This window comes from Humulus lupulus, chromosome 3 (assembly GCF_963169125.1).
Source record: "Humulus lupulus chromosome 3, drHumLupu1.1, whole genome shotgun sequence".
NCBI lineage: Eukaryota > Viridiplantae > Streptophyta > Magnoliopsida > Rosales > Cannabaceae > Humulus > Humulus lupulus.
In genome coordinates, this window is record NC_084795.1 from 231,346,298 (window position 1) to 231,418,386 (window position 72,089).

Genomic DNA, 72,089 nt, shown 5'->3' on the forward strand with positions numbered 1-72,089 from the left:
TCATTGAACCTATAGTGGGAGGTATGGCATGGTTTCATATATCTCATGCCCAAACACATCTTCTCTAATGTCGGACGATATAAGATATCTACCGAATTACCTTTGTCCACTAGAACCCGATGTATTCTCATATTGGCTAGCTTGACAGTTAACACTAGGGGATCGTTGTGGGGGAAATGAACGCCCTAGAAGTGTTCCTTTCTGAAAGTTATCGAATCGTTTTCCCTTTTGAGGTTCTTTGGGAGATGTTGTTCTAAGCTCATTGTGCAAGAGGGTGGGCATTGCCTGGCCTCTGGGCATATCCGTCTCTTCCTTTTCTCGAATCTCCTTCGAACGCAGGGCCTCTTAATACTGTTCTGACTTCCCGTAACACCTTCGGGGCTCCTTCTTGAGTTCGTGGCGAGGCTGTTCTCTCCTCATGTCTTGGGTTCTCCCTTCTCACATACATGCCCAGGCGCCCCCTACGTATGAGCTTCTCAATTTCTACTTTGAAATGGGTACACTTTTCTGTGGTGTGGCCTATATCCTTGTGGTACTGACAATATTTTCTAAGGTCCCTTTGGGATTGGTCCTTCTTCACTGGTGAAGGTCTCTTGAATGGACTCGATTTTCTTTTGTGAGGAAAATGTGTTCCTTTGTATCCGTCAGGTGCATATAGAAATTATATGGCACATACTTGGGTTCACCTTCGCGTTTATGCTTCCTCTGATGGTCATTTTTTAGCCTTTGTAGGATCTTTTCCTTTTGGCATCGTTTGGGTTGTCGCGAGCAAAGGACGCTAGTAGAGGCTCACTTCCTCCTACCCTTAAATTCTCATGCCCTTCTTCAACTCAGATATACTTCTGCGCTCTTTCAAAGAAGTCATCTAAGTTTGTGACCTCCCTTTTGAGCATGTTATCCCATAATTTTATTTCTGGGTGTACCTTGACCGTGATTTCCATCTTCAGTTCCCCTTGAGTCTTGCTTCCTACCTTGGATGCTTCCATGTTGAACCTATGGATATAGCTTTTTAGGCTTTCACCTCTGCCTTGTTTTATGTTAGCGAGGCTGTTACCCAGCATGGCATAATCACACACGGCATGGTGTTGCTGGAGAAATTCGCAAGAAAATTTTGGCCCCGATCAGATTGCTCCCGGCCTTAGCCTCTTGAACCATTTGTATGTAGCTCATTTTCATGTTACAACGAAACAGTGACATCTTGCTCTACTAATGTCCCCCCTTTACTTCATCAGGTCGTTGAAGGCATCTATGTGATACTTAGGGTCCATAGTACTCTCGTGTGGGGTGATGTGAGGTTCCTTGAAGTTGGATGGGAGTTGCTCCACTTGGATTTTCCTTGTGATGGGAGGAGCCATAGGGGGTATCATCCTTACGTCTAACCTTCTCCTATTGATCTTTTCCATAAGGTCAGTGGGTACCTCCTTAGATGTGACCTCGACCTCGTTCTTCTGATTTGCATTGCCCCTTTGACTTTGCTCTTGAGGTTGCCTCGTTGGTGTGAATTTTTTGAGACGCCTTGATGGAGAGGTGTTGCTAGTGGAATGTTGGGTCCTTCCATCATCGACAGGTGCAATGGTCTCTCCTCTCCTCTTCTCCTTGTCCTTGAGAGAAGGCATGTCTGACTTCCCTTGTAATAGGTCGTTCATTACTTCTTGCATGTTCTCTAAATTGGTCTCTAGTCTTTGATTTTTTTGTGCAACTCACGTATCTTGTCCTCGTAGAAATGGGTTAGGGAGCTTGAGCTCAGAGATTATACCCGAGGAATTTTTCCAGTACTACGAGTAGAAGGACTGGGGACCTAGTGGCAGGGACGCGGTACCATTGATGGTTGAGGAGAAGGATGTGTACCTAAGCCACCACAGGGGACGACTGACGATGCCAAAGGATTCTTGCCGGGTCAGACGACCGGGGATGAAGCCTCTCTTTCCTCACCGGGGGCTGGGTGCACCTCAAGCACGCCCTTGTTTTGAGGCGGTGGAGGGCCTCTAAGGGAGGCTCTCTACTAGTTTCCATCTATGTGAACCTCCACATCTTGTGACTCTCATAGGCATTTTGATCGCGTAGTCATCTTTTCTTAGTGAAAAATATGGAAGAACAGTAGTTTTATACTTGTTCTTCCAACAGACGGTGCCAAATTATTTACGGTGAGAACTCATCAACAAACTCAGATAAAAAAACCCACAGCTTAGTAAATAATCAATGAAATTTCATAAACTAATAAGAATGCTAAAAAAACATGGAACATAAAATGAAGTTGCAGAGAAATAGTGTTTGTATTTCTCAATTGCCTTTGGCTACAATGAGGCTTTTTAACCTCCCCTCAATGATCAGGGAAGGCCCTATTTATAGCGGAGCTCTAATGGTTCTTAGTACTAAAATAGTCCCAAGGGGTGGTAGTACTAGGTGGCATTCAGAGGATCATGAAGCAGGCATTAGTGGTGTTGAGCTTCAGGCTTGTTAGACGTGACATTTGTCGAAGGCATGTACGACCCCTATATGTATGAACATGTACGACCACTACTATTATGACTTAGTACAACCACTCCTCTTCTGATGGTTGTGTCTAGTTCGCACTCCATACTACTAACGCATTTTTCGTACCTCCTCTTTGCTCGTATCTTGATAAGCCCTTGAGAGCTTGAGTGTAAGGCATTTATATCTCGAGGTTGAGGAGGTACTTTGCCTCCAGGCTGTAGCGATTCTTTAAGGTTGTTTCCTTTCAAGCTTAGAGATGGTGTTAAGTTGGTATTCCATGCTTTATGAGGCCCTCTGAACCATATCCTTAGCTTCTAGGGAGTTTTGGGGATTGTCAAACCAATATCTGGGATTCAAGGGGCCTTGAGCTCGCCCCGCCCCCTAAGTCGCCCCCCTGTGTGAGATTGTCCCTTGAGCTCGCTGGGGTCCGAGGGGGCATGAGCTTAGTCATATGGTATTATTCTTCTTTCCAAAGCACTTCTTCGGTGCATCTTCTTAGTTTGCTTCTCTTGTCATTTTTCCATGCTCATAGGAAAGTTTATAGAATTCCAAGCAGAAGTTTAAAAATAATTAGGCAAATCACATAAAGTTCTTTAATCTGATCGAGGAGGAGAGTACTTGGATTATGAATTCAATGACCACTTGCGTGAGCATGGAATTCAATCCCAACTCACTACACCTAGAACACCACATCAAAATGGTGTTTCATAAAGAAGGAACTGAATGTTATTAGACATGGTTAGATCAAAGATGTGTTATTCGTCATTGCCACTATTGTTCTGGGGCTATGCAATTCAATGTGCTATGTACATATTGAATGTTCTTCCATCCAAGTCTATATAGATGACATAGTTAGAACTATGGAATTGTATTAAACATAGTTTACACCATTTTTCGTATTTGGGGGTGTCCAGCACACATGCTGAAAGGAAAGACAAAAAAGCTAGAATCTCGCACTGAACTATGCATGTTTGTACGATATTCCAAAGAGACAAGAGGTGGAATATTCTATAGTCCTATAGAATACAAAAAACTTGTATCGAGAAATGCTACTTTTCTAGAATATCACTACATTAACAACCACAAGCCTCGAAGCAAGGTTGTACTGGAGGATATAGTCTCAGATAAAGTAAATAGATCACCAATTGTTCGCAATGAACAACGATAAGAAGAAGACACAAGTTCTAGTTAGAATAATAGAGAGCTTCGTCATAGTGGGAGGGCTGTCAGACAACCAATTCGTTATGAACATGAAGTTCAAATGCTTGTATTATACACAAATAAAGATGATCCATTGACATATAGCGATGCAATGATAGATTCCGACAAAGAAAAATGGCAAGATGCCATGAATCTAGAAAAGGAATTAATGTATTTCAATTCGGTATGGATTCTTGAAGATCGTCCAGAAAAGTTAAATATATCAGTTGCAAATGGATATTAAAGAAGAAAAGAAGAGCGGATGGGAAAGTGGAATCTTTCAAAGCTAGGCTTGTAGCCAAGGCCTATAGTCAGAGAGAAGAGGTTGATTATGAAGAAACCTTTTCTCCTATGGTGATGCTGAAATCTATTCACATACTCTTGTCCATAGTTGAGATATGAGAAATGTACATTAAGACAACATTTATGACTATCTATCTTGATGAGACTGTTTATATGTCTCAACCAGAAGGGTTCGGAATAAAAAGTCAAGAGCAAAGGGTTTGTAATCCTTTTAGGTCCATTTATGGACTCAAACAAACTTCAAGATCTTAGAATCTAAGATTTGAAGACACAATTAAAGCGTATGGTTTTGAACAAAACGTTGATGAACCTTGTGTCTATAAACAAATCAAAGAGGGTATTGTGGTCTTCTTAGTTATTTACGTTGATGATATTCTTCTGATTGGAAATGACGTAGAAACATTAACAAAAGTAAAGAAATGTCTAGTCGAGCAATTCTAAATAAAAGATTTGGGAGATGCAAACTATGTTCTGGGCATTCAGATCCTTCGGGATCGACAAAACAAAGTTTTGGCTCTGTCTCGAGTGACTTATATTGATAAGGTATTGGAACGTTTTAGTATGCAAAATTCTAAGAAGGGTGATATGCCAACCCGTCATGGAATTATCTTATCTAAAGAACAGTGTCCTAAGACACCTTAAGAAGAAGAGGATATGAGATAGTATCCATATGCCTATGCAGTAGGCAGTCTAATTTACGCCATGTTGTGTACAAAACTTGACATTTTTTATGCAATAGGTACATTTTATCTATCCAATCTTGATTTGAGTCATTGGGTTGTAGTGAAGAATATCCTCAAGTATCTTAGGAAAACTAGAGAATATATGCTTCTATATTCAGGTGGTGACCTGAACCCCACTAGTTACACTGATTATGATTTTCAATCAAACAGAGATAGTCAGAAATCAACTTATGGATCAGTGTTCACACTTGGTGGAGGAGATGTAGTCTGGCAACGTATCAAACAAACCAGTAATACAGATTCTATCATGGAAGCTGAAAACACAACAGCTTGTGAAGCAGCTAAAGAGGTTTTGTGGCTCAAAAAGTTCTATTATGGTCTGGATGTTGTTCAAGACATGAATAAGCAACTGATCTTGTACTGTGACAACAGTGGGGCGGTAGCTAACTCAAAGGAACCGAGGAGTCATAAGAGAGGAAAGCATATTGAGAGGAAGTATCACTTGATCAAGGTTATTGTTCACAGAGGAGATGTAGCAGTTAGGAAGATAGCTTCACAACATAACCTTGCAGATCCTTTTACCAAGACTTTGGCTACCAAGTCTTTTAAGGATCATGTTAGAAATATTGGTTTGAGAGAGATGCTCATTTTCTTTAGAGCAAGTAAGACATTGTTGGGAATTGTGCCCTTTAAAGCATATATATTGAACAATGTTTTATGAAATAAATAATGAAAATGAACTTTTGCTTATATTGATTGTTTATTATTATTATTATAATAATATTATATGAATATGAGAAAATTTTCTAAATTCGTTATTGTGACGACAATCTTGTATTGGTACGAGAGGATTACGATTGTAGGGAAAAAATTTAAATAGTTCGTAGTAAAACAAAGTTATATGGAATCTTTGGATTAAATATTGTAAGTACGGTTCACCAATATTATGAATACATGCAATCTAGATACATATTACTGATGTAGTAGGACATCTTAGTGGATGTACTTTTTGTAAAATGGTTATGCATGAATGGGACCTGATATATTATTAATACTTAACTAAATACCATTTTTTATAAGTATTAATTAAACATATAAATTAGATGATCATACAAAAATTGATCTTAATCCCGAAGTTATTATGAACTCATGTTTATGTCATTTGGGTTATTTGATTCACTCGTTATCGTTTGTCAAAATGATCAAGCTGAAGATTTTGATTTGAGAACTCATTGGTGTAAATGGCTGGAGACATAATATATAGATATGGAATCTATACATTTCCAAGATGAATTGAATAATGGTTCTCTTAAGGGTTAGCTTTTGGAACTGAAAGGTTATTGCGCTCAAATTCATATATCAGTTTATGAATTAACCTGCACTAGGAAAGTTAATGGTACTTACGGAAACAAGATATAATTAAAGAGGTAAAATGGTATCTTATCCCTACTTTAATTATGAACCATTCATAGGGGATTGAATTGTATGTAATGATTAAGTCGATGAACATTTTTTTATATTTAAAAAGTACTCAATAAATAAATGTCTATAATTACAAGAGTGCAGTCTTATATTTTTAGTGGAATAATATTGAGATTAATAAATTAAGGTTATTATATTAAAGACTTTTAATTAATAAACTACATTTATTTGAGCTTGAAATTATAGGTTCATAGGTCCGTGAGATGGCTCTATCAACATTATTCAAGGCAAGAGTTGAAAGCAGGAAAAATCAAGGAAATGACATATTTGGAAGAAATTTATTTTTCACGGTCAAATATGTAATTGAGATAAATAAATAAATTAATTAATTAAATTTTCAAAAATAAATTTTTAATTGAAAATGGTATTTTTGAAAATGTCATTTAAATGTTTAAAATATTTAATTTTTAATTAATTAGTTTTATTTATTTAAATAATGTTAAAAGATAATCCACATGATTCAAAATTGGTTTGAATTAATTTGAAATTTATTCTTTAATTAATGTGAGAAGATTAATTATCAGGTTTAGATATTTTTCAATGAATGGTTATTAAATAATAATTAAATAAAAATTATATCCTTGAAATAGGGATATGTTACATGCTAATCACAGTCACTGTGATTGGCGCGTGACTAGGTCCAAGATTGGAACTTTGATATTTCTTTTATTTATTTAATTATTTAATAATTCATTTATAATTTTAATTTATTAATTCTTTTATAAATCTATATGATAGATTATTGTTTTCAAGAAAATGCTTACCAGAGAGAAAATTCTAAGCTTTTCAAAAAGAGAAAAATATATCGTAATATTTTTTCTATCCCTAAAAATTGTCTTAGGCCTGAATATTTCAAGATCTTATGTGTTGAGAATATCTTGTGAATCTAAAAATTCCCACCGTAACTCTATATACCCCCACACGTCTTCAGGTGTAGAGATCCATCTTGAAAGATCTTGATCTGAGTATTTTGGAGGTTGCTTTGGATTGGATGTTCGCAGGAGATACAAAAATATAGTGAGGAATCTCGATAGTTCTACAAGTGGTAAATTTATTATCTTTTTCTATGTCATTGTTTAATTTACACATATTAATGGATCTAGTTATTTTAGCTATGTCTAAATTTTTTTTCAAATCCTTGGGCCCACCATCCTGTGCATTCCGCTGCGCACATGGTAAATTGTTTACCTACATTTACATGTATCGCTTTTCTCTTGTTTTTACAAGCATTGAGACTGGTTTTTTCTTCTTGCAGATCAGATGAGGTTAGGCAATCTAGCTCGCTCTTCCAACGAGTTGGTCATGGGAGCAAGCAGATCCGCAACTGGGGGATCGCACAGGTCCCACGAAGGGGTGGAACCTTCTCCAACCTCTAAGATGAAATAAGTTTTTTCGGCTCCAGGTGAGGAGCCTTGGGAGGTGGTGGATACACCCGTTTTTGAGGTGTATTCAGACGAGTCACTCCCTGAAGATGAATCAGAAGTCTTCGGGGTTGCTAAAGTCCTCGGGATCGCGAAGGTCCTAGTCATTGAGGGCGTCCCAGAGCAGGGTGTTCCTTAAACTTTGAAGTTGGTGACTCTTCCCTGCCTGCTAGTATATCTAGTGCTCTATGAGGGAGTGCTTCTCGAAAGGTATAAGGTGATGGTGGAGCATTTCGATGCTCGCATGGTGGAGGGAAACTGCACTCTCCAAGCCACAGCTGACTAGCTCTATCAACTTAAGCTACCAAGGGAGAGGCCTTTTGAGGCACCAATATGTCGGCCTCAGCTGAAGAGCCTCTTTCGCTGAGAAGCTCGACGAAGTTGTTGCTCCAATGTCCGCGGAGCTTCTCCAAGGGGTTAGCTCCACGGTGTGTGAGATGACCACCCGCAACTTCGCCCAGCTGGGTGATGACAATGACGCCTCCCTCATTTCTTCACGCCGCTATGCCACAGTTAAGGTGATTTCTCTCTCCATAACCCAAGAATTTTTCCTTTTTTGTAAATTTTACACTTGCTGACTTTTGATTCTATTCCTTTTCAATCAGCTCTAATGATCCAAAGGCTTGGAGATATCATGATGGAGAATTCCTTTGAGCTCCAGCAAGCTAAGAACAAGCTAGCCATTTTGAAGGCAACGACTAATGCGCTGGCAGAAGAAATGACCCAACTGTGGGCAACCTTGGAGGATGAGAGGGCCCGTTCTTGGGCACTTGGGGAGGCGTCGACTAAGGATGTCGAGGAGGCTAAAGAAGCTGTGGATGAGGCCAATGTGGCCAAGTTGGAGGCCGAGAAGGGTCAGAAAGTAGCTGTCGAGGCTCAAGAATCAGTTGTCAAGGCTCGCAAGGAGGCAACACGGGCAGAGGAGCGGGCCCAATAAGTTGAGCAAAGGGCCAAGAAATATAGGGAGGAGGCCATCAATTCTCGGGAAGAATCCCAATCTCCCAGTGAGGAGGCTTCTCAGGTAGCGCGGTAAACTGACACTCTACAAAAGGCGCGTCAGCCTGTAAAGGATTGCAACAGGGTAGTATACACTGAAGTCGAATCCCTCAAGAAAGAGTTGGTAGTATTGCTGAGAATGCTTTCTATTTGACCTGGTTTGACAACCAGTACATTGACCTCAGCTTCACTGGAGATGTCGATGCTACTCTGGTTCTTTTCAAGGAGCGCCTCCGGGTAGCGACTACTATTGTCGATTATGCTGTTGCTACCAAGACTGCTGGCCAGGTGCCTGAGGTAGACCCCAGTATTGACCTCCTCGATGAGGTTCCTCCAGGGCAGAGCTAGGCCTTCTTCCCCCTTTGTATTATTATTTTTTTTTTTAACAGGCATATGAGCCACTTTTTGAGGGGTATAAACAAATTAACTGCTCGAGCCCCCGAGCAACATTGTAAATGCTCCCTTATATTAATGGCTTTTATGATTTACATATCATTTCTATTTCTTTCTTTACATGGTGTCTAGTAATAATTCAATTTAGACTTACAAGGTCTTATCAACTCATGTAACTAGTTATTACAAAAAGTCAACTTAATTTAACCTTTATTTATCCACTATATTTGTGGGCCCAAGTTTTAGATAACTTGGGACTTGTATGCCCATGTTTTAGACAACTTGGGAATTATATGCCTAAGTTTAGACAACTCGAGACTTGTATGCTCAAGTTTAGGAAACTCAAGACTTATATTCCCTTTTCTCAGTCCTCAGAAACTTAGCTTTAATCCTCAAGCGCTAAGTTGAGTTCTCAGACTTTAGGCTTTTTGGCGCTAGATTTACTTGAAGGTACCCCATATAGGTCCCATTTTGATGAGTTCTTTAGGCTTGTTGCTTCTCGTAAAGCTGTAACACTAGGTTTACTTTAAGGTACTCCATATAGATTCCTCTTGTTAACTTCCTTAGGTTTTACTTCTCGTGGGAACTCTTGCAAGCTTTATGTCACTAGGTTTACTCTAAGGTACCCCATATAGGCCCCTCTTGTTGAGTTCACTAGTTCTTACTCCCCGAGCAGCTATTCTCGTAAGATGACTTCACTCCTTGCTTATGCCCCTAAGTGATCAGAGACTGAGGTCTGCATTCACTTGTCCCGGTCTGCGAGTGAATACGTCCTCAAGTAGTAAAATTTAATTAAAATAAACAAAAATTAAAGTAAAAGCATATTTTCTGAATTTCATCTATCCTGTTTTGTAAACATGATTTTCATTAGTTTCCCTTAGGCTACATGACTAATAAAATGCAAGAATACATAGAACTTCTCGCATTACTAGTAATACCGAAGAAGGTGCTCATCATTCCAGTCGTGAGGGATCAACTCCCCATTCAGTTGAGTCAATTTGTATGTCTTGAGACATATGGTGCTCTCGACATGGTAAGGGCCTTCCCTGTTTGGGCCCAACACTCTAGCACTTGGATCTTGGGTTTCCAGGAGACTTCGTCACAACACCAAGTCTTGGACCTCGAAATTTTTATCCTTCACTTTAGAATTGAAGTACTTGGCAACCTTTTGTTGGTAAGAAGTTACTCCAAGTTGGGCAGCTTTTCGGACCTCTTCAACCAGGTCCAATGATTCTTGAAGTAAAGTAAAAAATTATAAAAGAACTTAAGTATTGACACAACATGTTAGTAACAAGTCAACAAGAGTTATCAAAATTATCTAGAGTTGTGAGTGTGTGCACCAAACTTGTACCTTCTTACTGCAAACCATAACACATAAAGACTCTGAATTTATGCCAAGTAAAAGTCTCAACTCCATTAATCTATCATGTAATTGAAAATATTTAAAGTTAAGGGTTTCGCTCATGGAGTTGGAAATAAAGAATTAAGCACTCACCAAATGGATATAAATTTAGGACAAACTTTTAAATAATCATTGAAACGAAGATAAGAAATAAACTATTTGGACAACCACCATAAGGAGTACCACAAAACCAATTTTTCGGGAATTCTAAGTTAAATAGACAATCTTTACATTTATTCTTAGAGCCATTAAATAAAACATGAAATTAATAAACACACATTTTTTTCTTGGACACAAGAGACAACATAATTTAAAATGATAGAACTATTGCTCTTGTGTCTTTCTTTTTTTTCTTCTTTTTTCATCTTTTTTTTTCATGAAGAACATAAATAAAAAGACTCTCTAATAAGATTTGTCTATAGGTTATATCATCCTTGAAACATTATCCATTCATACCACAATACCTTGTCCAAATAATTATAACCATTTCTAAGAATCAATAAAAATTCAAAAGTTGTTTTCTCAAGTCTCAACTCTCACATAAAGAATGAATTTTTGAACATGGAAAATTTCTAAGTAAATATGTGCTAACAACCATCTTACCACAATGTTTGGCATGTGCATTGTATAACTCTGAGAAACTCTTAGTAATAAAGATAACAAAAATTGACTCTAAAGTAACATTTTGCTAGAATAAATAAATAATTTTTTTTTAAAAAAAAATTGACCATGAAAATATTAATATAACAAAATTCAACAGGAACATGCATAAATATGCTCACCACCCCAAACCAAAATCAAACAGTGTCCTCAATGTCTAAATATAACAAATGTAAAAGAGCATGGAAAAAAAACATCTGGATAGCGAGCGTCAAGTGATAGAGCGAATATTGATTCTCTGAAACTTGAAAAACTGAAAACACAAAATGATAAAAAATAAAATGAAATGACCAAAGAGAAATAAATAGAAAAAAAAACCTATGTACAAAGACTTTGGAACATTACTCAGACTTGGTAAACCAATTCGACGAGAGTGACTTCTTCAGGCTGGGTCACCCTCTCTATGTAGTGTTTCAATCTCTAGCCATTTACTTTGAATACTCTCCCATCGGTTGGGCCTGTGACCTCAACAGCATCATTGGGAAAGATAGTTTTCACAACATATGGGCTAGTCCACCTCGATCTCAACTTTCCAGGGTGGAGATGCAAACGAAAGTCATTAAGATGTACTCATTGGTTTGGCTCAAATTATTTTCTTAGGATATGCTTGTCATGGGTTGCTTTCATTTTAGCCTTGTAGGTACTAGAGTTGTCATAAGCATCATTCCTTAACTCCTCAATTTCTGACAACAGAAGCTTACAATTGAGTCCTGCCGCCTTGAGATCAAAATTCAGGCTTTTAACTGACCAGTAAGCTTTGTGTTCCAACTCAACAGGAAGGTAGCAGGATTTTCCATAGACTAGCATGTAAGGAAACATACCAATTTGAGTTTTGAATCAGTGCGGTATGCTCAAGAGCATCGAGAAGTCATGAGGACCAATCTTTGCGGTCACATTTAACCGTCTTTTCTAAGATTTGCTTAACTTTTTGGTTGGCTAACTCAACTTCGCCATTTTTTGGTGGGTGATAAGGCAATGCAACCTTATGAATTACACCATACTTTTGCATTAAGGTCTCGAAAGAATAGTTGCAAAAATGGGTGCCTTGATCACTTATGATAGCTCGTGGTGTGCTAAACCTAGATAACACATTTTCCTTTAAGAATTTCACAACAGTCGTGTTAGTATTATTTCGACAAGGCACAACTTCCACCCATTTTGAGACATAGTCTGTAGCGAGGATAATGTAAAGTTAGCCAAAAGAAGGTGGAAATGGTCCGATAAAGTCTATCCCACAACAATTGAATATTTATATTACAAGAATTGGGTTTAATGGCATCATGTGTCACCGAGACAGAGCACCTAAATTATGACACATTTCACATGATCAGCAGAAATTGTTAGTTTCTTTGAACAAAGTGGGCCAATAAAGACCACAATGTAAGATTTTTGCAGTAGTATTTTTCATAGAAAAAAGACCACCACGAGCTTCATTATGGAAAAAGTTCAGGACACTAAAAATTTCATCATCTGGAATACAAATCCTCATAATTTGGTCAGTGCAATAATTAAAAAGATATGCATCATCCCAATATAAGGTACGAACCTCGACCAAAAATTTATGTTTATCTTGTGCACTCCATGTAGTTGGAAGTTCGCCAGTCACTAAGTAATTAAGCGTACCATAGCAACTTTGTGACTGCGAAGATATGTTCATCAGAGATGTCATCTCAAATGGTTGGGCAATCAACGAAATCAGAAAAATAAAGACGAGATAAGTGGTCAGCTACCACGTTTTCAACTCATTTCTTGTCCTTTATGGTCATATCAAATTCTTGTAATAGAAGGATCCACCTAATTAAACGAGCATTAGCATCCTTTTTGGAAAGGAGGTATTTTAAGGCGGAATGGTCGGTAAAGACTGTGATAGGTGAACCAATCAGGTAGGAATGAAACTTGTTGAGTGTGATTACTACAGCAAGTAACTCTTCTTCATTAGCATAATAGTTCATATGAGCACTGTTAAGAGTTATACTTCCATAATAGACAACGAAGGGCTTCCCTTCCCTTCTTTGACATAAGATGGCCCCTATAGGATAATTGTTAGCATCATACATGACTTTGAACGGTAAGTTCCAATCTGGTGGCTGAATGATAGGGGCAGAAGCATTCAAAAAGATTCCTCACACTCAGGTGTCCAATTGAACACAACATATTTAGCTAGGAGATTTGAAAAACGGCGAGCAATTGTCGAGAAATTTTGAATGAACCTCCTATAGAATCCTGCATGCCCAAGAAAAGATTGAATGTCTTTAACAGACTTGGGGGTGGCCAGCTTTGATATGAGTTCAATCTTTGATTGATCAACCTTAATTCCTCATTCCGACACGACATGACCCAAGACTATGCCAGATAGCACCATGAAATGACACTTTTCCCAGTTGAGTACCAAACCTTTCTCTTTGCATCGTTTTAGCATAGACTCTAAATTGAGAAGCCTTGGTTCAAGGGAATCTCCAAAGACTGTCAAATCATCCATGAATACTTCCATACATTTATCGATCATATCACTAAATATGTTCATCATGTAGCGCTGGAAAGTGGTTGGAGCATTGCACAGGCCAAATGGCATACACCGGAAGGAAAAAGTGCCAAAAGGACAAATGAATGTGGTCTTATCCTGATCATCTAAGGAAATCTCGATTTGGTAATATTAGGAAAAATTGTTTTGCCTCAATGGAAATTGATAATAATATTACAACTCTATGCAATATATTACAAATAAATAATGATTGATTAAATAAGGTTACAACTCTATAACTTAAAGTTACAAATAAACAAAGAAAATGAAGAAGATGATGAAGAAGAAGAGAATAGTAAAATACAACTCTAAGAAAAAAGGTTACAAGTAAACTAGAAGTGTTTGAAACAAAAGAAAAGAAAAGATTACAACTCTTGAACAAGAAATACAAGTAAAAAGAATAAGAGAATAAGAAGAAAACAATATAATAGAAAGAAGAACAGAAAAACAAGAAGCTCTCACTTACACAACCTAAGTGAAGAGGGTTGGGGATCACCAACTTGAACAAGGTTTAAAACCTTTGTCCAAAAGCTTATGTCCCTCTAACTCAAGCACTAAGGGATCTCTCTCAGATATTGGAAAAGCTTTCTAGAATTATCAAGCCTCAAGGTGTTTCTAGCCAAGTGCTCTAATGGATAGAAAATGTTGTGTCTTTCAAGTGAGCTATAGGCTCCTATTTATAGAGTTTAGAGACACCCTTTGAATTTCAAATTCCACCAACCCCCATGGCTGTTACCAATGTTTAATTGGATTAATATGGAATTAAAAATGAGATTTGGGAGTTATTTTGGTTTTTTGAGCCGTTCAACAAAGATTGAAAAAACTTAAAAATTGGTCAGTTTTGGCCTGTGGCCGCGGCCAAAGACCTTAGTGGTTGCGGCCACTGGTCTCTGACCCACAGGCCGCGGCCACTGAATGTTGGTGGCCATGACCACCAACCAATTTCAGCACAAAAATTGTGCTGTTTTTCCAAACGGTTCCAAACCCTCCCAAATGATTTTGTAACTCCCAAAACACATTATTCGAGTTAAAATCATATCTCTAACAGCCATATCACATATGACTTTATGAAATTCATCTCAATATTGTGTAACAAAAAATTTACACAATAAAGTGTAATATTTGGAAGTTACAAATTTGTAACACCAAATATGTTACATTATTTGGATATTTCTTATATATCTAAATATTGTAACTCTCTATTATATGTTACAATATGTGACACACTTTGTCACATTTATTTAATCTAAAACATTATATTATAATATAATATAACATTCCCCCACTAGATTAAATAGTTATCTATTGTAACACTTACTTAATCAATCATTATATTTTGAAATATAACATATCCCCCACTTGATTAAATAAGAACTCTCTCTTATAGGAGTCATTGCATTAGGATAAAGCAAAGTGTTTTTCAACTTGAACTTTACTATAGTGTAATTATCACAAAATTTGTCGAAAATTAGGTTGCACTAGGCATTGAACCATCTTTTCATGATGACAAATCGGTGATAACACACACACCTTTGCGATGTTCACTTGAGACCACTATGTCTCACTTTGCACCGTTAATGGCCATGTGCACTTTCCATTCATGGACGTTCTTGAGAATACTCCCAATTCTCATGAGAGGCGGCACCACCCCTAGGTCCATATAGGTAGAATTCTTATAGTATTTCGTTACCAAAAATACTTGTCTTTACAAGACTGAATTCTATTAAAAAATCTTTCGGTTTTAACCCTCCACTTGGTAACACACAAGTACTCAATATCTTAGATGGGACTTGTTTTGAGTACAACTAATATTCAGTTGATTGACTTGTTGTTACCTATTGAACCTAACACTAGTTGAATAACTAGTGTTAAGATAGGTTACCATCAATCGTGAATCTCTATAGGGAGTTTAAGTCCCATCCCTCGAGATGATGCAGCCACGAAATCCCTCGTTAGTGGCTCAGTGAAAGGATCCGCCAGATTTTCACTTGTTCTCACATAGGATATTGAGATGACTCCTCTTTGAATCAAATCTCTTACATATCCATGTCTTAGACTAATGTGTCTAGACTTCCCATTATACACTTCACTGTATGCTCTAGCCAATGTCGCTTGGCTATCACAATGTATCGATGTAGTAGATACATTATCTTTTATTAGGGAAATCTCTATCAACAGAACCCTTAACCATTCGGCCTCTTTGCCGGTAGCACCTAGAGCTGTTATACCCAAAAATTGGAGAATGCATCCTAGGAGGCTAAGGAGAATGCATTCTAGGAGAGCCAAAGAGGATGTGGTCCTAGGAGACCCCAAGGGAGTGGTCTTAGGAGACCCCAAGGAGAAAGTGGTCCTAGGAGACCCCAAGGAGGATGTGGTCCTAGGAGACCCCAAGGGTGTGTAGGAGGTAAGCCTCCCAAGGTTTCCTAAGTGTTGGCTCGAACGTGTCCAAGGTAAGCAGCTAAGGAGGAGGAGTCTCATGCAAGAGAATGGAGACTTAGATTTTGATAAGGAGAGCCTATACAATGTTCGATCGGACATGTTTGGGAGATGCTAAAGGAGGTTGCCTCAATGTTGTCCAAGGTCAGGTTGCCTCAATGTTGTCCAAGGTGAGGTTGCCTCAATGTTGTCCAAGGTGAGGTACCAAGGAGGTTGCCTCGGACCACCTTGGTCCGAGGAGAAGCCAAGGAGATTGGTTCAAGTAGGAACATGGCATGCTAGAGGAGAGTGCCATGTTAGAGGAGAGAAGTGCATGTCCTACCACCATGCACGTTCAACCCACCAAAAACATGTCCTACCACCATGCATATCCTACCACCATGCATGTTCAACCAGCACTTGCATGGGTAGTGAGTAGGAGGTGGACCAACTAGCTAGAGGAGACTAAGTCAGACACAACTCCAACAACATACGCGGGAATCTCTCATTCTTCCCACAAATGGGGGGTTTGTTACATTTCGAATTTTGAATGTTTAAATGTAATAAATATAATAAAATATCCTTAACATAAGGGGATATCAGTTGAGGATCCCAGGCCTATAAATAGAGAGCTTATGGGATGAGAGAGGGGTCTTCTTTTGGCTTCTTCTTTCTAGAGAGAGAAAATTGGGTCTGTGTATTCTAGAGAGAGAAAGTGCTGAAATTAGAGAGAATTCTTGTATTTTCACAATCTGTACTGAAGAAACTCAGTTGACTCAGTCCATCTGATCTTGAGTATAGGTCTATAAATCACAACTCTAAGTGGATTAGGCTATTACCGACAATCGGGGCTGAACCACTATAAAAATCTCTTGTGTGTTCTTTATTTTCTTTATTATACCGTCTGTATCGTTTACATTCTCTTGAAGGCTTGTCGTTATTGGCGTTCTCACGTCGTTGGCTAAAAACGCAGTCAACATTTTGGTGCTTTCATTGAGAGCCTGAAGAGAAGAACAGACGGTCCCTGAAGCAAGATGGCGCCTAAGAACACCACTGCTGCTTCCAAGAGGACAAGCTCCTCTAAAGAACCTACTAGATCTGAAGGTCCTAGCCCACAATATCATGAGAATGAGCCTAGGGTCATGCTTGAGGACGTGACTCCAGGAGTTGAAGAGCTCCAAGAGACCATGGGGGCCTTCCAGGAGGAGATGGCACAATTCCGTGCTAGGCAAGAGGCGTTTGCTGAAGAGATGGCCAGGCAGAGAGCTGCCTTAGAACAGCAAAAACGCGATATGGAGGCCAGAAGTGAGGAGCTCAGAAAACAACAGGAGGAGGTCAATCGGAAACATCGTGAAGCAACGCTTGCTTTGGAAGCAGCTACCCATTTGGCCCAAGCCAATGCCCAAGCTGCAGTACGAGGAGGACCCCTTCCAGGAGCAAGGACCACAGAGGCTGGTGGTAGGAGCAATGATAGACCAAGGAGGGGTGGTAATAACCCACCTGGTGAGGGAGATGAAGTCCGATCACACACTACCTCAACCCAAGGGGAGCACTCTAGAACCCCCTCCAGAAGTCACCGATCGGGCAGTAAAAAGACTCCACCTGGGCAGGAGCAAAATAAAGCTCCTAGAGAGAAGGGGACCTCTCAGTTCAAAGATGGGCATGGTGGGGATGAGGCTGATAGTCATCCCACCAGCCAGTCAAGGGGAAAGGAGGACCACAACCCACGAAGGGGAGAAAACCGCCCAGACCGCGCCATGAAGCCTCCATTGCAACCCGACCAGCTGTGTAGCAGGAGAGAGGAAGTCCCACGTAGTAAGCCCGTTGGGAAGTCGAAGAGTACGGTGTTTGATCGGGTAGGAGAGCATGCTTCTCAGAAGGATCTAAGGGACGTTATCACTAACAAGAGGAGGACCATCCCAGTCGAAGGGCAAAATCTGGACCGTTCTACCAGTCAAGTAGAAATACTTGACGGTAGCGCGCCAGATGGTAATGCCCGACCAGGCGGTCAAAACCTTGGAACCTCATCAGTTGCACCAGCTATCCAAGCCCAGCTTGACATGCTAGCAGCTGCAGTGCAAGGTTTGTCGAAGCGACCTTCCGAGATAGATGCGATCGACTACCGGAGTGGCAGCCCGTTCTGTGCTCGAATAAGAGCAGCCCAACCACCAGCAAAGTACAAAGCACCGGTACTGCCAATTTATACCGAAAAGGTAGACCCGATAAGACATGTTGGGAAGTTTGAGGACCAGATGGAACTACTCGGAGTGAGTGAAGACTATCGGTGTAGAGTCTTCCCCACCACCTTGACGGACACTGCCCAGGAGTGGTATTGGAGGTTTAAACCAAACTCCATTACCTCTTGGGGGGCATTCAGGAAGGAGTTTTGCAAACAATTCAGCACTGCCCGGACTCCACCAGTTTATGCCAACGACTTGGCAGATATCAAACAAAGAAAAGATGAGTCTCTAAAGAGTTATATACAGAGGTTCATGAGAGAAGCCAATAGAGCAACTGCTGTAGGAGACGAAGGGAAGATGGTTGTTATATCTGCTGGGATAATTTATCGGAGTCCTCTATGGGACAGCATCCATCGCCATCCAATCTCAACACTTCAACAATTTCTTGACCGAGCGGAAAAATATATGAATTTGGATGATGCGATAGAGAAAGGGGAGAATGGCATAAACAACCCAAGCAGACCAACTGACTCTCCTAGTGATGGTGGGAAGAAGCGTGGAAATAATGGGTCTGACCACCATGAGGAAAAGAAAGCAAAGTTGGGTTCAAGTGAGAAGCCAACCAAGTATGAGCCTCAATTCACCAACTACACCACTCTCTCAACCACCCGAGCAGAGATATTTCTTGCTAGTCAAGAGGAGGTTCCTTACAAGAAGCCTCCACCCATCAGGAGAGAGATGAGGAAGAGAGACATGAACAAGTATTGTCGCTTCCATGAAGATTATGGTCACGACACAAATGAATGCAACCACCTCAAGGACGAGAAAGAATTTCTTCTCCGGTCGGGCAAGTTGAAGAAGTACCGAGCAGAGACACCCCAAGGAGAAGGAGGTAGAAGCAACTCCGGATTCAAGCGACAAAAATCTCCACCCTTGCAGCCTGGACCTGTGGACTTCACCGTAGACACTATATGTGGAGGTCCACCCTTAGTTGAGGAGAGCAACGAAGCAAGATGAGGAGTATGCTGAGGAGGAGTGCTAGGAGCAGGAATCACTGGAGTGGCGTGAACATAGAGCGTCGAAGGAGATATTATTTTTAAATACCGCTTTCAGAGTGGTAGCTTGGTTTCGAGTTTTTTAGACTTGTTATTTAAGTTTGGTGTATGAACTGGTTATTTGCTAACCAGTCATTTTATTTTGAACAATTTTGGTTGTTTAAGACTCGTTGTTAGACATGTTTTGTCATTTTTAATTTACGAGTAATAAAAGAGACTACGCGCAGCGTGGTCGATTCTTGCTACAAATATGCATGTGTGTTAGTTATCCGAGCTGTGTTCAACTGGTCGATGTGTTCAAGCAGTGTTCAACTGCTTGAGTATTTTCCATATATTCTATGTGTTTCACGAGTAGTTAACTGCTCGAACAGATTCAGTCAGGTAGCAAGTGACTAAGGATCTTTCAACCTCCAACCACCTGGGGGGCACATGGGGTATGCTGGTATATAACTTAACACAGGCAATGAGAGCACGAGGTAATATATCTGTTTTTAGGCTGACTTGTAAATTTTCGAAGTCTAAAGAGGCCATTAAGCTAACTTGCTTGGCAAAGCTTAAGTAACTTGGAATTTTTTAAAATCTCAAGTTAGGAGCAGATATTCGTGTGACCATAAACATCATGCTCATAAAATGTTAGAGCAATAAGAGTGTGAGAAAGTATACTTAGCATGGACTTATGAAATGTCTAAAATTTCTAAGTTAGAAAACTAAGTACTCATACGAAAATGTAAGGCATACACCAGAGTGACTTTACTCTTCACAAAAAACTTATAACTTTTTAAGTCTAGAGGAGACTTAGAATGTTTTAAGTTAATAGAGAGAAGTAAAGTATAAATGCCAACAGCTACAAGTTTAGCTCCTCAGGTGTAAAGTTTTCTAGCAAATACAACTTCCCTGGTTGGCTAAGCATGTATCATCAATCAACTTCCCTGGAGTGAATCAAACAAATGCATACAAAATAGATGCTTCATGGTGAAAATTTGTCCTTGGGAGGAGAAGTCAAGTTTTCACCAAGATTGATTGAGAGAAATCAATCTCTCAAAATAATTTTGGGAGGTTCAAACAAGGTGCTTTGATGGTTTTTCCTGGACGTACCTAAGAGTGCCTAAAGGTGAAATGTTTGAAAAAATTATAGCATGGAGTATACCATGTTTGGTCCGAAAGGTGTGTCTAGTTCCAAGGAGAAGCGCCCAAATGGTGATGCTGCATATGTCCGATCGGATGTGCATGCTTAGAAGGCTGGCTACTGTTCCATGCATTGCATTGCATTCATGTCAACACGGCTTATGCCTGTTTGTCCATGCTCACGATCAATACAGGTGCTTAAAGTGTTTGAAAAATGTGGTGTCCAAGCATACCTTGAGATGGCCAATCGGATGCATGTTGATCTTAGGAGCATCTCACCTACGTCCAAGGATCTAGGCCCAGATATTGGTGCCTAAGGTGCTGCATCTGAGGAGGAGAAACACGCTTGAGTGGTTGGAAGCTACATTATGTCCGATCGGATAGGACATGGCCGAGTGGATGCCATGAGTGTTCAGGTAGGCCCCTGTGCATCCAAGCCAAGAAGAAGCAGCTGTGTCCAAGTAGATGGACCTTGGCCAAGGAGAGGCCACAAAGTGTCCGATCGGACCTTGATGGAGGAGCCAAATGCTTGGCTCGGGCCATGTCCAAGGAGAAGCCAAGACATTGGCTTGGACCTTGGTTCAAGGAAAGGTCATGAAAGCCATGTTGCATATCTCCAATCGGACCATGTTGAATATCTCGATCGGACTATGTCCGATGCATGTGTGCCAAGAGATTGGCTCGGACCAAGTCCAAGGAGAGGTCCCATGGACTTAGATTTTGGATGAGGTCAAACACGGTCCGATCGGACATAATTGGAGAAGCCTAGTGCTTGGCTCGGACCTATCCGAGGTGAGCTTGAAGGAGGTTAGCTCGGACCTTAGCTTGAGGAGTCCGTAGATGGAAAGCTCCGATCGGACAAGTTTGAGGGAAGATCATGCATGTGTGCCAAGGGTCCGATCGGACATAATTGGAGGAGCCTAGTGCTTGGCTCGGACCTATCCGAGGTGAGGTTCAAGGAAGTTGGCTCGAAGCTATCCGAGGTAAGCATCCACATTACTTGGCTCGGACCTTAGCTCGGTGAGCTTCCAAAAAGATTGGCTCGGACCAAGTCCAAGGAGAGGTCCCATGGACTTAGACTTTGGACGAGGTCAAACACGGTCCGATCAGACCACACTTACCTGTCTTTGCATTGAAGTGCCCGACTTACTTGGCAGCAGACTTTGAACCCCCTTAGACGCCCATGCCCGATCGGACTACACAATTGCCAACAGTTTTCAATGCCCGATCGGACATAAAACGTTGCTGCTGGCTAGGAGCTTCGGAGGCACAAGGCATACCAGGCGCTGGACACTCGGACCGTGGGCGTGTATCCTCTCCTCGGGCGTGCTACGTCCGATCGGACATCCTGGGGGACTTCAACGCTGGGCTCGCTTGGAGGCAAGGCTGGACGTTTCCTTGGTCAGGCTTTGTCCGATCGAACCATGTCATGAAAGCTCCGATCGGACCATGTCCGAGGAGACCATGCATGTGTTCCAAAATGGTTGGCTTGGACAAATTAGAGGAGAAGTCCCATACAAGCGAAAAGATGGACTTAGTTTTGGGCCAAGGGTATGCAATGTCCGATCGGACATGGTTGGAGATGCCAAGAAGAGTGTTCATCCGATCGGACGTGGTTGGAGATGCCAAGAAGAGTGTTCATCCGATCGGGCATGGTTGATGTCCGAACCAAGAAGTAGCAGCGTGGCCCGAGAGTTTCAAGTGGCCTTGGCTTGGCCCATATCCAAGGGTCCGATCGGATGCATTTGGGATCAAAGAGCTCACACATGGTCCGATCAGATCAAATTGCTTTAAAAACTTGTTGGTACCTTCCTCTTCCGCCTTAAACTTTATCTCAAGTGCATCCCATATCTCCTTGGCCGATTTGGTCTCGGTGTAGAGGTCATAGAGCCTATCGGATAGGGCGTTGAGGATATGACCCCTACAAAGAAGGTTGTCCTCCTCCCTCTTCCTTTTCTTCTCCACCTCCTCAAGAGTGTCTTTGTCGGATGGCTCGACTAGAGGTGCCAAGGATGACTCAAGGATGTAGGCGATTTTAAGAGTGGTTAAAAGAAACCTCACCTTGTCTTGCCACCTAGTAAAATTGGATCCATCAAACCTATCCAATCTCACTAGGTCTTGGTTCATGATCTTGATTGTCTCCCCTTCCATCGAAACAAAAAGGGATAAGCTTTTGAATGTTAGGAAAATTATTTTGCCTCAATGGAAATTGATAATAATATTACAACTCTATGCAATATATTACAAATAAATAATGATTGATTAAATAAGGTTACAACTCTATAACTAATAGTTACAAATAAACAAAGAAAATGAAGAAGATGAAGAAGAAGAAGAGAATAGTAAAATACAACTCTAAGCAAAAAGGTTACAAGTAAACTAGAAGTGTTTGAAACAAAAGAAAACAAAAAATTACAACTCTTGAACAAGAAATACAAGTAAAAAGAATAAGAGAATAAGAAGAAAACAATACAATAGAAAGAAGAACAGAAAAACAAGAAGCTCTCACTTACACAACCTAAGTGAAGAGGGTTGGGGATCACCAACTTGAACACGGTTTAAAACCTTTGTCCAAAAGCTTATTTCCCCCTAACTCAAGCACTAACGGATCTCTCTCAAATATTGGAAAAGCTTTATGGAATTATCAAACCTCAGGGTGTTTCTAGCCAAGTGCTCTAATGGATAGAAAATGTTGTGTCTTTCAAGTGAGCTATAGGCTCCTATTTATAGAGTTTAGAGACACCCTTTGAATTTCAAATTCCACCAACCCCCATGGCTGTTACCAATGTTTAATTGGATTAATATGGAATTAAAAATGAGCTTTGGGAGTTATTTGGGTTTTTTGAGCCGTTCAACAAAGATTGAAAAAACTTAAAAATTGGTCAGTTTTGGCCTGTGGCCGCGGCCAAAGACATTAGTGGCCGCGGCCACTAGTCTCTGACCCACAGGCCGTGGCCACTGAATGTTGGTGGCCGCGGCCACCGACCAATTTCAGCACAAAAATTGTGCTGTTTTTCCAAACGGTTCCAGACCCTCCCAAATGATTTTGTAACTCCCAAAACACATTATTGGGGTTAAAATCATATCTCTAACAGCCATATCACATATGGCTTTATGAAATTCATCTCAATATTGTGTAACAACAAATTTACACAATAAAGGGTAATATTTGGAAGTTACAAATTTGTAACACCAAATATGTTACATTATTTGGATATATCTTATATATCTAAATATTGTAACTCTTTATTATATGTTACAATATGTGACACACTTTGTCACATTTATTTAATCTAAAACATTATATCATAATATAATATAACAGGTAATACCCTGAATAACCATCGTGAAAACTACAGAAAGGATGACCCTCCACACGTTCCAATATTTGATCGATGAATGGAAGTGGAAAATGATCTTTGTGGGTGGCTGCATATAATCTTCTATAATCAATGCACATGCGTCACCCAATTGGGATGTTGGTAGGCACGAGTTGCCCTTTTTCATTTTGTACCACTGTTACTCTTGATTTGTTGGGAACAACCTGAGTTGGGCTATCCCATTTACTATCAACAACATGATATTTTATCCTAGAATCAAGAAGTTTCAAGACTTCATTCTTAACTGCTTCCTTCATCGTTGGGTTTAATCTTCTTTGAGGGTCACGATGTGGTATAGCCCCGTCTTCCAATTTAATGTGATGGGAGAAAATCAAAGGACTAATACCTTTGATGTCAGCTATCGTCCATCCTAATGCATCTCTTTGTTCTTGCAACACATTGATGAGTTGGTGCTCTTGTGTGGCGTTAATCTTGGAACATATTATGACAGGAAAAGTGTTGTCATCTCCCAAGAAAACATGCTTAAGACCCTCAGCAAGTTGGGCCAACTTTGGTTGAGGAGCTTCTTGAGTGGAGGGTTTCGGTATTTCTCGATCTTGAGGGAGTTCCTCAAAGATTGGATTCCAAAACATGGTTCTTCTAGCCTGTGAATGTTTGATGATTTTAGGGTTGATTTCAGACTCATCAGGCTCAGAACTTTCAGAAATTTGGAAGAGGTGATTAAAATGATTAGAATTTTATTTTGATTTGACCTCTTCCAAAATAATTGTATCAATCAGATATGATTGGCAACACTCATCATTATCTGGTGGTTGTTTGCCAATGTGGAAAACATTCATTTTAGACTCATGTTCCCGAAAGAGATTTTCATGAGACCATTCCTACAGTTAACGAGGGCATTTGCAATTGAAAGGAAAGGTCTACCAAGAATGATGGGAATTTTGGACTCTATACTCACTTCAGATTGAGTGTCCAAGATGAGAAAACAAACAAGGTAATAGAATTTTTCAATTTGAATCAGAACGTCTTCAACTATACCCTGGGCTTTCTTGACTGATCGATCAACCAGTTGTAGCACCACAGATGTGGGCTTAGTTCTCCTAGACCTAATTGTAAGTATATTGAATATGGCATGGGATTTACACTTGCTCCTAAGTCTATAAGGGCTTGGCCAAATTCCTGTTCCCCAATTTGACATGAGATGGTGGGACAACTAGGATCTTTGTAGTTAGGCAGTGTCTTGCATTCAATTACCGCACTAGTTTGTTCTACCAAGAATGCAGTTTTCCTAACATGGTGATTTCTTTTAACGGTGCACAAGTCCTCGATAACCTTGGCATAAGTCAACACTTGTTTGATCACATGCAACAATGGCAAGTTGATCTTCACTTGTGTTAAAATGTCTAGTATTTGACCATGATTTTCCAATAACTTTCCAATTGATTTTCCAATGTCTAGTATTTGACCATGATCTTCACTGGAATGCTTATTGGCACATCATCTCCTGAAGCGGGCATTGACATATTCGTTGTCTTAGTTAACGATGAAACTGTACTTTGACCACTTCGAGTAGTGATGGCATTAACCTCTTTGAGATTTGTATCTGTAGAGGAGGAGGTTTGTGCCATGTGTTGCTCTTTTTGATGGATTAAAGGTTGAGCAGGAAGTCTACCACGCTCTTGAATTGCCAAATTAGTGTTTAACTTTAGCATTTGGCTTTTTATGTCTTTCATTTCCTCCATTTGTGTGAGACAAGGTTTGAGCTCTTGATTTGAGGCTATTTATGTTTGCGCAAGCATTTGCAAGGTATTCTCAAGAGAGTTACTTGATTGCATGTTATTTTGAGGTGCAATGTATGCTTTTGGTGGTTGTTGCTTCTCAGGCCTCCATTGGCTCCCAGATGCTTGGTTTAAATCCTTATAGCTGAAATTTGAATGGTTGCGCCAACCGGGATTGTAAGTGTTTGAGAGAGGGTTAGAAGGATTTTTGTAATCCCCTAAAGCATTGCATTGTTCCTCATTTACCCTCTTAACTCACCAAGAGCAGGGCACTCTTGCGGTTGATGTTCTATCCCTCCATAGATGAAGCATGGATCTCGTGTCTCTACTTTTGCCGCCATGTGGATTTCTCTACCTTCTTGAGTTTTGAAATCCTCGAATTTTACTATCAATGATTCAATTTGCCTTTTGATGCTGTCATCTTCCCTCAATAGATAGATTCCTGTTGATCATGGCTTGTCCATAGGACTCGACCATTCCATGTGTAGGAATTTTCAGCGAGATCATTGAGGTACTCGAAATCTTCATCGGGATATTTTTGAAGGAATTCGCCATTGCAAATCATTTGGACGAATTGTTTTTGTCCAATTGGGAGACCGTCATAGAAATATCTGACCAGACGCCAACTTTCGCATCCATGCTGTGGGCATTGACTTATCAAATTTCTAAACCTCTCCCAGACTTGATGGAAATTGTCATGGTCTTTCTGGATGAAGGTTGAGATTTGCCTCTTTAGGCTACTAGTCTTATGGGGTGGAAAACATTTAGCAAAGAATGCTGATAGTTCTAGGCCTTAAGGAATACAACCAGCTTTTTGCCTTTTCTTTGAGAGAGAAAGGAAAAAATTTCAATCACACAATGTAGGTGACATCAACTCGGTTGTTTAATGTTGCCACCACGTCTTTGAATTTCCGTATATGCATGTACGGACTCTCATTTTCAAACCCATGGAAGGTGGGTAAGAGGTTAATCACGTCGAGTTTGAAATCAAAATTTGCCATATTGTTGAGATACATTATGCATGAAGGTGTGGCTGTATGCATAGAATGTAAATAATTATGTAGCGTTCATGGTTGGACTTCATCTTGATGAGCCATCGTGGGTGGTTCAGGAAGTCTTGGTGAATGTGAACGAATGGAAGAAGACGACGAGTTATGAGAGTTATCTAAAACTTCTACTTGTGGTCTCACGAATCTCCCTAGTGTGTCTCTATTTCATGGCGTTATATTTTTATTTTTTAAGTATTATAAGCGCAAGTGTGTAATAGTGTAATATATATACACCAAAAATGTTCCCTGACCAATTGGGAAGGCTGCCACGGTACCACTTTAGGCCCAAGAGCTTTTCTAGAACACCTTGAGGTTCTTAGAAAAGGTTGCACTACACCAAATACCCATTTCCATAACACATGAATATAATACTAATCAAAAAGTATTATGCTAGAGTACTATGTTGGGGCCACTTTATGAAAAAAGGGCGGTAATAATTAAACCATCCTGCCACTTAGCATTTTTTTTCATTTGTGAGACCTAAAAATTTGTGAGACCCATGAGACCCAATTCCTTTCCTTCAATTCCTTCTCCTTTTTCCACATCATTCTCTCTCAGATCTCTTTCTCCCACCAGACCTCTCTCCTTCACTCTTTCTCTCTCACCTTTGTCTTTGTAGAGACCGACCGCTCCCTTCCCCTACACGCGCCGGCTACGGATCTTCATAGGCCGTCGAAGCTTCCACCACACGGGCCCAAGCCTTCACACGACACCAGAGGCGAACGACGACACCGGAGGCCATCTCTTCTTCTCCTCTTCCCTGTGTGCGGCCAAGCCTTCTTCTTCCCTGCGTGAGACCAGCTAGCTTCGGCCAGTTCAGCAACAACCAATTTATCCGTAAATTTTGTTGGGGAATATCCGTATATTGCATTAGTCTGTACAATATCCGTAAATTTTGCCCAATTTGATGGGAAGATTTTGGTTGTTATATTAGCTAATATCACTCCTAGACCTAGTACTAGGAATCTTACACCCAGTGGCGGAGCCAAATTTGTTTTTTCATGGGGGAATGATCATTAAGAGCAAAAAGATATATTCTTTCTTTGAATTCTTTTTTCCATATTATACTGATTGTTTTAGTTTGCAGCTCCGAACAAATTTTGCTGATGCATGGTCAAATTTAGTAAGTGCATATATGCGTAAAGGGCAGTTTAACGAGGCAGCTCAATGTTGTCACCAGGCTCTTGCACTGAATCCACGTTTGGTAGAATTTTTTTCTGACTCTTGACACTTGTATATTAAATGATTTAACAAAATCTTTGAATAGAACGTAACATTTCTTCTTAATGTTACAGGTTGATGCACACTGTAATCTTGGGTATTTGATGAAAGCTCAAGGATTAGTTCAAGAGGTGAGGAATCTATGGTCCTTTTTTTCTTTCTTGATATGCCTGATATTAGGTGTACATGGTTACAACTACAAGATGCCAAAAATCAGTATTACAAAGTGTTCTGATGCCAATAGAGAAAGATGATTCACAATATGTGTAGTCGGTTAAATTTATTGACTCACATAAGTTTGAAAAGACTTTGAGTTGTGATTTTCTTTGTAGTTCTTGCATGTTGGTTTGTTCTCACGCTCATTATTGTTCAATTTTGTATGGAACACCTTAAGATGCTTTCCTAAATGGTCAAGGTTGTAATGTATGTTTTCAGGTCTTTGACTTCTCTAATGTTTTTGTTGTAGGCTTACAGTTGCTATGTTGAGGCTCTTCATATACAGCCAAATTTTGCAATTGCATGGTCCAATCTTGCTGGCCTTTTTATGGAGGCTGGTGATCTTAACAAAACTCTTCAATATTACAAGGTCTTTACCTGGATACTTTGCTTGTGCATGTCTTAATGAGCGAAAGGGTGTAGGTGTTTACAGTTGAATATTCTTGTTACAAAATTGCATTGACTTGCATGACTAAGTTATAAAGGTGGAGCCCTTTATAATATATATAATATATATTTTTGAATAGGAATGAAACTTTGTATTAATCAATGGAATACAAAAGTAAAGTGAACATGCTAATCTTATAGAAATGAGAACATGAACCTGAAATCAGCCGAAAGACATACATTAATACAATAAAAAGATAACAGGAACATTATGAAAAAAAATTGGCCCACTCTTTTACTTAAATCTATAATAGAGAGTCACTCAAAACCTTTAGCTTTGTAGATCAAAGTTGCTGCCTAGAACTTTATCTGAAGTATGCTGTAGTTTTCTGTAAAAGTAATTCCATATGCTATAATTTTCTAAAGTATCTTGTGATGGATTACAAAATATAATTTTGTAAATCTTTAATGGATGTTTTCTATAATCTAATTTTGACTAACTGCCTTTTTCAGGAAGCTGTAAAGCTTAAACCAACATTTTCTGATGCCTATCTAAACCTTGGAAATGTTTACAAGGTGAGCTGTTATAGATTATGTGCAGATGGGTTATATAAAAGTGAAGGGCATTATATTTGAAGAAGAAATTTAGTACTTGTTTATGCTTTTTTCAAGCTCTAGGAATGCGTCAAGAGGCAATAGTATGCTTCCAGCGTGCTCTTCAAGTGCGACCAGATTTTGCCATGTCCTATGGTGAGATTATCCATTTGTACGCAGTACACTTAGTGACTACCTTTCAATTGTGCTGGCTTTCCTTTTCATTTGATGTCGCTGAAGGATCTTAAAATGTGGATATTTTCAAGTATGGCATCCAATTTGTTCTAGGGGAAAGATGCATATATATATTTTACTTGTGGTTGATTTCTTTTTCCCTGTTGGATAAGTAGTCTACATGTACATAAAAGGATCAATTAGTTTCTGAAGAGCTTGTTGAAATTTACTCCAGTATGTCTTGCAAAAACAAAAATTAAAAATCCCTCTAGTATATCTAGCTGTTCATTTCCAAGTTGACTGATCTATGGATCTTAATTTCTTCAGTGGCATACAGATTGTACAATGACAATCTTCTGTGTAAGACAACTTCAACTTTAGTCTTATTATAAATAAAAATCAATTTTTTTTTACAGGCAATTTGGCAAGTATTTATTATGAGCAAGGCAACCTAGAAATGACAATTTTCAATTATAAGTGAGCAATTGCATTTGATTCTGGATTCTTGGAGTCATTTAACAATTTGGTTGGTTCTCTTTCGTATCTTAATTGTGCTAGATTGTTTGTTAATCAATTGATGATATGAATAATATTTCACTTTTTTCCCTCACCCACTAAACATGATGGTGTTTTCCCCCTCTTAAGGGCAATGCGTTGAAGGATGCCGGAAAAGATGATGAATCAGTGCAATGATATCGTGTAGGTTCACAATATCCGTAAATTTTGCCCGATTTATTTATATGTTTTTGTTGGGGAATTTTAGTTTTACTTACCGTAGTTTTCATTTTCTCTCTGAAGCAATGTCTAACCTAGCCATCCACAAGCTCTTACTAACCTTGGGAACATATACATGGAATGGTATGTATTAATGTGTTAATCATGTCAAGCCTTTTAGATTGATATAGTGTTGATGTCAGATTAATAACTCATATGCATCTAGCCTAAATATTTTTTATCTGGTCATATAGGAACATGATGGGTGTTGCTGCCTCATGTTATAAGGCAACATTATCTGTGACAACAGGACTTTCTGCTCCTTTCAACAATTTAGCAATTATATATAAATAGCAGGTAATCATATCTTTTTATCATGTCTGTAATGCTTGCTTATATTTGTTTTGGGAAAATACTTAATTATACAATTTTTTTTTTCTTTCCAAATGGAGAAAGGTTATCATCTATAGAAAGGTCACCTTGATTTGTTTTGTTTCTTGCTTTGCCTTTTCCAACTAAGAGAAGATGGCATTGGTAATTTTAAGTTATATGGTTACAGCGAACGTTTTGGTTATATGGTTGGTGTTTAGTCTGTTTTGCTTTCCGGTTTCAGTTTGTATTATTCTATTTCCTTTTGTTTAAAAGAATATATTTCTTCTTCTCTTCACAATTCAGTTTTTTCTATTAACTAAAGTTTGTTTCTTATATAATAATATTAAAAAAAAACTACAGGGCAATTACACAGATGCTGTATCTTGCTATAATGAAGTTCTCTGAATTGATCCTTTAGTGGCTGATGCACTTGTCAATAGAGGGAACACATATAAAGAGATTGGGAGAGTTAATGAAGCCATTCAAGATTATAATCGAGCCATCAATATCTGACCTTCAATGGCAGAAGCTCATGCTAATCTAGCTTCTGGTTACAAGGACAGGTGTTTAATGAGAATTATAAGGGGTTGCAAGCTTTTTATCTGATTGCATACTGTTTGTTCTTCCATGATTTAACATAGTATATTTCTGGATTTTGTACGTACAATGGACATGTTGAAGCTGCTATAAAAAACTATAAGCAAGCACTTTTTCTACGTCCTGATTTTCCAGAAGCAACTTGTAACCTTTTACATACATTACAGGTATTGTGAGAAGTAACTTTACTTTGCATATTAAACTATGTTTTAATTCGGTTTTATTTTTTCTCACTACTGACTGTTATATAAGTCTTTTATGTTACCTAGCATAATAAGTTATTAGTGCTCTAAAAGTCGGGAATGCAACTGAAGTTTCATTGCATCTTCTGTTTCATATAGAATATGTATATGGCACATGGGTAGGGGCCTTGTAGATTATTGTTTTTCCAGGTCTTCTAGTTTAGCCTCATATACAGTATTAGTGTGGAAAGTATGATCTAATCATTAAGTTTTTTGCGAAATTAAAGGCCTCATTTGTGGTGAAACGGCCATTCCTTTTTGCTGTTTGGAAAATGCAATTTTAATTCAATGGTGTACATTTTTACACATTATTGACTTAGCCTATAGTTTCTATGTTGTACTCTTATGTTGCTATGTGAAACTTTGTCTGGATTTTATAACTATTCGCTGTTGGTTTATCTAATCTGATATTGCATTTGTGCTACTCTCCAGTGTGTTTGTGACTGGGATGATCGTGAAAATAAGTTTATTGAAGTTGAAGGAATTCTGAGAAGACAAATAAAGGTAAAGTGTTGTTTAATTTGCTGCTAATTACCACTTTACCAGTCAGGTTCCACTCTAAATTACTCAATCTTTGCTATTAGATGTCTCTTATTCCTAGTGTGCAACCTTTCCATGCAATAGCCTATCCAATTGATCCAATGCTTGCACTTGAGATAAGGTAAGTATTCTATTGCCTATATATTGCATTAGTCTGTTCTCTTTATTTACTGTTGTACGCCCTAGTTTTCCCACGGGCTGGTTAGCAAGCCGAGCTGCTGACTAATCGTAGTTATCTCACGAACTCCCCTAAGACCAGAACTTCTTTCGTTAGCTCGAGGAAGCCCAAAGGGCTCCCCTCCATTGTCCAAGGCTGGAGCAGGCCCCCTGAAGGCCGAAGGTCGAGTCCAGCATGCAGTTCACGGTACGAGCTAGATATGGGGGTGTGACCCCTTGAGAAGTAAACACACGCAAGGTAAACGTGCATATATCAGGCATCACGTGTCTGATATCCCCCTGACTTCTCGGACACACAGCAGGAACGTGCGTGTTCAGACACCCACGGTGGGGTTGGGCCGTGCGACCCATTACTTCCTTATCTATTGATTTGACCACACTTATGTGTCAGGTTTAGGAATTAATCATGAATGTCACAGAATTGATACGACAAGTAAGAAGGTCACGGGATGACCTCCCTACCAACTTCCAGGTGCCTTCTCTTATAAATATGGAGACCCTGGGAGTTTATAGGGGTTGGAAAAATAATCTCTTGTAAGAAATACTTTTGTAACCAAATACTCAGTACAGATCAATAATATTGACTAGTGGAGTAGAAGGATTTTAACCTTCGAACCACTTAAAAACCGTGTCTTGAGTCACCCCTTTCGTCCTCTAAGATCATATATCTATTTCGGTTCACATTTAGCACTAATCCTTTTCTCTCATTCTCTTAATTATCTGTTGGCGAAGAACCGCGTCAACAGTTTGGTGCTTTCATTGAGAGCTTTTTCGATTAGTGCTGCTGCAAACATCCAACTATGGTGACTACTCGGTCCAGGCATGGTAACGAGACAGAACAACATGATGGGCAGGAGGCTCATCATACCACCATCCCTGATGAACAAGTTCCTGAAGTCCAGCAGCGGCCAGGAAAACAGCCGGCGGGCCAAGACGATACTGGTAGTTCGGCGCCTCGGCCGCCTAATCCGAACCCGTGTTATTATACTGCGGTGGAGATGGAGAACGCTCAACTGAGGAGCCAGTTAGCAAAGGCCAGCCAGCAAATCAAGGATATCCTGGCCCGATTACCCCCTCTCACAACCGCCGTTAACGTCAGAGAGAGGCAGGGCAAGGCTCCCAAGTCTCGCCGGGATAACCGGTCCAGGCGTAGTCGCTCGGATAGGTTTCCGGCAGCCAACTCCACCCCTTCGTCACACCATCGAGAGGCAAACTTCAAGGAAGTGCCTAGGACCGGACGACCACAGTACAGTCGATCGGTCAGGACGTCGACTCCTAGCTCTCAGCCATCCTCGAGAACGCCCAGGGGAACTCGAGGAAGTTCTCGAAGGAGATTCGGGGGGGGGGGGGGGGGCCTCGCGGCATCAGCCCGTCCCCGATGACCGTCCTACGCCTTGTCCAGATCGCCCTGCGCAGGACCAGCAGGTTGGCAAGGCCGAAAGGCCCCCACCAAACTTGATCCGTCCAAACGAAACTAGGATCGCCTCTCCAGTCAGGCATCCTCCATCTCCGATCAGATATCCGTCTCCTCCTCGACCCGTCCGGGACGTCCCCGCCTATGGGAGTAGTAGGAGAAACCCACCGTCTGCTGGACCTTCCCGGCGTAGCAGGGCGCCAGGGGAAAACTCAGGTCGTCACCACCAAAGGCAGACTCCGAGCCTATCCAGCAGGAGCCACTGGACCGGCAGTCGCCGGAGTGATCTCTCTGGGGGTGACCTGCGAGATTGCCTCAACTCTCACAGAGAAGACCAAGCTGGAAGTGGTGGCCAGGCTCATTCAGGGGGGGTCCTGTCCGAAATACGCAATGGGGGGAATGTCCCAAATAACCTATCTCAAGATAGGAGGGGCAATAACCCACCAAATGTGTATAATGGATCCGGAGCTGTTGAACAGCCCCGGAATAACTAAGGACATCAGGACCAAACCCTCGATCGCCTGACCCAGATGGAAGAGCTGATGAGGAAACTTCTATCAGAAAAAGAAAAAGATGAATATGATTCAGGGGATGAGATGGAACTCTTGGCCCCCAACATAGCAGCGACGTCATACCCGTCTGGTTTTCGTATGCCTCACCTGTCAAAGTTCAACGAGGACGGAGACCCCTCGGACCATTTAGGGATGTTCAACACCCTAATGATGGCCCATAACATTGGCCTGGAGCTGAGATGCTTGATTTTCCCCTCCACGCTGACCGGACCCACCAGACAGTGGTTCAAGCAAAGTAAAAGACAGTCAATCGGCTCCTGGAAGGCCTTCTCAACCGACTTCAAAAGGGCATTCCGAGCCTCTCAGGCCGCCCGTGTTCAGGCCGACTCCCTGGCCAACGTGAGACAGCAGCCCGGTGAGACTCTGAAGGCCTACCTGAGCAGATTCGCAAACGTCGCTGCTCGAGCAAGAGACGCAGATGATAGCTCCAAGGTCATGGCCATGAGAATCGGAATCCTTGTCGGAGGAGACCTATGGAAGGGAGTCAGCTCGGTCAATGAATTCCTTAACAGGGCCCAAGAATGGATAAACTTGGAAGAAGCCGAGGCCTCAGCTGCGGGAACCAGCCAGGTTCCCGATCAGCCTGCGGGAATAGGGGCGGAGGTTGTGGCGACGACCCCAAAATTCGCGCAGAGCAACCAGCCCGGTGGAGGCAAGAGAAAGGGCAATGGCGAAAACAGTCAGCACGGACAAAAGATAAATCTATAGATAAGTTTAAGCCCGTTTTCACGACATATACCGAGCTCACTCAGTCTAGAGAGAGTATCTTCTTGGCCAACTCTACTCGGGTCCCCTGGAAGAGGCCAGAGCCACTGAAGCACCACAAAGGAAAGAGAGACACTTCCAAGTTTTGCCGTTTTCATAACGATGTGGGCCACAATACCGACGATTGTAGGCATTTAAAAGATAAGATCAAGACTCTCATCCGAGCCGGCCCCTTGGCTCAATACTCGCGAAACAGGGTCCGAGCGAGCCGACCTACTCCAGAGGTCCCAGCCAGTCAGCACGGGTCCCGGGTAGATCAGGATGTTCCTCCTCCAGTGGTAGGAGGAGAGATATCCACCATCTCTGGAGGACCGCACATGGCTGGCATAAGCAGAGGCGCCCAGAAGAGATACGTGAATGAACTAAAGGCTCATAACGGAGAGGAGTTCGTCCCGGAGCAGCGTCAGTCAAAACAACAGCGATTGGAGAGGCAACCAATCATTTTTACGGAGGAAGATGCAGGCCATGTCCAGTTCCCTCACAATGACCCCTTGGTTGTAACAGTCCAGCTCGCCAACCGGAGAGTGAGAAGGGTGCTGATAGACAACGGGAGTTCGGTGAACCTTCTATTCCGATCCACCTTAGAGAAGATGGGTCTGACTGTCGCCGATCTAAAGGCAACCTCCATGATGTTGTATGGTTTTTCGGGAGAAGGGACGATCGAGCTGGTGATCACCCTAGGAGAAGAATCTCGAACAGTTTCCAAACTACTCGAGTTCGTGGTCATAGACTGCTCCGCTGCGTACAACGCCATTTTGGGCCGACCTACGCTCATAGCTTTCGAGGCTATCACCTCCATCCGACACCTCGCCATGAAGTTCCCCACCTCGGCAGGAATCTGCACGATCCAGGGCGATTAGCTCGCTGCCAGGGAATGCTACAGCATTTCCATGAAGGGAAAATCTAAACCCGGGCAGCTGGCCATGGCCATTCTGAGTGAAGAGGAATCCCAGGAACCCTTGGCGGCTCCTGAGATTGAAAAACCTCAAAACGCCAAAGGGGAAAATGTCGCCTTGAGTGAGGACATTGACCCCCGAATAGGCGAAGATAGAACCGAGCTCCAGGCTATTGAGGAGCTCGAGGAGGTGAACCTTGATCCACAAAATCCATCACGGATGGTCAAGCTCGGGAAAAACCTTTGTAGCAAGAGGAAGACGGAGCTGATTACGTTTCTGTGGACTAACTTAGATGTATTTTCCTGGTCCCACGAGGACATGGTGGGAATTAGCCCGAGTGTCATCATGCACACGCTCCATCTGGACAAAAGCGTTTCTGCCAAGTCTCAGAAGTAAAGACGTTTAGGAACAACCCGAGCTGAAGCCCTAGAAGAAGAAGTAGCCCGGCTCAAAAAATGTGGTTTTATCCGTGAATCCAAATTTCCAATTTGGGTCGCCAACCCCATGCTAGTTCCAAAGCCCAACGGAAAGTGGCGAACCTGCTTTGACTTTTCTGACCTGAATAAAGCCTGCCCCAAGGATTGTTTTCCATTACCAAGGATCGATCAGCTGGTGGATGCCACGGCGGGGCACGACCTCATGTCCTTTATGGACGCGTACTCAGGCAACAATCAGATCGCGATGAATCCGGTGGACCAGGAACACACCAGCTTCATGACCCTGACTAATGTCTATTGCTACAAGGTCATGCCTTTCGGTCTGAAGAACGCCAGAGCTACCTACCAATGATTGGTAAACAGAATGTTCGCGGACCAGATCGGAAAAAACATGGAAGTGTACGTTGATGACATGCTAGTCAAGTCAAAGACTGCCGACAACCATGTTTCCGACCTGGATGAATGTTTTAAAATATTATGAGAATACGACATGAGGCTCAATCCCCAGAAACGCACTTTTGGAGTCGCGTCAGGAAAATTCCTGGGGTTCATAGTCAATACCCGAGGAATCGAGGCAAACCCCGACAAGATCAGGTTACTACTCGAGCTTCCTTCGCCCAGGTCGCGGAAAGATGTCCAAGGCCTAACAGGGAGAGTGGCCGCACTGAACAGGTTTATTTCCAAGTCAACCGATAAGTGTTTTCCCTTCTACAACCTGCTCCGAGGAAACAAGAAGTTTGAATGGGCAGTAGAGTGCGAAAGCGTATTCCTCGACCTGAAGGCGCATCTGGCTGAACCACCTGTATTATCCAAGCCCAAGGCAGGCGAGCCTCTTTTTCTCTACCTAGCTGTCACTGAGGATGCAGCTAGTGCCGTACTGGTACGAGAAGAGGAACAAGTTCAAAAGCCAGTCTATTACATCAGCAAGAGACTTCTCAAGGCAGAGTCACGATACCCACTGATGGAAAAATTGGCGTTTTGCCTAATCACGGCCTTGAGAAAGCTCAGGCCGTACTTCCAATCCCACTCAGTACACGTCATGACCGATCAGCCTCTAAGGCAGGTTTTGCAAAAACCTGAAGCATCGGGACATTTGTTAAAATGGGCGGTCGAACTTAGCCAGTTCGAGATTTTCTACACTCCACGAACTGCTATAAAAAGTCAGGCCCTCGCCGATTTCGTGGCAGAATGCACAGGATTCCAGGAGAATCCCGCAGAGGGCTCATCTTAGCTCACCTCGCCCCAATCGTTGTGGAAGATCTTTGTAGACGGTTCATCCAACGAGAACGGCTCCGGGGCCGGAATCATTCTGATATCCCCCGAGGGACATAGATTCCACTCGGCGCTAAGGTTCAGGTTCAAGGCCTCCAACAATGAGGCGGAGTACGAAGCTTTGCTGGCCGGCCTGAGGATAGCCAGGGAGTTAAAGGCGAGCTCCGTCCAGTGCTTCAGTGACTCCCAACTCGTGGTAAACCAGGTCCTAGGCGAATATCAGGCGCGGGGACCCAGGATGGCCGCCTATCTGACGAAGGTAAAAGTTAAGCTGTCCGCATTTGAGCGAGGATCGATCGAACAGATACCTTGGGAGCAGAACATTAATGCAGATGCTCTTGCCAAGTTCGCCACCTAGGGAGAGACGGAAACCTTGGGGTTGGTGCCGATAGAATTCTTGGAACAACCAAGTATAAAAGAAGGACGAGCCGAGGTCGAAATGATTAACGCTAGGTCGACCTGGATGACACCCATTCTTGAGTATCTCATCGAGGGCAAGCTGCCCGAAGGACGTAACGATGCACGACGAATCTTGTATCAAGCTTCGAGATATACGCTGGTCGATGGGGTGTTGTACCGACGTGGGCACTCCCTACCTCTCCTCCGGTGCGTTCATCCAAGTGAGGCAAAGGCCATCCTACAGGAAGTTCACGAAGGATTCTGCGGAGACCACACTGGGGGGCAGAGCCTAGCCTTAAAGGTCCTCAGGCAAGGATATTACTGGCCGACTCTGTCCAAAGACTCGATCTCATATGTGAAAAAGTGCGACAAGTGCCAGCGATTCACTGCAGTTGCCCGAGCTCCTCCAATCGAGCTGAAAATGATCTCGGCCCCTTGGCCATTTGCCATTTGGGGAATAGACTTAGTAGGCGCCCTGCCCACTGGAAAGGGCGGGGTCCGTTACGCCGTGGTAGCCATCGACTACTTTACCAAGTGGGCTGAGGCAGAGCCGTTGGCAACAATCACGTCTAAAAAGGTGCTTGACTTCGTGGTTAAAAGCATCATCTGTTGCTTCGGCCTACCCAAGAAGATCGTCTCCGATAACGGCACTCAGTTCGACAGCGACCTGTTCACCGAGTTCTGTGACAGACATGGGATTGTGAAAAGTTTCTCCTCCGTGGCCTATCCTCAGGCTAATGGCCAGGTCGAAGCTGTCAACAAGACTTTAAAGGCGAGCCTCAAGAAAAGATTAGATGAAGCGAAGGGGGTCTGGCCAAAACAGCTCCCCCAGGTCCTATGGGCATACCGGACCTCGCATCGGACTCCTACGGGTCATACTCCCTTTTCTTTAACTTTTGGGAGTGAGGCAGTCCTCCCCGTGGAGATAAAGGTTCTTTTGCATAGAGTCCAATTTTACGACCAAGATCGAAACCACGAGCTCCTGTGCCATTCCCTCGATCTGGTTGAGGAAAGGCGGGAGGATTCACAACTCCAGCTCGCCCATTATCAGCAGAGAATCACCCGCTACTTCAACACCAAGGTTAAAAAATGCACCTTTAGCGTAGGCGAATTGGTTCTGAGAAGAGTTTTCCTCACCGGAAAAGATCCCAAAGACGGAGTTTTGGAACCAAACTGGGAAGGACCGTACCAGGTCATTGAAGTCATCAAGGAGGGAACTTATAAGCTAGCTCGACTTGATGGAGGGGCAGTCCCGCGAACTTGGAACGCCGTCCACTTAAAGTGATATTACAAATGATTTACTTGTAAGGCTTGGAAGGCCACTTCTTATGTATTAATGAAAATCAACTTTTTATGCATATTTGCAAGTGTAATCTTAAAGTAACCACGAAAGACCCTTTCCCAGTTACTTGGGGGGCATATGGTACCTGGATATAACCAGGTCTCCTTAATGACTTAGATGTTGATTCTTATCGATTGACTGTTGTTTTCTTAAAAATGCGAGATATTGATAAGGGTTAACACTAACTAAGTCCTATCCTGGTTTTAACCGGGTCGTAAAACTTAGAAGTTGATTTAAATCTGTTGATCGTTGTTGTTCTTAAAGAGCTCGAGATATGGATAAAAGTTAACACGAACTAAGTTTTCAAATTAAGTTCCTGGTTTTAACCAGGTCATAAAACTTAGAAGTTAATTTAAATCTGTTGATCGTTGTTCTTCTTAAAGAGCTCGAGATGTGGATAAAAGTTAACACGAACTAAGTTTTCAAATTAAGTTCCTGGTTTTAACCAGGTCATAAAACTTAGAAGTTAATTTAAATCTGTTGATCGTTGTTCTTCTTAAAGAGCTCGAGATATGGATAAAAGTTAACACGAACTAAGTTTTCAAATTAAGTTCCTGGTTTTAACCAGGTCATAAAACTTAGAAGTTAATTTAACTCTGTTGATCGTTGTTCTTCTTAAAGAGCTCGAGATATGGATAAAAGTTAACACGAACTAAGTTTTCAAATTAAGATCCGGGTTTTAACCAGGTCATAAAACTTAGAAGTTGATTTAAATCTATTGATCATTGTTCTTCTTAAAGAGCTCGAGATATGGATAAGAGTTAATACGAACTAAGTTTTCAAATTAAGTTCCTGGTTTTAACCAGGTCATAAAACTTAGAAGTTGATTTAAATCTATTGATCATTGTTCTACTTCAAGAGCTCAAAATATGGGTTAAAGTTAACGCGAACTAGGTTTTTCAATAAATTATAGCCGAAATGCTTAAAAGCATGAAAGAGTGTAAATTAAAAACGGTAAAGCAAATTGTCTCGAGGTGAAAACACCTCATGCAAAGGTTACGAAAAAAAATATACTTAAAAATGTTCAAAGGCAACAGGGAAAGAACGCCCTAAGCTCCGTCAGATGGCCCCTTGGAGGTCGCTGTCTCACCCTGCTCCGCTGCGCCCGAGGCTTCTCTAGTCTCCGAAGGCAGTGCCTCTTTCTCAAGGCGAGCTTGGAACTTCACCAGCAAGCGCGCCCAAAGGCTTGGTGACATGAAGGAGAAGTCAGCCTCCGGATTGTAAGCCCAACAGTGATAGAACAAATCTTGCATGGACTGCTCCGAAGTGGCCCGTTCGGCCTCTAGGGCGACCTGGGCGGCCTGGATCTCAGTCTTTGCAGCCTCGAGGTCCGTCCGCGAGGTGGCAAGGGAGGCTTCGAGCTCCTTGACCTTCGAGAGGGCTTTCTCCAACTCGGCCTTCGCGGTCGCCAAGGCATCTTCAGTCGCCTTAGCCTCCTGAAGGGAAGCCTGATGCTCGGCTCTCATATCCTCGAGCTGAGTCTTGGCCCTGATGATGCTCCGGTGGAGAGCGACGACGCCCTGCGAGAAATGAAAGATAAAATTTCCTTAGAGGAAAAACAGGGCAAAGTGTAAGGGTAGGAGCTTTACAGAGAAAACAGGGCAACTTACCGTTAGGGTCATGCTCATTGAAGACTCCATCACCCCAACCGGGCTCAGTGTCTCAATGGCCTGAAGTTCCTTCTCGGTGAACTTATAGATATGGTTGACGGCGTAGTTCGCCGACTCGTACACTATCCCCCGGAAGGCCTTTGGGATCTTCTCCAGGTCCTGAGGGTTGACTGGGATGCGCACATCGGAGACCGCCACGGCCGGAGTCCCGAGCTCCGTTCCTCCATCCTGAGTGGCGGCTGGAGCTCGCGGAGATGGTGGAGGCATTTGGCCTGCTCCGGCGGCAAGAAGAATTGCTCCCGTATCCTGGGCAGACGGGGTTTTCTCCTTCTCCTTTGCCGGAGACTTGGTGGAGGTCCCAGCGGCGCTCCTGGACCCCCGGAGCCTTTTTAGTCTTGGTCCGGCCGAGGGGTTTCCCCCGAAGACTGCGCCTCGCAAGCTATCCTTGGGCTGAGAAATCTCTTCTGTCGAAACAAAAACATTGTTAGTACAAGTTAGCTACCATACAGACAAGGACAAAGGGTTAGATATAAAAAGTGTGCGAATACTAAGGGAGCCCTACCCCCCGAGCTGGAAGAACCTAAGACGATTATTTCCCGAACTGGCACAAGTTCTGGGTCCGGTTCTGACTCAGGGCTAGATTCTTCTACATACTGCCTAAGCCCCGGAGCATATATACCCCTCTGGAGTGATGGCCATGTGCGTAAGTTGGTCCCATACTCCTCGAATAGGATCGACCTAAAGGCTAGGGTGTTATCTACTACTACGGTACCCCTAGGCCGGCTCTCTTGGTGATCCAACACGAGCCGGTCGACACAATGGAGCAGGAGTGTGTTCAGGTCCGGATCGCTTCGGTGACGATGGACGAGCTGCCTAGGATTGAATCTAGCCAGCCGGAGGTCTACGGTAGCCCTATCTAGACTCCTAAGCAAGTAAGGGTTACCTTGGCCAGAAGGACCCGCGGCTGCTCCGGATTGGATCCTCTCCTCGCCCATCCTCTGGGCGACCTCCAAGGTCCTCTTCCTGCTCCTCACGAGTAGAACTTCATCGCCCTCATCCTCCTCGTCTTCATCTCCTACGACCTCCTCCACGATGATGGGTCTGGTGTCCCGAGCTGGGGGCGGCCCCCGGGGCCTCTTTAGGTTCAGGGTCTGATTTGGAAAAATCAGCTTGCAGAACACCATCGTCTCGTCCATCACGAGCACGCGATAATCCTTCTCACTGGGGGGCAAGCCCGCCAGCATTTCATATTGGCCCCCGAGGGTCACAGACTTCTCTGTCCTCGCGAAGATGGCTGCAAGGTTAGTTTGAGTCAGAATGGGGTACGAGAGGAGCTAAAATAACACTTAAAAGGCGAGATAAGGATGGGAGAAACTTATGAGGACGATTGAAATAGTGATGCTCGCAGTTTCGGAAACCAGTTGACATGAAGAACTGGTCCTTAAAGTCATTGGGGTGGCTGGGTAGCTCGATGACTGCCGCCGTATTGGGAAACTGGGTTAAATAGTAGAACCCGTCACCTCGCCCCTGCTAGTCCGGGCTGGCTTTGAGGTAGAAGAAATATAAAATGTCTACAGGAGTGGGGACCTCCCACTCGTGCTTCTGGAACAAATACCTCAGCCCTGCCAGCAGGCGGTAGGAATTGGGGGGGAGCTGAAATGGGGCCAACCCCACATAGTTGAGGAAATCAGCAAAGTACTGATCCAGTAGAAGGAAGGCCCCTGCCTTAAAATGTTCACCACTCCAGGCCGCGAATGACTCGTCGAGCGGCGCACAGCTCCGCTCGCCTTTTGAAGCAGGTCGAGCCACTACGAACGCTTTCCCCAAGGCGATGTTGTGGGAAAGGAAGATTTTGTTAATCTTTGCCTGGTCGGTTATCTTCGAGACGATCCTTTCCGCCTCAAAGAAGGCATCAGGGGCCACCTCGACCTCCTTCTCCACTGTCGGCTCGAAGCGAGGGATCGGGGAGCTAGGCATCGCCGCCTTCCCTTTGTCCTGCTGGGAGGCCGAGCTGCTGACGTTCTTCTGTGGGAGATTTCTCTTTGGAGCCATCTGGTCGCCTAACGAACAAAAGAAAACATTTCAGAAAAAGCGACCCAAGCATGAGGAAAAAGCAATTATTATTTACACGAGCTGAGGTAAGCCCAGCCCGTGGAGAGTGGGACCATGCGGTTCGATGAACACGCGCCTATGCTCCCAACCGATCCCCGATTACTCGGGATTCGTGTGTCAAGAGGGTCAGGATAGAACTTGCCTTGGGGGGAAAGGTTCAGTAGGCAGGAAATTGCAAGACCGCTTGTGAGGCGTGTTCCCTAAGCTACCCGGTTTTGCACCCAAAATTCTCAAAACTCCTACCCAGAAATTTTCCCTAGAAAAAGCATCCTGAAACCCATACTCTAAGGCGATTTCCTACAACAAATGTGCCCTAACCTAATAGGGCTGTCACCCTCCATATCCACAAAACCCAGCAAACCCTTGCATGCGGCTACAGTAAAATTTTTTTACCTAAGCTACAGTAGCATATTTTCAAAACACACAGGGTCAGGAAACTTACAGTGTGTGGCTGGGAGGTAGACGAAGGTGTTGCGTTGGTAAGAGCTTCGTCGGTGTAATGGCTTCCAAAGCTTCGGAGAAGTCCGTGCGCCTAAGCTTCTTGAACGCTGAAAGTAACAGTAGCGGGATCAAGGGTTTTGTTCTTCTAGAGATATAGAGAGAAGAAGAAGAAGAGCTTGAAGCTTGAAATTTTTTGAATGAAAGGGTGGCCCATGCGTAGGGTGGCCACCCCTTTTTATATGCTTAAAGGATCACGTATAGAGGGCCGTTGGATGGCCCTGATGGGGGATCTGAGGCCCTCCACTCGAAATACGAAACGACGGCTAAGCATGGGCTAGGCCATTAAATGCGGTTCTCGTAAGACGTACCGTCACCACCCACGATGTTCCACGTATCAGACGCTTGCATAAAAGGTGGAATGCGAAGAGTTCATGGGGAAGTTCAAAAGCCCCTACTGTGGTCTTATATACGATGTGGTATACCACGAGCAGGAGCTTGGGGAGCAGATGTACGCCCTGGTTTTCCCACGGGCTGGTTAGCAAGCCGAGCTGCTGACTAATCGTAGTTATCTCACGAACTCCCCTAAGACCCGAACTTCTGTCATTAGCTCGAGGAAGCCCAAAGGGCTCCCCTCCATTGTCCAAGGCTGGAGCAGGCCCCCTGAAGGCCGAAGGTCGAGTCTAGCATGCAGCTCGCGGTACGAGCTGGATATGGGGGTGTGACCCCTTGAGAAGTAAACACACGCAAGGTAAACGTGCATATATCAGGCATCACGTGTCTGATATCCCCCTGACTTCTCGGACACGCAGCAGGAACGTGCGTGTTCAGACACCCACGGTGGGGTTGGGCCGTGCGGCCCATTACTTCCTTAACTATTGACTTGACCACACTTATGTGTCAAGTTTAGGAATTAATCATGAATGTCACAGAATTGATACGACAAGTAAGAAGGTCACGGGATGACCTCCCTACCAACTTCCAGGTGCCTTCTCCTATAAATATGGAGACCCTGGGAGTTGATAGGGGTTGGAAAAATAATCTCTTGTAAGAAATACTTTGTAACCAAATACTCAGTACAGATCAATAATATTGACTTGTGGAGTAGAAGGAGTTTAACCTTCGAACCACTTAAAAACCGTGTCTTGAGTCACCCCTTTCGTCCTCTAAGATCATATATCTATTTCGGTTCACATTTAGCACTAATCCTTTTCTCTCATTCTCTTAATTATCTGTTGGCGAAGAACCGCGTCAACAACTGTCTTTTTGGTCTTGTAGTTTTCTATTCACTTTATCTACTGTCTTTTTGGTCTTGTAGTCGTAAATATGCTGCACACTACTCTATCATTGCATCTCGTTTTTCTCTTCCTTCCTTCAATTATCCAGCAGCCTTGCCCATAAAGAGTGTAGGTGGCAGTAAAAGGCTAAGGGTCGGGTAAGTTTCAGATATATATTCTCTCTTCCTTTGTATGTACATACTCCCTATGCCTATTTTCATTCGTCGTTACTAGTTTCGAATTCAGGTATGTTAGCAGCGACTTTGGTAACCATCCTCTGTCTCATCTAATGGGTTCTGTCTTTGGCTGCGTATCCAATCAGAAGTGGAGCATTTTATAGATGTCTCATCCATGTCATCTGATATGATTGCCAGGATGATTAACGAGGATAAAATACAGATCATTGTCAATCTTAATGGTTATACTAAGGTATAGTATAGCTTGAGTTAGCCAGTGAGTGACATTGGGTCAAAGAACCTTGAAACATAATTATTAAGATTTAGTATGAATTTGCTCTTTTTTTCTTGATGCATTAGTTTAGTTTGTTTCATAATTGACGTTCTGTGTTGTGCAGGGGGCAAGAAATGAAATATTTGCCATGCAGCCAGCCCTATACAGATTTCTTATATTTTCATCACATAAAATAACTTCACGAAATAAATAAATTATTATTATGTTGTTTTTTTTTAAAAAAGATCTTAAGACATATTTGTCTTAAGAATAATAACTAACAAATTTGAAAATACATGGATAATAATCTTCACGTAAATCTTATAAAAAAAAACAATTTATTTTGATATAGAATAATAAAACTTTGCTATTTTATACATTTTTAGTTGTAAACTTTCTTTTATTCGAACAACCCATTTTTACGTTTTATTTTCTAATTTTGGTCTTCTCATATCAATTATTAACTTTTTTATTCGTTAATGTACATAAATTACATTATTGCTCAGAATCCATGATCTTTTTTTTCTTTCTTGATAGGTCTGATATTAGGTGTACATGGCTACAACTACAAGATGACAAAAATTAGTATTACAAAGTGTTATGATGCCAATAGATATAGATGATTCACAATATGTGTAGTTGGTTAAATTTATTGACTCACATAAGTTTGAAAAGGCTTTTAGTTGTGATTTTCTTTGTAGTTCTTGCATGTTGGCTTGTTCTCATGCTCATTATTGTTCAATTTCGTATGGAACACCTTAAGATGCTTTCCTGAATGGATAACTTTATGATTTTTATGGATGAATAAAAAAACTCAAACCACTGAGTTTACTTGAGACTAAAGAATGCTCCTCCTTCTTCCTAATAGATTCAAGATGGCTATGTATATTTGTTTCAATACAATGTCTTATGTGTTAGTGCAATAAAGGTTAGTTCTTGATTAAAATGAATTTTGATGGTCATTATAGTTGCTTTATTGCAACGCCCATGGGAGATAATGATGATATATTAGGAGTTAATTGATTTTTTATTTGAAAATAATAAATTGGAAATATTATTATTTTTATTATTATAAGATTATATGATTTAAAAATGAAGATTGCAAACTAATATTGTTTTTGGGTTTAGATTTCTAGTTGTCTTCTTAATGTTTTAATATATTGTTTGTTAGGTTTTAAAGGAGCTTTGAGAATCTAGGCCTCAATGTTTACATGCAGGTACTATTATTTCTCTCCCAATTTCATTTTCTATAGACAACTTTTTTTATCGCAGTTTTGCTCTGTTGAGAAAAGTAACTTGTTAAGATTATTAAGGAATGTTGTAGAAAATTTTGTATTATTGATATATTACTATCACTTTTTACACAGAACATTATTAATATTTCACTTTGATTGTGAATTAAATCTATGTTTTCTTAATGGTCCATCATTTCGGGTTGGAATTGAAATTTTAGTGAAAAAGTAAATAATAAAACTAAAGAAAAAATAATATAAAATCATTTTGACATACTTTATTTTGTTTTTTTTTTTATGATGAGAACATAGTTTATTGTTTGTTGGGATTTGATTTTGTTGGGACTCACTACAACAAATATAAGTTTTCATAATGCATGATTGTGTGATTTGAGTGCAAGAACTGAATTTTTTTGAGAATGGCAACTTTTCACTATTTTGTATTTTTATGTGCATATGAAGGAATCAGAATGTTAATACACATATACCAATTCTCATTTATAGTATAGTTGATAAAATTCTGTTCTTCTAGATTGGTGTAGAATTGAAAGGTCTTGCCTACTATATAGTGGTAATTGGTAATTTGTTATTTAAAAAAATCCATGATGGTCTTGCCTACATATACCAACCTGCAAGATTTAGTCTTGTGAAACTTGCTTGCATAAGATTAGGTGAAGAGCCTAGTTAATAAAAGGGTATTATTTATAAATGTTGAATATGCTACAATCTTTTCTGATTTTCGAATACCCTTCAGTCTCATGTATATATATATATATAAGTTCTATTTTTGCGTATTGGACAGTCCATAATTTTGTCTATAACTTGCTATTTTTTTGGGTATGTTTCATTTGTTTGCCTTGATACTCTTTGATTAATTTACTGAAAGAAACATTTTTGGGTGATATTTCTACTAAAGACCATAAGAATGGCAACTCGTGGTGTAAACATAATTGAACTATCCTTGAAGTAACTATAAGTATGCATGATTTAGAAATAGTTTTAAACATGTTTTTGCGTCCGTATTTTGAGATTTCCTTGTCATTTGGTGCATTTTGACAGTTTTTTATTTTTTTCTTTAACAATTTTGGTGCATTTTGCTACTGGTTCAATGGCATAGAATATGTATTTTGTTATTGTCTTTGGTGTATTTTTCTACTGGTTCATTTGGGACATGTTACTTTCTGATTCTTTTGAGATCTTCACGTAAAAGCCACAACTTATCTATTTGCATACATTTGTTGAAACATTAGGTTCTGGCCTTCGGGTACTGTGTGACTTCAGGCCATCCACTACAGAGGTTAACATAACAATAAAGCTTTTCATTGTGTTGCTTTGCACCTATAAGGGCTCTATAACCCATGCCTGAAAACTGGAAGAGACATCAGGGAAATAGTGTTTGAAGTGTTTGTTGATAAGGAAGTTTTATACTGTATTTCAGATGAATCTGAATCTACTTTTCATGAGGCTTTTCTTAGTCGTCTTACGGAAACTGGTGCAACAGAATGTTCATCTTTATGTGACCTTCCTAAACAGATGGAAGGTGATCAACAGAGAGCCTCTGAACAGATTAAGAACATCTTAAGTAATTTAGTTGCTGCTATTGACAAGTTATGGTATCTAATAGATGAAATACATACTGTAGTCTTGAAAAAACTTTCAGAAAATGGTAAGACCTATGTGGGTTTTACAGTTTTATTTTTGTATGATACTTCGAGCACTGATCTGTAGACTTATCTCAGTTTTTGGTGGATCCTACTCCATTTTCTAGGATCTTGCAAGCAAAGGACACCAAGTGAATTAGATAGAGAGGTTAAGAACTTGAGGGTGGCATTTACTGGCCTGTTTTTGAAGCATAACACTTTCAAAGAAACTGCAAAGCCATCGAGATATTGATGCAAAGAATAAAGCCGAGCTTAGAATATTAAGAGGTAACTCCACTCTCTTTTTTGGTATAATCAATAAATATTGATACACATTCCATACAAATAAATAAGTATATAAATTAACAAGGTTTTTATTTTTATTTTTATCATTTTTCTAGTAAATCGGTCTTTAGTGTTTTTTATTCCCATCTTTTCAGTATAATGAAAAAAATAAGTTGGGGCAGCACCCACTTGTGTTGGTTGGTCAATCTATGAGAAGCAATTTGGTATTTGTAACTTGGTCTAAAAATGAAGTGCCAGATTAGTATATTATCTTTTTCTTTTTAATGAATATGCATCATATTGGTACTCATAAGAACCTCAACTTTTTCAAATCCTTCATGTATTACATTAGAACTTTCCATCTCCTTGGACATGGTATGACCAAAATGTTGACCTTTTGGATGTTCATGCAGACAATAGCACATTTCATCGTTTTGACAAGTTTAATCTCAAATACAATCCCTGTGGCCAAAGTTGGCTCATGGAGATTTTTCTCAAAGCAGGACAATCTTATTCAAGGTATGATCTTTATGTTTACTTTATAAAAAATGATAAGCCTGGATAAACTTTTTCCCCTTCTCTTTCTATTGGTTCTATGTTGAAATTACTTTCTTACCGAGAGCAAGAGGAATAGGACTACATAACAGTGTTTTTTTTATTCCTTCAATCTTTGTTTCATTTTGATTATACAATTTGTTGTAGTACTTGCTTCTACTCGTTTTCTTTCTCTTCCCCATTTGTTTGGGATGTTCTTGCTTCCCGTAATAAAATTTGATCTTTCATCTTTTATGTTCTTCTGATAATTGTTAGCACTTTAATATTTATATGCTCATAGTATAGTATACATCAAAGGAAAGGCTTTACACAAATTTAGGCCCTGACTTGCATTTTCTGTTGCTAGTTTGCATACTTAGCTAATTAGTAGGAGACACAATCTTAAGTAGAGCTACCTTAGTTTCTTTTATTTTTGTTAGTCTATGTAATATGATCTTGTGTGGCACCACAATTTTTACTATAAGGGAAAGAAAATCAATATAATTTGTGATGTGGGAGAGTTGAATTGATAACTTTGTCCACATTGTTTTTTGTTGAAGTAGTTTTTATGGATGCTAATAATTCTGTTAATACGTTATTCAATTTTGGCCCCTTCTCTTTATGATAAGCCTATTCAAGTATACTAGTAATATCTATTATTGAGTGACAATCATATTCTCTTAAAAAAATGTTATTTTCCCCCTAAATTCCTTTACAACAGATGGCATGTCCATACTAAAAAGACTTTACTGTCTTGTTTGGGCATTTCCAGAAAAAAAAAAAAAACTTGAAGCTTTCTTAATTCATGCAATGGAAGTTGGCTTGGTTTCTGATGGTGCACTAGCACAAGACATTAACCAAGCATTATCGTTTTGGCGTTTACGTGAGGTATCATTTTGCCTTCAGCTTATCAATAGTGATTATAATATGGGTTGAACATTGCCTTGTTTTTAACATCTGTTTAGTTAGATAGAAAATATTAGTTCCAATAGCCATGATTCATTCTCAATTACACAGAAATTTGGAAACAAATGTTTGATTGATTTTTCATCTTTATTTTGCATTTAAAATACAAAGAAACAATAAAGAAAAATGTCTTATGCTATATTGATGCATGGTTTACCAGAAGCATTGCAAAAATCAGGGGCAGTTTACAAATATGATTTGTATATACCTTTTGAAAAGATGTATGATCTTGTAGAGGAGATTCGAACAAGACTTGGTAAGCAAAATTTATGGTGTTACTTTCAATAGCACGAATGACAGACTTGACAAAATGAACCCTCTTTAAAATAGAAGGATGGGGGCTACTGTGCAGGTGCAAGATTGCAGGATGTTCCTTTGAGATACCAGTTTTGCTTTTATCTAATGATAGCTTGGTTCTGCCTTATTCTTCTTTTTTTAAAATCATATTGAAAATTAAAATGATGTTGAAGGAAGCAACTGAACGGGTTTCTTCAACTGTACATGAGAGTTCTTGCCTTAGCTTTGTATTTAAAATAAATTTCGGCATCTCTATTATTTGGATCATATTTGTAATTTATATACATACTAGAGAAAATTAATTTTTTGGACCATATTTGGGTTGTATTGAAAGTGTAAATTTGGAAATTGTAATCTCAATAAGTTTTCTTATAATGTGGGTAAGCTATTTTGGAGAATGAGTCCCAGATGAGTTACTATGCTAGTATATTTATTCTATTTATATTGAGTATTTTTTGGTCTTCTTTTTAGTCAATATTATATGGGTTAGTTTTAATTTGTTGGTTGTTTCATTGCATTGACTATCAGATGAAGTCCATGGCTGGCACCCAAGCTTAGCCTTGGCCCCAGAAGTTGAAGAAGAAAGCTTAGAACTTTTTGCTCATTTCAAGTAAGTAAATAAGTTTCTTTTCCAAACTTTTTTCCTTTAGAACTCAAATTTTGTATATAATATAGATTTAGCATTTGCCTATGTTTTTGTCTTAGTTCTGAGTTTTCTGTTTTTGGATGATGATAGAAAATTGGCTGAGAATTCTAAACTTTCCATTTGCTATAGAACTCACTTTTTGTATATATATTTATATATTGGTTGAGATTTCTGAACATTCCATTTACTTTTGGTTCGAGTCATAGATCTATGATAAATAAAGTTATAAAGGGCCATCGATTGTAAGAACAAATCTGAGTTTATAACCATTTCTTATATATACATGATTATATATCTAGGTAGGCCAGGTGTTAATTAGTTTTCCAGTAAATAAATGCACGACTTGATTCTTCTTCTAGTAGTTTGGAACATTGTATGCGGTGTCCTCTCTTGGACATAATTTCCATAGCATTTTTCTTGAAGTAATTTGTGATGCTAGATAATAACAATAAAATATTTCTTTGTTTATTTTGCCGATGTGACAAGCGAAATAGAAAATGATACTTAATTTTAAAAGCTTTGTGTTGGGTAGCTATAGAATATTTTTTGCTGAAAGTAGTAACTTTTCAATACGTTGAATATTTAAAACTACTTGAATACTTAAAGAACATTTTGTTGTTGATGACAGTGTTGAATGTTTTAAACTAATTTGTGGATTGTTAATACAATGTTGAATGCTTTTACTTTTTGTTATTTGAAAATCAAGTTCATTTGATGATGGTAGTATATATTAGAAAGCTAATTTTAATTATATAAATAAAAATGTGAATATATAATGAATATATAATGAGAATTTAAACTTATCTAAATATTAAAATAATACAAAAAATGTGTTATAATATCTATTACAATAACACTTTTTACAAGTAAAGAATTTTGTTATGCAAACTTCATTATATAACACAAAAAATGTGTTATACTAAAGTGTAGTATAACACAAAAAATATGTTATACTAAAGTGTAGTATAACACAAATTTATAAGTATTGAAATGTGTTATATAATCGACTATAAATAATATAATTAAACACTTATCTATTTATTAAAATAACACAGAAAGTGTGTTATCGTTGACAGTATAATAACACATCTGTATAACGATGATAAAGTGTTATGTAAAGTACCCTGACCTACGATAACATAGTCGGTCTTCACACATCAAAAAGTGTTATGGAATGTTTTGATAACACATTTTTGGTGTTATTAAAAGCATTTTTTCTTGTAGTGTTGGAGGCTAACGCTAATACAGACCTTATTCAACAACCAATTTTTCTAAAACAGAACGAGTTTGGTTTTTACTGATTTCCAAATTACACAAATGTTCTCAATACTTTGTTTTTTAAAATTTTATGCTTTAAAATTTTATGATTCAAAGTTTATGGTTTTTTTTAAAAAAAAAAACTTAAATCTAGAAAATAAAATTATAAACCTAAAAGTAAGAAAAAATAAGTAAATAAAGTAATAACAAAACTGAATAAATAAAAAAATAAAAATTAGTGAGAAAAAAAATAAAAGAGAACTTATAATAACAAAATTATATATTTTTTTAAATAAAAAAGTAATTCACTATGTAAACCTTTAATTGTAAAATTACCTCCTCGGCGCAAAATTTGATATTGCCCAATAAACTTCTAAGCGGTTGCAATAGTAATCAAACTATTTCGTATCCACAGAAAGGTAAAATACAAGTGAAAAGAACGGTAAGTAAATAAGAAACTTAGAAATAATGTAACTTTTAAAAAAGAATAATTTTTAAACACTAAATAAACAAAATTAAAGAATTAGAATTAGAAAAAGCATGGACGGCAAAAGTTTCATTCATGTAAACATATATATATATATATATTAATAAAATTCATTCATTCTACTCAACTATAACTCTACACCATTAATTATAGTTGGAAAATATAAATAATAAAGCTCACCATAAAATATGTTCTTAATTAAATTGTACTAACTTCTATCTTTAAAAGCCTATCATATTATATACCTCAGAGCGACAAAGTACCAAAGACAGAATGCAGTAAAAAGCATATAATATAACAAATATCCTAAATTAAATCAAGAGTCTAAATTATATAAGAAGAGCATGACTAGGCTTATGTAAAAGACACTAATAAACTTAGAATAAAAATTAGAAGAGAATAAATTTAATTGTAACAAATATATATACATGAAGAACAATAAGAATCAATATATTAAAAACTATAATGTGAAACATGAACTCTACTCTAGCCTTTCCACAAGAGAATTTAGCCTGAAATAAGCATTGTTTATACTTGAAAAAGTATAAAAGAAACAAGTGTATTTCTCTCTAACTCTACTCCCTACTATTTTTTCCACCATCTAATATTTTTTTCTTAGCTTTAGGGTCCTATTTATAGTGAAAATAGACCCCAAAATGTGACAAAACCGTGTACAATATACTGGAGAAAGTGGCCTCAAATTCTAATGAAAGTAGGATATGTGGGACATATGTCGCGCTCACATAGGCCATCAAAAAGGGCTGGTGGTAGAGTGGGGGGCACGATCAAGCCACGTGTCATGTGATGAGAGGATGTGCAAGGAAAAAAAGGGGTAGCATAGGCCATGTGTCGCGCGTGCAGGGCTTCGGCAGGCGGCTCGGCTTGTTGCGTCAGGCGCTGGTGGGCCCTGCGTGGCAGATGCAAGTGCTTTGGCTAGGGTCGGTGGAGCTCAACTCAGCGAACCAGAGGATGACACGTGTCGGCTGGTGGTGGCAGGCTTTGTTTGGGTTGGGCTGGGATTTGGGCCTACTTTGTCTTCAAAAATTCCACTTTTTGTATTCTTTCTTCAATCATAACTGTTTCTTTCTTTTTCTTTGTGTCAAAATACATTTTATTTCCTGAAAAATTGATCACAAATTAAATTAGAATTAATATTTTCAAATACATAATTATTACAATAAATCCATGAAAATATTAATTTTAAACTTTCAAACTAATAAAATTATATTTTTGAGCACTATTCATAATGCATGATTAGTAGTGGGGTCATACATTGTTCGTCGGTGCGTGGAAATGGCAGCTTCCACTAAGAGCATGGCTTCATATTTGTCGCCCATAAAGAATGGTGAATGGTCTGTGGACGTCCTAGCGAAGCGCCTTTTGCTTGCTCCAACCTTTTCTTGAAAGTGGCCTTAAGCGTCTTGTTGCCAGAGGATGGGATACGGAGGAGAATATCTTGATGACTCCGTATCTTTTTCAAAAATCAGTGAACAAATCCCTGTCATATTTTAGGCCAATGTCGGAGACTAACTTGCTTGGGAGCCCATAACGTCAGCAATGTTTTTAATGATAGGTCAACACCTTCTTGGAGTTGAATGTAGGGAGAGGTTCTGTAATGCCCTACTTCCTTAGAGCCGTTACTAAGTGAGTTTAAAATGTGAAATTATCTCACTAATCGAGGTTTTAAGGCAAAAGTGTAATTAAACCATGAACAGAGTCATAAACTTTAGAAATTAATACAATTTACTGAAAATCACAAAACGTTACACATTTCGGATCCCAAAATACTGTTTAGAAATATTTATAACTCAAAAACACAATTAGAGTCGGTAAAGCGACAAAATTTAGGTTTAATACAATCATCTCCCAAAACTACCCCTGGCCGTGGCAGCCAGGCAGGCCAAACATGTACGCGCCGCTTCACTCTCTCTGTACTCATGGTTCGTCCACTTTCCCCTTGCCCTTACCTACACCACAGAGCACTCCTGAGCCAAAGCCCAGCAAGAAAACCCTCACAAGCAGATAACATATGCATATCAAACACTTAGCATATAAATAAACCATCATCAGGCTAACCACATACGGCCATGTCGTCCTAGGCACTTTACCAGGCCCTGGGTTCGCGGTCCACACCGTGGGGATATCTCAAGTATCCTTTAGGGTCTCGCCCTGGCAACTCGCACTTTGCGTGCTAAACGTTGCTCCCAGCCCCTTGTCGCACTCGGCCTTGCACTCCACGTGCTTAATGCCGTTCCCAGCCCCTTGCCCTTCCCGGCCTTGTCGATCTCGACCTTCACCGTTCCCGGCCCTTGCCATTCATTCACAAATAGCATAATAAAGCATATACTTAAACATGAACAAACTCAATTAAAGGGCTATGCCCGGTAACACAATCATATAGGGCCATGCCCTGCAACATAAGCTCTACGGGTACAACAGTTTTCTTACCTGGGTCCCGAGCTTTCCAAGCACCGTCATCCCGAGCACAGTCCTCTAGTCCGAGCCTCGCTGAAACCCTAGTCACAACGCCTAACTATATTCATCCATCAAGTTCTAATCCCTTAAATAACTTCGAGCCATAATTCTAGTCTCCGGGACCTTGAATTCTATCAATCCGGGTGATAAATCCATCCCGAGCCTTCACCTTTGAGTTCCCAAGCCTAAACATACTTTAAAGCACAAAATTGCACTAAGAGTCGCGACCCCATGAGTCCATGCTGTGACCCGCCCCTAAACCCAAGAGCAACCCCAAAACAGGGCAGGCGCGCCGCGACCCTTGCTAGGGCATGTCGCGGCCTGCTCTTCTTCCAGTCCACCCTTCTACTTCAGAGGGTTGCGGCTCAACAAGAACAATGTCGCAGCCCGACCCTTCAAACCCAGAAAAATCCTCCATTTTTACCATGAAAACCAATTCAATTAACCCCAAAATCAAACCAACAATCCAAACCATCATTCACAGAAGCTCTACTATGCTTTCAGTAACAAAACCTAACAAAGAATTAACTCTAAACCTCACCAAATCTCAAGAATGATTCTTCATCTCTCCAACATGAAAAACTCTTGACACACCAGCAGAAATTCAAGCACAATTCAAATAATTTAAAAGCTTACCCTTGTTTAATTGAGTCTCTGAGTTGATCTCCTATGCTCCAAGCTCCTAGCCTCCAAAGTACTAACTTGATTCTTAGTTCCCAAATAGTTTTCACAAAAAGAACCTCCAAGCTTCCAAGGAAGAAGATAAGAGAGAGATAGAGTGGGTGGGTCGGTTCCTAAGTTCTGAATGTTTCATTAACTTTGTTTTATTCAACTTAAGCTTCTAAGGTTACCTCAAAGCTCGGGGTGCCAAAAACGTCCCCGAGGGCAAAATGGTAAGTTTACCCAATATTCCCTCCTAAACATTCTAACCTCAAATATATCTCCAAATATATATTTTTATAACCTGATAACCCCGTAAAACATCTAATACCCGAAATACCTCTCGACTCGTCCCGAGTCAGATATTTAACCACGTTGTGACTTTCTAGCTAACAGCTCCCAGGGACTGTCTCGGATCGTGCTACATAGATATATCACAATTATAACAATTATCACATTTATGCCATCATCGGGCTAAAATTTCAAGCATGCCCCTAATATCCAAACGGGGCCCACATGCATATTTAATTCAGCTAAACATGCATCTCTAATCACATATTCACATAAATTCACATATTATAGTAATAATTCACTTATTGCCCTCCAGGCACACTAATCAAGGCCCTAAGCCTTATTAGCGAATGTGGGTTGTTACAACTATCCCCTCCTTACAGAAATTTCATCCTCGAAATTACTTGAACAACTCGGGATATCGCTCCCGCATCTCTGATACAAGTTCCCATGTGGCCTCCTCAACCTTTCTGTTCCTCCACAGCACTTTCACCAAGGCGATGGTCTTGCTCTACAAGACTTTATCCTTCCGGTCAAGAATTTGAACCGGTTTCTCCTCATAAGACAAATCCTGATCCAGCTCAAAATTCTCAGAACTCAGAACATGCGTCGAATCAGACACATACTTCCGGAGCATGGACACGTGAAACACATCATGGACCCCTGATACGGCTGGAGGCATCGCCAATCTGTAAGCTACCTCTCCAACTCGTTCCAGAATCTCGAAGGGGCCAATAAACCTAGGGCTCAGCTTGACCTGAACACAAAACCGTTTCACTCCCCTCAAAGGTGAAACCCTATGAAACACATGGTCATCGATCTGAAACTCTACGCTTCTGCATCTCAAATCTGAGTAACTCTTTTGGTGAGTTTGGGAGGCGAGCATTCGAGCTCTACTCTTCTCAATCGCCTCATTGGTCCTCTGAACCATCTCAGGACCTAAGTACCTTCTCTCACCCGTCTCATCCCAATGAATAGGTGATCTGCACTTCCTCCCATATAACATCTCATCGGAGCCACTCTGATAGTCGCTTGATAACTGTTGTTGTACGATAACTCAATCAAAGGGAGATACTTAATCCAAGATCCCCCAATGTCTAGCAAACAGGCTTGCAACATGTCCTCCACTATCTGAATCGTCCTCTCAGACTGTCCATCTGTCTGAGGATGATAAGCGGTACTAAACCGTAACTGTGTGCCCATAGCCCTTTGTAGACTCTCCCAAAACTTGGAGGTGAAGGTGGGGTCCATGTCAGATACTATTGACCTTGGAGCCCCATGAAGTCGAACAATTTTCTTCAAGTATAACTCAGCATACTGCTCCACAGTATAATTCGTCCTGACAGGTAAAAAGTGGGCGGACTTGGTATACCTATCAACAATCACCCACACCGAGTCATGCTGACCCACAGTTTTCGAAAAACCAACCACGAAATCCATGGTGATATCTTCCCACTTCCACTCTAGAATCCCTAGAGGTTGCAGCAATCCTGCTGGCCTCTGATGTTCAGCCTTGACCTGCTGACAAGTTAAGCACTTGGCCACATAATCCACTACATCCCTCTTCATGCCCAACCACCAATACAAAGCTCTCAAATCCTGGTACATCTTCGTCGTACTTGGATGTAAGGAATAGGGAGTGGTATGCGATTCATCTAAGATCTCCCGCCAGATGTCAGAATCCATTGGAACACAGATCCGACCCTTGTACTTCAGTAACCCCATCTCTGAGATAGAAAAGTCCTTAGCCGCTCCGACTAACTATAAACTCTCAACTGGGAATCCTTCCCCTGCGCCTCCTTGATCCTCTCAAGGATTGTAGACTGTAGAGTGATGTTGGCTAATTGGCCAACCACCAACTCTATACCTGCTCTAGTCATCTCCTCATCTAGCTTATTGGATATCTGCCTCGAATTGAACAACTGTCCTGGACCTTTCCGACTCAATGCATCAGCCACTACATTAGCCTCCCCAGGATGGTATAATCATAATCCTTAACCAACTCCATCCACCGTCTCTGGCGCATATTCAGATCCTTCTCAGTGAAGAAGTACTTCAAACTCTTATGGTCGGTGTATATCTCGCACTTCTCAGCATACAAATAATGTCTCCAAATCTTAAGTGCGAATACCACCGCTGCCAACTCCAGATCATGCGTGGGATATCTCTGCTCATACTCCTTTAACTGTCTCAATGCATAGGCCATCACCTTACCAGCATGCATCAGCACACACCCCAAACCCTGTCTGAAAGCATCACAATAAACCACAAACTTCTCATTCTCCATCGGCAAACTCAATACTGGCGCGGTGATCAGTTGCCGCTTCAACTCCTTGAAACTGTTCTCACATCTTTCTGTCCAAACATACTTTGTCTTTTTCTTTGTCAATTCTGTCAATGGCGTAGCTATCCTGGAGAACCCCTCAACAAACCGTCGATAATACCCTGCCAATCCCAAAAAAATCCTCACTTCAGGAACATTTCTCGGTCTAGGCCAATCTGTTACTGCCTTTATCTTACTTGGGTCAACAAAAATCCCCTCCTTACTGATGATATGGCCCAGAAATGTAACTTGCGGTAACCAGAACTCGCACTTGCTTAACTTAGCATATAACCTATGCTCCTTCAACTGCTGCAACACCAAACGTAGATGCCACTCATGCTTTGTCTCTGACTGAGAGTACACCAGAATGTCATCGATGAAGACAATCACAAACTTATCCAGATAATCCTTGAAAACCCTATTAATCATATCCATAAAGGCTGCTGGGGCATTGGTTAATCCAAATGACATAACCAGAAATTCATAGTGTCCATACCTCATTCGAAAAGCGGTCTTTGGTATGTCCTCCTCTTTAATCCTTAAATGGTGGTAACCTGATCGGAGATCAATCGTGGAAAACATTGTTCTTCCTTGTAACTGATCAAATAAATCGTCGATCCTAGGCAATGGATACTTGTTCTTAATGGTTAACTTATTCAACTCCCTGTAGTCTATACACATCCTAAGAGATCCATCATTCTTCTTGACAAACAACACTGGAGCACCCCATGGTGAGAAACTCGGTCTGATGAACCCCAAATCAAGTAACTCCTGCAACTGAATCTTCAAATCTTTTAACTCTGCTGGAGCCATTCTATATGGTGTCCTAGATACTGGCTCCGCCCTGGTACTAGCTCTATAACAAAATCAATCTCTCGCTACAGCGGCAACCCTGACAGATCTGCTGGAAATAAATCTGGAAACTCACATACCAATCTGGTCTCCGTTTGTCCAACCGACACAATCCTAGAGGTATCCACAACATTCGCTACGAATCCTATGCAACCTCCCTGCATCAGGTTTCTAGCCTTAAGTGTTGAAATCATAGGTACTCATAGTCCACTAGCTGTCCCCACAAATACAAAGGGTACCTCCCCTTCTGGTTCAAAAGTCACCATCCTACGCTTACAGTCAATCGTCGCCCCATACTTCGATAGCCAATCCATCCTTAGGATCATATCGAAGTCATCCATCGCAAGCTCAATTAGATCAGGAAACAACTCCCTACCATCTACCTCTACTGGTAAAGCTCTAATCCATCTCCTAGAGACTACTAGTTCCCCAGTTGGCAACAAAGTCTAAAAACCCCTAGCACACAAAACACTAGGTCTACACAGCTGATCTATCACTCTAGCAGACTTGAACGAATGAGTAGCTCCCGAATCAAACAATGCAGTATAAGAAGAACCATCAATAGAAATCTGACCTGTCACAACCGAGGGGCTAGCCTCCGTCTCAGTCCGAGTCAAAGTAAACACCCTGGCAGGAGCGAGTCTATCGCTCTGCTTCGGCTCATCTTTCTTGGCTTGTGGGCAGTCCTTCAGAAGATTGGCACTCCCACAGACAAAGCAGGCCTTAATCCTGCACTCACCCTGATGTCGTCGTCTGCACTGAGTGCCATCCTATCCGAGCTAAGAGGAACAAAAGAATCTGGGGCCTTTCTCGTCTACTCACTGGAGCCACTACCACGATTGGATCAAATAAAAGGAGGCACTATCCTCCTGGCATCGTTCCTAACAACGCTCTCTTTCCAAATCTGGTCCTCGGCCCCTCAGCTATAAGGGCCTTGTCTACAACCTGAGCATAGGTAGTAGTCTCTGGATTCAAGGCGATCTTCATATCACGGGCTATCATAACATTCAATCCCTGTACAAATATGTCTGTTCTTGTCGCATCCATGGGCATTAAATCTGGCGCAAACTTCACCAATCGACCAAATCTCAAAGCATACTCAGTAACTGACAATCGGTTTTGAGTCAGGTTGATAAACTCGTCAACCTTCGCAGCTCAGACTGCTACACTGTAGTATTTCTCGTTGAAGATTTTTTTGAACTCTTCCCTGGTCATAACCGCCACGTTCCTCCTCTGAACTACTACATCCCACCAGATGCGAGCATCCTCTCTGAACATGTAGCTAGCACAAGCTACCCTCTCGTTCCCCTTAACCCTCATAAAATCCAAAATTGAGGAAATCATATTCATCCACTCCTCTGCCCGCAGTGGGTCTGATCCACCCTCAAAGGTGGGAGTATGTTGTTTCCAAAACCTCTTCCTCTGTTCGTTGCAGTCTTGCTTCCATTTCGGCAAACATCTGCTTCCAATTCTGTGGGGCAGGTGGAGGGTCCTGACCCTAGTTTTCATCCTCGGCCCTACTGCCGCGGAGTCTAGATGATTGTCGAGGCATCTCAACAAATATGCCTGCTATCAACGACGCCACTCATTAGGCATGATAACAACATCCAAAATCACCTCCCAAATCAAACCAGTTAACCATAAACAACAGTCCACACAACATACAGATAGCATATAACACTCAGTGGGCCATACCCTGGCATCATGCATATGTTAACTAATTCATCATTCTCTATATGAAATAAGCAGGCAAACAGGGCATTAAAGCACATATTCATGCATAATAGTCAATCATTACCAACCAACCCTAACTCGAGCTTGTCACTGACAGCGAGCGTACAAGTTCGGTCAATCTCCAGGAACCATAAACCTTGGCTTGCTCTGATACCAAGTCGTAACGCCCTACTTCCTTAGAGTTGCTACTAAGTGAGTTTAAAATGTGCAAATAACTCGCTAATCGAGGTTTTAAGGCAAAAGTATAATTAAACAATGAACAAAGTCATAAAGTTTACAAATTAATACCATTTACTGAAAATCACAAAACGTTGCACATTTGGGATCCCAAAATACTGTTTAGAAATATTTACAACTCAAAAACACAATTAGAGTCGGCTAAGTGACAAAATTTAGGTTTAGTACAATCATCTCCCAAAACTACCCCTGGCCGTGGTAGCCAGGCAGGCCAAACATGTACGCGCCGCTTCACGCTCTCCGTACTCATGGTTGGTCGACTTTCCCCTTGCCCTTACCTGCATCACAGAGCACCCCTGAGCTGAAGCCCAGCAAGAAAACCCTCACAAGCAAATAACATATGCATATCAAACACTTAGCATATAAATAAACCATCATCAAGCTAACCACATACGGCCATGTCGTCCTAGGCGCTTTACCAGGCCCTGGGATCGTGGCCTACACCAAGGGATATCCTAGGTATCCTTTAGGGTCTCACCCTAGAAACTCGCACTCCGCGTGCTAAACACTACTCCCGACCCCTTGCCACACTCGGCCTTGCACTCCACGTGCTTAATGTCGTTCCCGGTCCCTTGCGGATCTCGGCCTTCACCGTTCCCGGCCCTCACCGTTCATTCACATATATGCACATATAGCATAATAAAGCATATACTTAAACATGAACAAACTCAATTAAAGGGCTACACCTTGCAACACAATCATATAGGGTCGTGCCCTGCAACACAAGCTCTACGGGTATAACAGTTTTCTTACCTGTGTCCCGAGCTTTCCAAGCACCGTTGTCCCGAGCACAGTCCTCATGTCCGAGGCTCGATGAAACCCTAGTCACAACGCCCAACAATATTCATCCATCAAGTTCTAATCCCTTAAATAACTTTGAGCCATAATTCCAGTCTCTGGGACCTTGAATTCTATCAATCCGGGTGATAAAATCCATCTCGAGCCTTAACCTTTGACTTCCCAACCCTAAACACACTTTAACGCCTAAACATGCACTAAGAGCTGCGGCCCCATGAGGTCATGTCGCGGCCTGCCCCCAAACCCGAGAGCAACCCCAAAACAGGGCAGGCGCGCCGCGGCCCTAGCTAGGGCATGTCGCGGCCTGCCCTTCTTCCAGGCCACCATTCTGCTTTAGAGGGCCGCTGCTCAGGAAGAACAATGCAACGACCCGACCCTTCGAACCTAGAAAAATCCTCCATTTTTACCATGAAAACCAATTCAATTAACCCTGAAATCAAACCAACAATCTAAACCATCATTCACAGAAGCTCTACTATGCTTTCAGTAACAAAACCTAACAAAGATATAACTCTAAACCTCACCAAATCTCAAGAATGAATCTTCATCTCTCAAACATGCAAAACTCTTGACACACCAGAAGAAATTCAAGCACAATCCAAATAATTTAAAAGCTTACCCTTGCTTAATTGAGTCTCTGAGTTGATCTCCTAAGCTCCAACCTCCTAGCCTCCAATGTTCTAACTTGATTCTTAGTTCCCAATTAGTTTTCACAAAAAAAATCTCCAAGCTTCCAAGGAAGAAGATAAGAGAGAGATAGAGTGTCGGTTCCTAAGTTCTAAATGTTTCTTTAAATATGTTTTATTCAACTTAAGCTTCTAAGGTTACCTCAAAGCTCGGGGTGCCAAAAACGTCCCCGAGGGCAAAATGGTAAATTTTCCCAATATTCCCTCCTAAACATTCTAACCTCAAATATATCTCCAAATATTTATTTTCATAACCCGATAACCCCATAAAAACATCTAATACCCAAAATACCCCTCGACTCGTCCCGAGTTAGATATTTAACCCCGTTGTGACTTTCTGGCTAACAGCTCCTAGGGACTGTCTCGGATCGTGCTACACTGATATGTCACAATTATAACAATTATCACTTTTATGCCCTCATCGGGCTAAAATTTCAAACATGCCTCTAATATTCAAACGGGGCCCACATGCATATTTAATTCAGCTAAACATGCATCTCTAATCACATATTCACATAAATTCACATATTATAGCAATAATTCACTTATTGCCCTCCAAGCACACTAATCAAGGCCCTAAGCCTTATTAGCAAATTTGGGTCGTTACAAGTTCTACTTCAACCCACTTTGTGAAGTAGTCGACTGCCACAATGGTGTACTTTACTCCTCCCTTTCCTGTGGGAAAGGAGCCTATTAGGTCAATGCCCCAGACTGCAAAGGATCACAAACTTGTAATCTAAGTAAGCTCAATAGGGTGATCTCCAGGGACGTTAGCATATCGTTGGCACTTGTCGAATCTCTTGACATAATCCATCGAATCACTATTCATCGTGAGCCAAAAAGATCCTTGTCGCAGAATATTTTTCGCAAAGCTTTGCTCCCCAGAGTGGTCACCGCGGAAACCTTTTTGCACTTCTCGGATGATGATTTTTCCATCCTTCTTGGACACACATTGAAGTAACGGCAGTGAATATCCTCGCCTATATAAATTGCTGTCCATAATTACATAGCGAAGAGCCTGATAGAGCAGCTTCTGAGCAACCTTTTTGTCCTATGATAGTTCTTCGGAGACAAGATATTTTGTTATTGGCGCCATCAAACTATTATGAAACTGGAATGTTTGCACTTCCTCAGGAGCAACGATGCTTGGAGAAGTCAGGTAGTCAAATGGGACAACATTGAGCATCTCCACGTCCTTAGTGGTGGCTAGTTAGGCTAGGGATCGACGTTGTTCTTGTGGAACTTACTTGATGGTGAATCTTTTGAAGTTGTGTAGCATTTCTTGGAATTTGGCTAGATAGGTAGCCATCTTGGTCCCTCGAGCCTGATACTCGTCGACGATCTCATTCACGAACAATTGAGAATCATTGTAGGAAAAATCGATGGTGATTCGATGCTTTTGCGATGCAATCATGAAAACTTAATTTTTGGCCAAAACGATGCGTTTTCGATGCAATTTTGATGCTCTTGCGATGCAATCATGATGCTTAATTTTTGGCCAAAACAATGTTTTTTTGATGTAAAATCGATGCAATTTCAATGCTATTGCAATGCAATCATGAAAACTTGTTTTTTGGAAAAAATGATCCTTTTTCAATGCAAAATTGATGGTGTTTCGTTGCTTTTGTGATGCAATCATGACAACTTGATTTTTGGCCAAAATGATGCCTTTTCAATGCAATTTTGATGCTTTGCACTCAAATTTGATGAAAATTTTGGATGTTCATATTTTTTCACTCAAATTTCTATTTCAGATGAATTTTTTTTAATTTTATTATTTTTTTCGAGATCTACAAGATTATAATGAGAGAGAGTGAGAGAATGAGAGATGTTAGAGAGATAGAGAGTTTGGACTGAGAGAGAAAATGAGTATTTGATTGCCAGGGATATTTTTGTGCAAAAAAATTGAAATTGTCATATATTTGGGATATTAATTTATGTTGGCATATTAAAATAATTTCAGTAAATTATTATCTATAGAAGATGAAATTTCCTAAAATAATAAGCCAAAATGATGCCTTTTCAATGCAATTTTGATGATTTGCACTCAAATTTGATTAAAACATTGGAGGTTTATATTTTTTCACTCAAATTTCTATTTCAGATGAATATTTTTTAATTTTATTATTTTTTTCGAGATCTACAAGATTAAAATGAGAGAGAGTGAGAGAATGAGAGATGTTAGAAAGAGAGAGTTTGGACTGAGAGAGAAAATGAGTATTTGATTGCGAGGGGTGTTTTTGTGAAAAAAAGTGAAATTGTCATATATTTGAGATATTAATTTATATTGGCATATTAAAATAATTTCAGTAAATTATTATCTATAGAAGATGAAATTTCCTAAAATAATAATTATAGTTTCATTTAAAGTTCAGATCTAGTTAAATGTAATCTATTTTCTTTTTGCCATTTGAGATCATTTATTTTAACAAATTCTAGATCTCACTTTTTTTTCATATACATATACAATTTAATAGCCTCGTGAAGTTTTGGTGGTAAATTAATTTAATATTATAATAATTACTGGAACATTAACATCTCCTATTTCACTCTGCCATAAATTTTCTATATCTTTAATATTGATAGATTTTGAATGTTTTCCTCCCCACATTCTAGCTATCAACATCACTACTTAATATAACATAAATGACTAGATGAACTGTATATATTTATACGGGAAATTCTCTTACAGGGTTTCACTTTAAGCCATATCGGTAGGGCTCTCAGTATTTACAACCCGTGAACAGTTTTCGACGCGATTTTTTTTTATAACCGTGTATATTGTAGCTATTTAGAGCATCTTGCAAATTTTCAGAAAATTCTGAATATTTTACAGTACCGAAAACTAGGTTCAAACATGTTGTTGCACGAGTGACTAATTTTTTTTATGCGCGTGGAAAACAACATGTTTGAACCTAGTTTTCGGTACTGTAAACTATTCAGAATTTTCTGAAAATTTGCAGATGCTCTAAATAGCTACAATATACACAGTCATAAACAAAGTCACGCCAAAAATTGTTCACGGGTCAAGAAACACTGAAATCCCTAACGGTAGGACTTAAAGTGAAACCCTGTAGAAGAATTGTTATATATATATATCACTTAAGTTTACATATATTTTTTGTTTTTTGTTTTTTTGTTTTTTTATCTTCTCTCGTGAATCGATCTATCATTATTTATTATTATTATTATATATATATATATGGTTCAATTCAACATTCATTATTTTTCATAATTACCTAATTTGAGATCCAGTCTCATTAACTGTCATAATATAAATAATTAGTTTTTTTTTGACAAAAAATATATAATTAAGTATTAATTACATCAATTAACATGAATTGAATTTTATTTACAAAAATCATATATAAATAATTATTTATACATACAGTAATCTATATCTTAAAACAATTTTTTTAATTATTTTTTTTCTTTTTCTTCAAATTTATACATTTTTCTTTCCTCTCTCTTCTCCAAAACTTAAAAATTAAATTATAGTCACACCGCTAGTCAGTTGAGCTCAAAATTAGTACTATCGCGACCTACTCTTTAATGTGATTATTTTAATATGTGGAAAGCATATGTTTTTTGGCCATTACCAGAGAAGATGACTAGAATAAAAAAATAACATTTTAGTTTCATTTTTATATTATATTGACAAAAAAGTAACTAAATTTTAAACTTCATCAAAATTTAATATATTAAAATTTGTATTTGTATTTTACATTTAAAAGATACTATATTGTATTCTAAATGTTGACGAGGTTTTTCCTCAAAAGTGAATTAAGAGAATAAATTAGATGAATTAGTGCTTAATGATAAACCGTAATAAGAAAAATGACTCTCCAGAATTCTCTAAAGGAGACTCCCAAGAACACTCGTCTTTTTTACATGGTTCAGTGGTTAAAATCCACCTAGTCCACGAGGCTATATTCTTACTGTTTTTCTCTCTCAATATTGACAGAGTTTTTGCATTACAAAAAACCTTTTTTTCCTTCTATCAAAGATCTCAGTATTTATAGAGAAAATCATGGGACAAGTCTTCGGGTCATCATGTGACTTAAGCACCTATTTTGATCTATATTACACTTATTATAAATATTCCAATTTATCCTAAGGTATGGTATGATTAGGAAATAAAACTGATCCTAGATCCTCAGGGACATGCAGACATGCCCTGCCTGACCATGCACGATTATATAACGTGTCTGGGTTTTCAGGGATCCGCGGACATGCCATGTCTGGCCAGGCATGATTATATAATGTGTCCGGGTTTTCAGGGTTCCAAGGACATGCCAGATCTTTAGTGTGCCTTGAGCTGATTATACTATGAGCTCGTGCCATTGATGCTAGGCTTTATACATATTATAAGTTTGTGCGTATCGCTTTATACACCCCAGCTCGTGCCATCACCTTGGGGATCGTGCTGTCTCCGTGGAGAATACACAAATTCATTGGCCATTTTTTCCGTGCCATTACTTGCCAGTTGTACTCGAGCTGAAATTAGGATGCACATTTGCCCCCGAAGTCCCTGCTCGTGTTTTATGATGTCATCTTGTGACCTACATAGTAGGGAATTTTAGGCTTCCATTGCAACTACCCATGTTTGCCCACTACTCGAGTACTGGACACGTGGAACATTTCAATTGGCGTCTGTTCGGGTTGCGAGGACTGCATTAATTGTCTTGTTAACTTTTCGCCGCCATTTCGCCTTTCAAACTGCAACCCTCAGATTTTACATTGGCCAAATCGGGTGGCTCACGTTGATTTATGCCATTTTCGTATAAAATGGATAGACAATTCCTACAGTTCATCACCTTTTATTCAAAAAAATTATCTGTCTTCCATCTTCTGCATCTTCAAACCTTCTTCTTTCTTAGAGAATGAAAACCCGCAAAGCTCTTTGTTGCGATATCTTCTCACCACCAAGTCATAAAACTACTCAGGAGTGAGCACTCCCATCTTTGCGGAATACACTTCTTTCATCGACGTTTACACTGTAAGTTTTACTGTTTCACCTAAACTCTTTTTTTTTTATCGACTTCTGAGTTCTATTCACCATGTCCACTTATGCTTCCCCGTAGTCACTATTAGGGTCTTTCCCTGATCTTTTTGGCATACATGCTCCAACCTTAGGCTTATAGAGAAGGTTTAGAACCCCTCCCAAAATAATGATATTACGAAACTGGGCATTTTCTTGGTAGATTTGGGTAGTTCATGGTAAGTTTTTTTTTTTTTAGGAAATACCCATTTGAGATGTAGAAGATGAAAGGTTAGGTTTCAAAAATTATATTTCTTAGGGAACACGCTCCTTGGGTGGTATTTTCTCTAAACCGCCTCCCAAGGTCAGTAGCTGCCGGATTCTCTGACACACGAATCCTGAGATATCAGGGGTCAGTTGGGAAACCGAGGCGCGTAGCGTAGGATAGCGTGTATGATCACACAACGGGCTGAGACCAACTCAGCTCGTATATCATGGATACCCTTCTTTCCCACTCATTCGTGTCATACTTTATACAGTATTAGGTCGCCTACTAAGTGCTTCATCCTTCTTGTTCATTAGGCGATCTAATGGCGCCCAAGAAAAGCCACCAAAGAAGAGCGTACCAAAGAAAGACGCTCCTGGTCCGTCTGTCAAGCAAATCAGCAAGGGGAAGGAGATTGCTTCTGAGTCTCCCCTTCCCCACTTTGGCCCCATGGTGGAGAGGGAGATCGTGGTGGACCCCAATGCTTTCTACGAGGCGGAGACAATCGTCTCCAAGATCACGAACCAAGGAAGGGTCAATAAGATAATGTTGTCCCACAACATTGAGGTCAGGTCCAGGGGCCTCATCGCTCGACCTCCGTATGAAGGGGAAAAGAGCTGCGCACCTCTCCAAGATGACTTCGTGGCCTGGAGCGACAAGCACCTGAAGGCGAGAGCCTTCCTTCCTCTAGACCAGTACTTTACCCACTTCCTCAACTACATGAAGTTGGCACCATTCTAACTCCCCGAACTCATACCGACTGTTAGTGGGGTTGAAGTATCTTTTTCTAAAGCACGAGTGGAAGGCCCCTACTCCGACGGACATCCTTTATTATTTTATGCCTCAAGGCCAGCCTGGAGCAACGAGGGCGAGGTGACGGGTTCTATTACTTGACCCGATTCCCGAACTCGCCCTCGGTCATTGAGCTCCCCAGCCACCCCAACAACTATAAAGATCAATTCTTTATGTCGAATGGGTTCTGCAACTATGAACATCGATACTTCAACCATCCTCATAAGTCTCCTTTCCTTTATTAGCTCATGAAATCATTCTCTTTGTGTCTGGACCAACTCCTTGTGTATATACTAATTGAGTATTATTTTTGTTAAGCCATATTCGCAAGGACGGACAAATCTGTGACCCTCGGGGGTCAATACGATACGCTGTCTAGGCTTCTTCCTAGTGAGAAGAACTATCACAAGCTCGTGACCGATGACACGATGCTAGCGTGTAAGTTAATCGCTAAAGGTCAAACTCTGGCCTTGAGAAGGACACGGGCTATTCTTTCGGTGGCCCACGAGCTCCCGCCTACCCATGAAGGGGACGTTGAGGCCGTTTATGGTGAGGAGCAAGAAGAAGACGAAGTGCCTCTCATGCAAAAGAGGCGGGCTCCCAAGGCTGCTCGGGACCCTGAGTTTGAGCGAGCTTCATCGGGGGCAACAGTCGGCCCCTCTGGCCAAGGTAACCCATTCCCCTATAGGGAATTAGATAGGGTTGTCGCTAACCTTAGGTTAGTTAGGTTTAATCCAAACCAGCTCGTTCATCGCCACCCTAACGATCTAGATCGTAATATAACCTTGCTCTAGTGTGTGGACCACTTAGTTTTACGCCATGACATGGGCTACCCTAAAGGCACTGTTGTCGTAGATAATACCCTATCCTTTAGGTCGGTCTTTTTCGAAGAGTATGGGACCAATCTCAGGTCGTGGCCCTCTCTGCTCTAATGTACCCTTACCACTAGACTTAGGCAGTACGTAGAGGAGTCCATCCCCGAAATAGAACCTGAGCCTCAACCTCCCCCAATTCAGGAAATCGTAGACTTAGGTTCCCCATCTCCCCAAGTAGTCCTGAGGCTGGAGGTCGTGACAATAGACTCCTCCCCAAACCCGGAGGGGAGGACTTTTATTATACTATACATATATATTGTAAATTTTTGACTTTACCCATGTTCTAACTCCCCTCTTATTCTTTTCAGACGAAGAAATGGAGCGACCTGGGGCTCCTGATCTCTGCACTGCTTTCCAGGGCGGGAAGTCTAGCTTAGGTCCTGTCATAAAAAGGCCCTGATATACGAAGAAAATGCCTCCTGCAGCAAGAACCACATCCAAGTCCCCTTCTAAGGGGAAAGGTACGAGCTCAGCAGCTCCGGCCTCCACCGTGACGGAGAAAAGGATTCCCCCTCCTCCTCCTCTATTTTCACCTGCTTGGGATCAAGTCATAAAAACTGATCCCCCAGCTCCTGCTGCTCTTTCCGCCACCATTCGTATTCCCATGGATCCCCACAACATGGAGAAAATCACCGACACCTTCAGGGGGGCCCTTTATGAGACTGCAAACCACATGGTGGAGCATGTCTACAAAGCTAACCCAAGGGACCTCAAGACGATAGAGGAGCGCAGCCCGGAGAACGTCCTGGAGTCAGCTCTGAGGATGACCTTCACTGTAAATCTTTTCCTTTAAGTTAGTGAAATTTTTCCTTTTCAATTTTGCCCCCCAGTATGCACCTAACTATCCCCTTTGTACTTTGCAGGCGGCCCTGGCTCAGCACCGCAGCATAGCCCGAGCTCGAGTTAGGAAAGATGAGCTTCAGACCGAGCTCCAGACCGTCTTGACTGCAGCTTAAGAGGGCGAGCAGGCTGCCAAAGCTGCCCTTGCAGTCGCGCAAAAATGCGAGCACGATGCCAAGGCCGCCCTTGCATCGTCCCAAGAAAGTGAGCAGGCCGTGAAGGCCCCCTTGGCCACTCTTCTGGTTGAGGTCATTGAGGCCAAGACAAAGCTGCAAGAGGCTGAGTCTGCAGTGCAGGAGGAGAAGGCAGCCTCCCTGTCCTCCATGTAAGATATGTTGTACCATTGCTGGGCATTCAACCAGGATCACAACTTTTCTTTCATGGCTCTTGAGCTGTGGGATCCCTATCTTGAGAAGTTCAAGGCTCGGTTCCTAAAAGAGCCATCGGAGACGGGGGAAGCCTCTGTTGTGGGCGAGCAAGAGGTTGAGGAGGTCACCTCCATGGAGCGTCCTGGAGGAGTCTGAAGCGGAGCTCCAATTTATTGTGGGTTTTTTACAAGTGTTTGTAAACGATTGCCTTCGGGCCAGTTCAAGGTTGTTTTTTTATTCGTATATTGAATTTTAATCTTTTCCTTAGTTCTCTCATGTTTATGCTTTCTTATATTTGCACACTCGAGATTTTAGGACTCAACTATTAGATCGGGATAGATATTTTGAATTTGGCTACATTCAAAGCTAATGTGTTGATTTATTTCATACATGTTAAGTGTCAGGCCTCGGACCCGGTTATTTCCGGGATTTTAAATATTTCAAACATAGTTCACGTTAGGTTTATTGATATCACGAGCTTCTAGGAAAGCCATCGAATTTTCAATTTTGCTAACTTCTAAGTTTTGGACCTGGCTGTATCTAGGGTTTTAAATGATTTAAACATAGTTCATGCTAGGTTTATTGACACCTCGTGTTTTTCTTAAAAGGAAAACATCGGTTAATCAATTTTACTAACTTCTAAATTTTGGACCTGGTTGTATACAGGATTTTAAATGTTTCATATTCATCCTTAATTCGCATATTCTAATTTTAATCTGTCTCGAGTTATATGCCCCCCAAGTAACCAGAATGTGAACTTTCTTGGTCACTTAGACAAACGTTATCACACGAATTGATATATAAATAATCTTGCGAATGGAAAAATCTTAAAACTATACAAAAAATGAGAAATACATGGTGATCCCTTTATTTCTCAGTTAAATGACTTACATAGATGGATGGTATCATTATTGATAATACTTCTTTAGGTGCAGGGCATTCCAGGTTCGTAGGACTGTTTCTCCAATAAGTCGAGCCAATTTGAAAGTTCCTTCACGCATGACTTCCACAATCTGATAGGGGCCTTCCCAGTTCGGACCTAAAACTCCATCTTTAGGGTCCTTGTTCGCCAAAAAGACCCTTCGAAGAACCAGGTCGCCCAAACCAAATCTACATCTTCTGACCTTGGAATTAAAATAACGAGTGATTTTCTATTGGAGATGTGTGAGTTGTAGTTGTGAATCCTCTCGTTTCTCATCAACTAGGTCGAGAGACGCATTAAGCAACTCTTCATTATCTATAAGCACAACTCACTCCCGAAAGTCAAGGAGAAAGGGGTGTGTCCGTGGAGGTCCGGTACACCCATAGTACCGGCGGGAGCTACTCAAGCCAAACTCCCTTGGCCTTATCTAACCTTTTCTTAAGACTTGCTTTAAGGGTTTTATTCACAGCCTCGATCTATCCATTGGCCTGTGGGTACACCGCTGAAGAAAAACTTTTAATTATACCGTGCTTTTCACAGAACTCGATGAAGAGATCACTGTCAAATTGAGTTCCATTGTTTGACATAATCTTCTTGGGTAGCCCAAACCAGCACACAATAATTTTGACCACAAAGTCAAGGACTCTTTTTGAGGTGATGGTTGACAGAGGCTCAGCCTCTACCCACTTCGTGAAATAATCAATGGCCACCACCGCATAATAAACTCCTCCCTTTCCCATAGGTAGGGCTCCTATTAAATCAGTCCCCCTGCAAACCTCCATGGGGATGAAATCATCGTTAGTTCAACCGAAGCAGCTCGTACGACTGTGGTGAAGCGCTGACATTTATCGCATTTCTGAACATAACAGATGGAATCCTTTGTTAAAATGGGCCAAAAATAACCCTGACTCAATATTTTTAAGGCGAGGTTTTGCCTCCCAGCATGATC

General features: G+C 40.8%; 1 non-coding gene and 1 pseudogene across 1 annotated transcript; both read left to right on the top strand.

Annotated features, from left to right (window-relative positions):
* Positions 1–26,063: 26,063 nt before the first annotated feature.
* LOC133828216 (small nucleolar RNA R71) lies at positions 26,064–26,169 on the top strand. The gene has a single exon (XR_009890848.1). It is a non-coding gene; the product is annotated as a small nucleolar RNA R71 (small nucleolar RNA).
* A 1,430-nt stretch (positions 26,170–27,599) lies between these two features.
* LOC133825457 (probable UDP-N-acetylglucosamine--peptide N-acetylglucosaminyltransferase SEC) lies at positions 27,600–44,911 on the top strand (annotated as a pseudogene).
* Positions 44,912–72,089: the final 27,178 nt, after the last annotated feature.